The 60948-nt window shown below is 37.9% G+C and overlaps 2 protein-coding genes across 2 annotated transcripts; both read left to right on the top strand.

The window, feature by feature from the left end:
• Nucleotides 1–7994: 7994 nt before the first annotated feature.
• LOC306814817 (uncharacterized protein) lies at nucleotides 7995–17096 on the top strand. Its single transcript, XM_079331262.1, has 3 exons — nucleotides 7995–8114; nucleotides 13904–14052; nucleotides 15603–17096. The coding sequence occupies exons 2-3, from the start codon at nucleotides 13907–13909 to the stop codon at nucleotides 15733–15735; spliced, it is 279 nt and encodes a 92-aa protein (XP_079187388.1). The 5' UTR covers nucleotides 7995–8114; nucleotides 13904–13906; the 3' UTR covers nucleotides 15736–17096.
• Nucleotides 17097–56002: 38906 nt separating this feature from the next.
• PRXL2C (peroxiredoxin like 2C) lies at nucleotides 56003–60060 on the top strand. Its single transcript, XM_079330975.1, has 6 exons — nucleotides 56003–56248; nucleotides 56689–56757; nucleotides 58295–58348; nucleotides 58829–58934; nucleotides 59177–59308; nucleotides 59909–60060. Exons 1-6 carry the CDS (start codon nucleotides 56069–56071, stop codon nucleotides 60034–60036), a joined length of 669 nt encoding a protein of 222 aa, XP_079187101.1. The 5' UTR covers nucleotides 56003–56068; the 3' UTR covers nucleotides 60037–60060.
• The last annotated feature ends 888 nt before the right edge of the window (nucleotides 60061–60948 follow it).

Below are 60948 nucleotides of genomic sequence, written 5' to 3' on the forward strand. Positions count from 1 at the left end.
TTTCCCCACATAGAAACATCCATCCATGGTGGACTTTTGTTGTTTCTAAAGGTTTGTGAACAGTTTTATTTCTGCCCCCTTCAGATGTTGTTTTTCTCATTTAAAAAATATTTGCTACTTCTACCACTTTGTCACAACCACTGGAGTTAAATGTTTTCTAAAATAAATTTTTACTGGGACAAAAAACAAATATTTGAATATTTGAAATATTTGAATAGATAAACATTGGTATAACCGATGAGAAGATGAGAGCATTAGTGAAATGCTCCTTCATATCTCAGATAACAAAGGATAAAACTATTATGTTTTGGCTCCAGTGAGCTGTGATCATCCTCAGCATTCCTCTTGTCAACCTGCCACCTAAGTTTCTCAGATGTCTCCTGGAACAATTTCCACCTAAACATTCATATGAGCGGGGACCTCCTCTTCTGACTCTTTAAACCTCTGGGGTGCATTGGATGCAGAGCTCAGGAAATTCTTTCAGCACTGCCTCCGGCAAAGGAGCAGGAAGTAGCTGCAAGCTTGGGGAAGTAACAATTAGCTAAGGCAAGAGGGTGGTGGCCTCAGCCTGTGCAGCTGCATCCAGGCTGAGGAAGTGGTGAACATTCACAACAGGGTGTCAGAAGGACATCTGACATAACAATATGAAATCAAATCAAAAAGGAACAATACAGTAAAAATGAAGCCTAGGAGCCATTGAATATGTTAGGAGGAAACTCTAGAATTAAACATTCTGAGATTTTTAAGTCAGCCAAAAAAAAGGCATACCATAAAATTTAACAAATCCTCTGCTGGCAGCAAAATGCCTCCTAATTTAAGACATGTAATGCTTATTTAGAAAGCTGATTTTCATAGGTATATTTCAATGCTTGTATGGTAGTCCAAAAGCAAAAGTCCCTACTGTGACACACCTCTCTTCATGGTGTTGCCATAGAGGAAGAAGAGATTCTTGTCCCTTGTAAAAGATGAGAAAATGAGCTTTGTTTCCATGAGAAATTTCAATATTGCCAGTGTCTGTTTTTAAAATAATTAGGACACAGGTACCCAGACAATGTTCACTAAGATGGGTCTTATTTGCAAGAAGTATTCATTAGATCTTGCAAATAAACTATGCAAATTATGGCAACTGGCAGAGTAACTGCACAGCTGTGCAATACAATTATGGAAAGTACAGCAACTTCACCTAGGAGGCCTGCTTTTTGAAACCAGCACATTTTCCTCAGACAATTTGAGAATCTTGATTAATTTGTGTTCAGTCTTACTGTGGTCATTATTTCAGGTCAGAGATTTCCTTCATCAAATCTTGCACTAAGAATCAAAATCAAAAACAATTAAAAACATGTATTTTTCATCTGCCTAATTGTGAAATACTGTGCCTGGTAAAAAGCCTAAACTGCTGATTCTTCCATTACTGAGTTTTGGTCCTCATGAAATAATGGCTTTTGTCTTTCTCACATGAGCCTATCTGTCATTAAATAAAATGTAAAAGGAAGTAAATATAGGGGTACAGAAGCATAAAAATGATTAATGGAAAAGATTATTTGGGTATTTTAATACCTTTTTCTGCCATTTTACTCTGATTCCTCAGTGCATTTTGGTGATGCTTTGTCCAATCTGACTTAAAATGTCGGAGGAAATGATGTTTTTATCCTAGGTTTCCATAAGAAAATAAGCAATTTCCAGGAAAAGTAATCATTAATTGTAAGTCAGAAGACTATATTCTTGCATAATTTGTGCTCTTATATATCTCATTAACTCATTTTACTATTGGAAAAAAGGGAATAAAATGCTTCAACACCTTGGATACATGAACATACTGCTATGTGTTGCAATTTGCTGTACATCTTCTCATTCATGTCAATTGTGCGAGTCCACTTTCTTTGCCCACAACAAACAGGAATTCAAATACACTCAGGTTGCTTATACTTCAGCACTCATGCTTGAAATTAAGAGGTACTTATGAAGAATTTAGTTTCAGGTAAGAGCAAATAAAAGACATGCTCTAAGAGCCCACCTAGTACACATTACACAAACGCTGAGAGAATTTCAGACCAGAGTAGAACTAGTCTGTCACAGAGATGTGAGCCTGCTAAAGACCCAAAAATGCACAGATTGAACTTCAGGACCTCACTACCAATTGTTTTCCCCTCATGCTGTTTTTTTATTATGCAGTCCTTGTTACAGTAGAAATTGACTGAGACTACCTTTTGCTCATTAAGCAACATTGTGGCTCTTCAACCTGCAGCAGATTAAAATAAAGAGTAGAAAAAATTACTAGAGATCATGGGTGATTCATCTGTGTATTTAAACTCTAAGATATTCCTGTACAACAGTCAATGATTTAGACGCAGGTTAATATTTGAGTACTGTTTAAAGGAAATAAAGTCCTAAAACAGAAATATTGCTTATTGCACTATCAAGCACCAAACGTAGGCTAAGGGCAGATTTTACTACACCCTCTGATTTAAAAGATGGCTTGAGTCATGAACAGCCTGGTGACCTGATAACATAGGTAGGATATGATAAATCATTAGAGAAACAAACAGAAGTAACAGCTCAGTACAATAAGTCATATGGATTTGGGAATACCTCACTCATTTATTAGAAAGTATTTAAAATTTAAATGTTCAGGTCAACAAAGTACATATCATGCTATCAGGACATTAAAAGGTTGCAAATACCATGAAACAATGTTATGTTAAAATTCTGTAAAGTACTAACAGAACTTTTTAAAATTAACTCATTAATTTAATAATACAAGGAAAACACTGCACTAATTCCTTAGCAAGTCACAATGTAATTAGTATATTCTGAATATGCTAATATGAATAAAACATCTACTTGTTCTAATACAATTCCTTTCTTACTGTCAGCTAAAATACACCCGCTATTTTTTCCTGACTTTATGGGTATAATAACCTGCTTCTCTACTTTGGAGAGTTATTAAGAGTATATCTTGAAAAAACTGGGTAGTTTGATACAGCCTCTTAGGCAAAGCATTTCCAAACTTCTTTTCATTAGGATAGTGAAGTCAGCTTTCCAGTTCCAGTAATACAATTCCATAGTGCATAGCACTGGCCTGCTGTAAAATCAGATTGCAAGATCAGATTAATTCGATGGAATTTGACAGGTTAATTTCCTACCCCAAGTAGATTTTATATTGGTCCCCTGGTGTTTGTTCATGACAAATTTCAATTAGCCTTGTCCTAAATACTTATTTTATGGTATTACTGCTTTTTCATTCCACTGTGGACCTTCAAACCTCCCTCACACAGGACCACTGTGCTGTCTTCTATTCTGGACTTTTTTTGTTCATCCTTTCAGAGCCAAGTCTTTCTTCAGGCTGTAGATCAAGTAGTATTACAGCCCTAGTGTTCAAGATAACATACTTCTCCCATTACTTTTCTTGTGCAATAATTTCACATTTCTTCAGGAAATGTGACATAATACAGGACCTGTGACATAATGCAACTGACTTCATTAGAGATAAATATTTGTCAGCCTGAAGTGATACAGATGAAATAATATCACATCATCTAGCATGATGTCTGTTTATATGAACTTGGCAATATCATTCACAGGGCCAACTGCAGCGCTTCCACCTGAAGCCTTTACAAACCCTTACAATGTTTCTGGCATGTTCTCCCACGAAGTACTCATACTATGTCTCGCCATCTGCAGACAAAGAGCATTCAAATAGATCCTACCATCAGTAGCATTGTGCCTAGACAATGACAAACAAGAACCCTTAAACTCCTGTGGATTGTTTATTTGTCTGTTTGAAGATCATCCTGTTTTTCAAGTTGAAGGAAGCTTGACCCTTCAGGTTGAAGATAGAAAACTAAAGACAAATCAACACAACAATATAGGTGAAAAAGTGGAAGACAAGATTCAGCAAGTTACCACTACAGAAATTTCCTGAATGTGTGGTTGCATTTGCGGAGTAGTAAGGATAGAAGAAAAACAGAGACAGTATGTCGATCACTGAAACATAGTTTATGATTTAAACATCTTCATGAAGAACTTTTGCCTATTATATCAAAACTGTATTACAAAGGCTGCAGAGAAGGCCACCACACCCTGCATGGGTCCTACCCTGCTTGCTCATGTAGATAAGATGGTCACACCACAGGGCAGAAGAACAAGTGCCCAGAGCAGGAGCTGAACTCCTCGGGAGTGGAAAGTGCAGCCCCTGGGGCTCTGAGCTGCCAGGCTCACCCAGCACCCACACCAAAGGGAGGGAGAGGCTCTGGGGGAACAGACCCTGCTGAGAGGCCATGGCTGCCCATCCTGTGCTGTGAATGGAGCTCAGCCCTGTGTGAGGGGAACAGACCCTGCTGAGAGGCCATGGCCGCCCATCCTGCTCTGTGAATGGAGCTCAGCCCTGTGTGAGGGGAACAGACCCTGCTGAGAGGCCATGGCTGCCCATCCTGCTCTGTGAATGGAGCTCAGCCCTGTGTGAGGGGAACAGACCCTGCTGAGAGGCCATGGCTGCCCATCCTGCTCTGTGAATGGAGCTCAGCCCTGTGTGAGGGGAACAGACCCTGCTGAGAGGCCATGGCCGCCCATCCTGCTCTGTGAATGGAGCTCAGCCCTGGGGCCCCTTTGCCCCGGAGAAGCTGCTCCCACCCCAGGGACACAGGGGTGCCATGGGCTGCCAAAGGCCCCAAGGCTCCCAGACCCTGCACAGAGCACAGCAGCGTGATGGAACAGACCCGCAGCGCTGCAAGGGACAGTGTCCAGCTGGGGCCCGCAAGGGAGACACCTGGGCTGCTGTAGCACAATTTGGCCTTCATTTTTTTTGATGTGTTTCCTCTCATGCTTGAAAATAATGTGCAGTAGACAAAATGCAAACACCCCTGATAGAGAAATGTAAGTCAAACAAAAATCTGAGACTAGACTACCTCCTTTTCTGATAGTCAAGTGTATATCAACAAGCACAACAGAGGGAAAAAATACGTGGTTTGTAGGTTGTTAGACTACTACAGTGGACATCGCTGTAGTTAAGTGCCCACTGAAATCTTCAATGGACTTTAACAAATTAATTTTCTTCCTTTTAATGAAGGATAAGTTTTGGTTTACCTAATGTAAACAAGCATTTTGTTGACAGCATCGATAGCTCACATAAAGCAAAAAAAAAAAAAAGTTTCATGTAAAAATCGCTATATCTGCACTAAGTGGCAAAAAATACAAGGTGGTGTAAGGGTAGAAAAGTCAATTACTGTAATACAGCATCCAAAACACAGTCATTTATAACAAAGGCTATGTCAGTGCAATACAACATTATCTAAGACCTATAGATTTAAATCATTACAAATGAGCAGAAGTAACTTACTGTCAGAGCCTTACTGTGACAGCTACACTGTAGACTTGTCAAATTCTTGGGCAGAACTGTCAGGTTAGGTTGTAAAATTTCAAACATATAGTGGTGTCTATGTGCTTTATAAAGTTGAAATAATTTACTCAAAATATTGATTTGTCTGAAAAGTCTATAGAGAAAATCTATGCTACTTCTGAAGTCACATAACATTTCAGTCAGTTTCAACTGACTCTGAACAACAAGAAGGCTGGGGTAGACTATACTGCTGATCTCTGCATGGTATCAGACTGAGAGTACAGTGATCAGTCTTGCTTTCTCTGTCTCAGTCACTTTATTTACAAAGAACAAAAAGCTCTGATTATTTCTGTGTGCCTTATTGTAGCCTCATTCTCTATCTTGTGTTTCTTATGCTTTCTACCACTAGGCACCACTGACATTGCACAGTGGAACTGTGTGTGAGTTCTCAGAGATGTTGAATTTGGGGACTTTCAGCACTAGAATACAAGCAGGATTTCAAGATCTGTTTTATGTCTGCACTGTAGCAAAACTCAGATTTTTCAAAACAAATTGCCTAACTCAATTGCCATAAAAAGGTATGCATTAGGATACCTAGTAGACAAAATGTGAGCAATATATTTGATAGTCTGGGAAAGTGCAAAACACACCTCTGAGACACACAAGAGATCAAACAAGCATGCTCTTGGTATGGCCTCTCAGGCCCAGAGTTCTGCATTATTTATATGAAGAGGAGATGAGAAGATGAGAAAACCAAGAGTCTGACACCATCATCAGCAACTTGGGCATTTGTCTAGGATCCAGGATCAGCCATCAGTCAGAGCAGTCTGTCCTGGAACGGTGATTTACTAGCTTCTTGTTACATTCCATGGCTAAGCTGCATTAACAGTAGCAATGCTGAGGTTTTATTGATTGATTAGTGGAAAAATTAATTTAGCTGTTCATCTTAACTAATTATGAATTCTACAAGGATACTTAATGATATATTGCAATCTCCCTCTCTCTTCTTTTCTCACCATCTACTAACCACATCCAGCAGACAATAAATAATCTGTTACTCTTTATGTTAGGAGATAAGGTGGCCTTTGCCTCTTCTTTACTATCTTCTTCTATTTATGCTGAGGAACCTGCTTTTATTTCCTATGATCTCACCAGGATTTACCTATTTAAATTTAGAAGTTGTTAAAGTGAGCAAACCCTGTTAGGTCCCTAACTGCGAGAAGTTTAGAAAAGGAATTAATCCTGAGCTGTCTTAGAAACAATGTTACTACTGTTTTGAGCAGAAGCATTTGGCACAAAAAGAAGCAGTGAGTAAAAGAAATTTTCTGGAGGACACAGAGGGTGTCATAAGCATAGAGGACTGAATTTCAAAAAGGAAAGAAATTCCTGGAAGGATTGAAATAGAGAAAATGGCACAAAAAGCAGGTTGTGAACTTGAGATCTAATTAAATTTCTGTTACCAGTTGAACCTTATTACTTGCAAAAAATAAGAGGAGAATGAGGTGAGTGTATGAATCAATTAGAAAGTTGTAAGGAACATTGTACTTCTCTGGAAAAGATTAAAGTGATTATAGATTCCAATTGCTATATCTAAACATAATAAAGAAGCATGCAAGGGATTAATACTTAGCTGGAATGTGGCATACAGTTCTTACTGCTTGTGTTCAGTGAGATCATGGTACGTCCTATCAAAAGAATGAGTATGAGAAGAGTCCAAAGTTTTTAAGTGTTATAATAGCAAAACAAGGAAGGAGAGGGGAGGGGATTTCTGCCCTACATAGCTTGAAGGCAAGACAAGGGTAATGTGTCTTTTGAATACATTTAGATTTTAGATTAAAAGAAAACTTACAGTACTTGGCACAGAAAATTCACTGGAAATACCAGGAGTCAGAAACATATTTAACTTCAAGGTGGAGCTTGCCAAATTACCAAAATGTTATGCAGTCAGGCTGCCAATAAAAGCTGAAAGCAGAAGGTCTGTCACTATCTGCTCTCCCTTTGTCAGAGTAAGTAGCACCTTACTTGCTTGTGTTTTTCTGTTCACCCAGGAGTACTAGTGGAGGGAGGAAGAACCTGTCCAAGAAGTGGAAGTGCTAAGTTATGCAACAAATTTTATATGCTATGTTTCAGCTTGCAGCTGGTCAGATTCTTGCACTATTGAGTGTATTAACAGCTTAGCTGGAATCCTGTCATGTAGTCTACCAGGTGCTTTTACAGACCAACACTTCAAAAAGAGTGAAAAAAAAAAATCTACTTATCTGTCAGTCACTCAGTATCACAAACGTGAGACAGGACATGTTATTCAATATATTCTTTTCAGATCTATCCTTTTTCTTGGAGAGGACAGTGCTGAATTCTTCCAAGCTATAAGGACGTTATGCTACAGTGAGCCACTCTTGTGGGATATTACTTGAGTAACTGTTTCTCCAGAGCCAAGTTATGACATCAGTGGCACCTGCCAAAATTTATAGCATAGATTAAACATGGCATTCAGAGTTTGTGCCCTGTAACTGTATGGTCATTCCTCGTGATGTGTTGCAGACTTCACAAAATGAGACTGTGGGTTTGGGTTTTTTCCCCCCTGCCATTAAGTTAATTCATAATAGCAGATGTCATCACTCCCAAATAAAAATGAGTGACGGATGAATAGATTTCATCAGTTATTCCTGGCAGTTGGAGTTCTCTTGAAAAGGGGAACCCAGAGGCAAAACTGACATGATTCAGTAATCACTCAAGAAAACCATACTTTGACAGAAGAGGAAGCTACTATACAATCAAAGTAAGCATTTATATTCTTGTGTTTTGGCCAAAATAATATTTTCTCTTCCTGTCTTGATTATTAAACCTGACTAGATATACATGGGTACATTACATTAATTTTATGTTTTGTTAAATCATGCAAATTTGAACAGTGTTTGCCTCTTGTTTCCTGCATGACCTGGAATTCTGTGCCTTTCAGTATACCTTTATGAAAATTATTCTGATCCTATGTAATTTATAACAAGTAAGAGGTATCCTTCCACTGTTTCATTTTACTCTAGTTGTAATTTCAGTTATTAAGCTATTATTTGTTACTATCTTTTTTGGTATTACTATATCTTCTGTATTACATACACTTCAACTGAAAGCAAAACAACCATAAAAAGAACATATAAAGGAATACTCATCAAAATTATGTATTCTATACATGTAATTTAAAACTTCTCAGAGCTTTGAGCTTTTTTAAAAATGTTTTTAAAGAGTACTATAAACAGACTTTGAACTGTACTGTAGTAGACGTATAATGATGGAAAATATTTCATGCTTAGGCAAACAAACCCTGGTGAAGGGCAAAAGGAATAAGGTATTAATTAGCATTCTGACAAATATAAACCAGCTCATGGTCATGATATCACCCAAGGGACTGAGTTTAGTTAAAGTCAAAGATAATCTTTCCATTGTTTAGAATGGCCACCAAAAAAACCTCTGAAGTGACTATGGAAATTCTTCCAGGAACATGTTTGTGTTCCATATTAAAATTGGCTGAATCATCAAATTCATTGAAAGAGTTAAAATTAGATTTATCTTCAACTTTTAGAAAGGAAATACTTTAAATATATATATGTATACACAAACACATGTAAAAATATAATTCTTGTTAAAGACTTTGATTTTCAGCCAAAGTTTTGGAAATAAACTTTGGAAATGTTCAAATACTGTTTTACATTACTGGTTAAAATATTTTCCAATAAGGAAAAAAGCATAAGGTGATTTTCTTTTTGTTAGCCAAACCAATTATTCTTTAAATTTTGCATAATTCAGACTAAAAAATCACATTTATATTTTTTTTCAAAACATGTTCCATTAACAATTTTACTGTATATTGAAATATTTCTCACTAAAAATTAAAAGCACAAATATTTTGCATACAAGTCTATGGTTAGCATAAGATACATGTAGAAAGATTGAAAAAAAGGCAAAAAATGCCTCCTGGGACTTTAACAAATATTTTCTTCTGCTGCTTGTTTATTTCACATAAAGGTAACTTAAATCAGAAATTTTGTTCAAAACATCAAGGACCATTTCTGACTCTTAAAATTGGTCCAGGAAGAGTCTAAAGTAGAAATTATAAAGTGTGTAGAAGAGAAATTACTTGCACCAGATATTTTTTAGAATTCATTTTTGTACCTCAGCAGAGGTAGTCTGACATTAGAATAATTCAAAGTATGCATACCAGGCAGGGGCTAAGACCAGAGCATTTCAAAACCTACTAATGTAACAGTTTACCAAAGCACACTCAGATGCAGATCAGATTAAATGAGAGAAGGGTTGTACCACTGTCTGTTTCTATACTTGTTTTGAACAAAAGTTGCATATAGTTTACAGCTAGAAGCAAAATTTCCTCTCCCTTGTATGGGACAGATCGATAGAGGGAAAAGTGCTCATCATTCACACTTCAAACCTCCTTTAAACTGTGTCTGGGACAAGGAGAAGGAGGGGGGCAGGTATCGATCTCTTCACTCTAGTGATCAGTGAGAGGACTGAAGGAAAGGGGTGAGTCAGGAGAGGTTTAGGCTGGATTATCAGGAAAAGGTTCTTCAGCCAGAGGGTGCTTGGGCACTGGAACAGGATCCCCCGGGAAATGGTCACAGCCTGACAGAGTTCAAGAAGCATTTCAACAATGCTCTCAGGCACATGGTGTGACTCTTGGTGATGGTGCTATGCTGGGCCAGGGGCTGAACTCAATGATCTTTGTGGACCCCTTCAAACTCAGTACACTCTGTGACACCATGATTATCTGAGTTTAAAACAATGTATTATATGTAGTGCTATCTGTGTTTCATGAGTGATTTGCTGTCTTACAGATTGCTGCATGGCCCTCTGATTTATGGTTTGATTATAAATGTAGGAGATTTTTCTTTTACAGTGCCATTAATTTTGTTCTTACAATTACTTTTTCTTGTGGACATTCTCCACATAAATTAATAATATGTTAGCATATAAATTAATTTCTGTAAATGATGAATGCTTTAAAAACTCTTTTGTGCACACTTACATGTTTTTGACAGTTGAGGTTCAGAGCTACAAAATGCATAAGCCACTTTAACCAAGATCTACTTTCATCCTAATTTAAATGTTGTTTTATCAGCTTGGCTCTCTAAAAATGCAGTAAACAATACTTCATATGGGCAGGTAGGACTGCAAAATCCATATAATCAAGCTCCTCTATAACTATCTTACTTGAAGATTTAATAAGAGACTCCCTCTTGCACCAATGTTATGCACATTTTAGTAACCCTTCATACAAAATGTATTGCAGAAAATTTTATAGCATAAATTTTCAGTTAATAAATAATACTTACAAATATTTCAGGTCTTCTAAATGAAAAATTTTAAATTAATAGAGGGCCTTGCTCTTGGTTATTTTACATTCATTTCATTAGATAAATATGTCAAAACAACCTGCCATTAGAAGTCAGAAAGACAGCTCCCTGTCTTTCCTTTAATATTCCTGGAATGATTAACCTATTTTCTTTGCTCACTTTCCACCTGGACAAAACTGATAAAGTGTCTGTAAGAAGGTGTGGTTTTTATTTACAGGGAAAAACTAATTGTTCTACTTGTTACTGAGCCCTGAGTTGTCTGAATGAATGAGCCAAAAACAACTTTGATGGCATTAAGTCCAGATGTCAGGGTAAATATAATTTATGTTATTGGGACATCTAAAAAAGAAAAACTCACACATCAACAAAACATTATCTGGAGCAATAATGAAGATTTTTTTTTTTTTTTTTTAATATATAGAAAATGGTTACTCAGAAATCCAAACCAAGCTCCTGAGAAGAATCTTTCAATTACAAAAAAAGAAAAGGACGTATCACAGTGCACATGAACCCTAATCTCTACACCTACATGTCATAATGCCAGGCTCAAAAATAGGATGTTTCCACACACCATGAGAGAGGCTCAGCAGACACTACAGTCTTCAAAAGTTTTACATGAAGAATCTGTCTTATCAAGGACCACAGCAACATAGTTAATGAAATAGCTATAGTTAATAAAATAGTTCACAGTTATGTGAAAAATATTAACTGTCACTGACATTCCTAGGAACTAATACCAAATGTTTTCAACTTGAAAAAAGACCTACAGACCTAGCAGACTAAAACTTGCAGAAGTACCTCTATCTTTTGGGTACCTTTCTGATTACAGCATATTCTTTTGAGTGGAGCAGCCAGAACCCTCATGCACACCCTCAAAACCCAATCAGTTTAAATCTCAGATAAAGACTGGAGACCCTCTTTGTACCATTTGGAGAACATCAACTAGAAGTTTAATAATCATAAAAATTTAATCTCTAATTAAAGGTTAATGTGTTATGGCAGATTCTTATACGAGGCAAAGTATAATAGGGTTTGGAGGGCACACTGATTCAGTTTGTCAGCAACTTGCACTTGGCTTCTGAGGCAATGGGATAATTATCTGTAGAGTGTCAAGTGGGCAGCTGCTAGTGATAGAAGAGCCTCTAAATGGTGCGAAGACCTGTGTGACCTGCTGATCCAGGAATGATGAAATAATCAGATTCCATCACTCGCTGTAACAAGCTATTACTAGAGCATTTATTTTAACACTGCTCAAGGCCTATGGAATTAGGACACAGATAGGGCATGTTCCAGTGCATCTGTGATGTGCATATTTTTTGTAAGATGAAGCCTTAAATAATACTATAATTTTGGGGCCTCAGAGTGAGATAAAATATTATTAAGATTACCCATATTTCCATTTAGACCATATTCATTGCCAAACACAACATGTTTACCAAAAGGTGTTAGTACAGATGCTGTATCCATACCAATGCTACAATTCAGGCTGTATCACGCTGTGCTGCATCTGCAGCATCCCCAGTTCACATCCAGGGACATACTAGAAAAATGCTCTTTGCTTCAGAGAAAAATACCTGGTTGTTTTGGTGATACTGCAGCTCTTGCTGACCTTGCTTTGAAAAGAACCAATTTTCTAACCACTCAAGGCACCCCACCACACAGAAGGTTTTATTAACAGAAGGTTATATGAACTAACCAATTCATGCTTACCAGTCCAGTTGGTCTCTGCTGGTCTTTAATGAACTGGACTTCTCAACGGAAAAATAATGTATCTCAAAGAGATTTTTCTTTCTGTTAATCAGTTTTTCCATTCCAGACTTTGCATCAAGTTTGGCAAAATTATTTGTTATTACTGACCTTTTTAAAAAAATTTTATTCATAAAAATTATGGCAAATCTAAACTATTTAGAAAGATGCCCAGAACTTACTTATGTGTCCTTTGAAGGTGTCAGGGGTTTCAAATACTGTATTTGATAGTAACTTTTCAGAAATCTGCCTTAATTGTGTTATATCAGACTGTCCTTTCCTTTTACTCTGATCTTCCACTTTACAGCATTGTGCTAAGCAAAAGCGTCTTCAGATTGGCCTACATCAGCATAATCTTTGCTGTATTTATCAGGAACAGCTTCTAAAGTACAACATCATCTAGGAAGATTCACAAGTACGTACCAGGGTCTGTGAGGCATTAATTCATCACCATTACAGAGTGTAGTGTTGGCAAAAGTATCTAATAACAGCAGAATACAGATAAACGCAAGGAAGCAAAGGAATTTATTTCATAGCAACAGACAAATGAAGTGCTGATCTAGTCACAGAAGACTCTAGAGTTTAGGTTTTGGGGGTTTTTTTTCTTGTATCCTCCCACTTCCTGGTGTGGCTTACTGGAGGAGGCTGATTCAGGAAAGAGGCAATGGAACTTAACTTTTCAAAGTATCATTACGGTTGGATAACCAACATAATACACTAATATCAGCAAGAACATCAGACATGAGAATTTTAATGTTAAAATAATATTCACTTAGCAAGGACAAATTCACCTGTTTTCTGTCATTTTTGTCATTTATTGGAACTGATTCCTGTATTTTAATGAGCTCTACTTTTAACAGTATTTAAGACTGAATTTTGATAAAATATAGAACAAGATGTTAACAAGCTCCCCAGGGAGCAAATACAAACACAAACTCTGTGTGTTTCAATTCAGATTCATAATTGTCTTGCATGTTTTGTGCAAGACATCATTTGGAGTAGCAAAAATAATCATTTAGGAGCAATGCATTTCCCTGACATAAAACATCTATGATCTGTTTTAAGAATATGGGAGGTAGAATATAGGAAAGTCCTTCACATCTAATCTGAACTCCAGTGAAAATGGTACTGTATTTGAAAGCATTTTTCACAAGTTCTTCTAAAATTACTTAAAATCTCACATATACTGAGGCATCCACAATATTTCAGTGAACTGTGCCACACACAGTCATTACTCAGTAGCAAAAATATAGTTATGCCATTCAACTGTCACCCAAGGCCTGTTTCAATGCCTTATATTTTGGTTCAAGGCAGAGTACACACCAGTTACCTATTCTTTTCAGGTGACATACTTTATTTTAATAGCACTTCCTGAGAATGAAATTTCAAGGGGCTAAGTAACACAGTATCTGCCTCAGGTCAGGCTTTTGACTGCTCTGACCTCCAAATTGCTTTTCAGAAAATGAGCAAGCATACAAATTTTCAACGCCACAGGATGAGTGGTCATGATGCAGAAGAGCTGAAGAACTTCTGGGAAAAGGTCATCCAAGAGCAAACTAAGCAACAAGAAGCTGAAGAGTCTAGGCTAAGCAAAAGTGCCCTGAAAAAGTAAGTGGTGTTTTTTCTTTTCCACAAGACAGCAAGGCATGTCATCACGTGTTTTAAAATAAGGTAACCTGTTATTGTACTGCTTTATTCATAGCACAGATTGTGTTCTGGATCTTTGGCACTTTTCCTCTCACAGCTGCTTGTCTCATATTACCGTGGCTCTTCTGCATGGAAACTCAGACACCCCTCACCCCTAAACCTCATGAGCATTCTTCAAAGGCCTTGGAATATAGCCATGAGAAAATAAAGCACTTTGGAATTATGGCTTGTGACAGCCAGAAAATAGCAGGAATTTTACCTAGAACTGGTACAGCTATGTAAACAAATAGACAAACAAAATAATATAACATTAAAGGGATAACCACCCACCTAATCTGTAGAATAAAAAATCCTTGGCACCTTTGTCAGGTTTAACAGCCCTTCACATCATATAAACCCACAGGAAGAAATGACACAATGAGATTTTCCCATTCAATGGAAAAAAGTTGTGGGATTTTTGTTGTTTTGGGGATTTATTGCTTGTTTTATTTGAGGGAGGGCATTTACAAAGCAGTATGAAACAACAGGGATTGCCTAGAAAAAGCTATATAGCTGTACTGTGGTACAGATACTCTGCACAAATTTGGTGCACTGCTTCAAATATTTGTTCAACTTGTGGCAACTCAGAACTTTGAACCAGAGTCTCCTGCACACTAAGTGAATCCCCTGACTACTAATATTGAAGACTAGGTTGTTTAAAACACAATGTAAAACCAAACTCCATGTCTAAGATAACACAAGTACCCATGTGAAAGAGCTACTGCTGAGTTATTCTCAGATGAAATCATTGGCTGCTGTTCTTTTCACCACACCAAAGGTAATTTAAAACCCCATGTATTCTATGATACATTTGGCATTACTATATAATATCTAATCTTAAAACATTGTTGGGTCAGGTGTTTCATAATATTTCCTTCACTAAACAACCCAGGCAGCAATATTCTGCAGTGGTCCCTAAAGATTTTCTCTTCTGTTTTTACTATACTAGTGTCTGGAAGCTATGTGGCTCTTCTTGCATGTGACATCAATTCCTTTCCCTAAACATGTACAAGGTCTGCAAGAGTTGTTTTTGTTTTCTCTTTCACCCAGAAGGATGTGTTTTAAGTCCAGCCTGCTCTTCTCCACAGCATTTTACAGCAGAATTTGAGGGGTTGGGGGAAGAACTGTATTTTGTAATTTACAAAATGAATGACCTTATTGCATAGGCAGTAGTCCTGCGTGGCTTTGAGAATACCCCAGAGGGAAAAACAGAGTTCTTTACAGTGACAGTATTTCAGCAGTTGTTTGACTCATTCGGAATCCAGCAATGTCAACCTCTGATAGTATCAGCACTATCCTTTTCTCCCTGCATTCCCAATCTAGCAAGCTAGAGGGATGTGTAATTGGTAAATAAATACAGGACAAGTGCTCTGGTGATGAAAGAGAGGAAAGCTTCAACCCTGCTGAAAAGCCCTGGATACATTTGAAGGATTTGGCTCAATAACTGCTAAGCACTTGTACTCTCTTCACAGACTTCGCCAGGAATGGACTCTGCGGCTGGAAGGTCGAGCAAGGCAGGTCCAGGCGCACATGAAAACTCGGGAAGAACAAATGGCGCCACTGTCTATTGAGGCTCTTCCCTCACCAGATAAAACTGTTGCTTAAAGTTACTGTGGAAACACAGCAAGCACTGGACCCTATTCTGACCTTCTGCATGCACCTATAAACCAGCAGTTACACTGCTGAACAACCAAAAAGTCAGATTCTGCCCATTTTCCAAACTATTTATTTATAGAGCTACCATTAAAGTCCTATTTAAATTCAGTGCAAGAATAATGCCACAGGGGGAAAAAATTGAAAAGGAATAGATGAGAAGCAGACAACTCTAATTTTCCATGATATATTATTACTGTGATGTATCAGGATTCTCTTATGTAACTGCATTTCCAAGTGACAACAACATACTGCTTGGAAAGGACGGCTTGTTTAATAGGGATAATACATTCAGACAGCTGCATGCAAAATTGCACATTTCCATTTGCACAGCTCACAAAGTCTGGGTTAATGCAGACGTAAGGTGTTCTGTCTGTCTTGATGAGCCACAGTAGAGGGAATTAAGGATTAGCCCAATCAGCTGGCCAGGAGGAGAAACACATTCTTTAATGGAACGAGGGGAAAAAAAAGAAAAAAATGAGACTTTTCTGATCAACATATAAGATCATTTACATATCTTAACAATCTAATTAAATGAACAGAAAAAAATACTTTTATTTTCTTGGGGTATGTAAGAAAAAACTACTGAGCCAGTGATCTTTATTGTGAGGCAGTCTGACAAATGTTAGAGTAGTAACAGCAAGTTAGTATGAGAGTTTGAAATAGAAGTCAGTGAATCATAACAGCACAGAATTGGTTTGCAAAGTATCACTTGTCATACCTGACACACACTAATCCAAACAATTTCTGCTTCTTCTGGGTTAGGTGAAACAAAGGTAGGAATAACTAAACACAGGGTAATAACAGTGTGCCCTATTTATTTATGTGTCTGTGTATCTAAATACTAGTCTTTTGGACTAAAGCGTTCATTTATTTTGTCTTCAAATAATCTTTGGTACACAGGAGAAGACTAATAAGTCTTCTAATAGCTTCTAATAAGCTATTTTTCTCTAACAGTATTGTGCCAGATAGAAATTTACTTTGAATCTATATTTATACTAAAGAAATAGATAGGAATACATCTGATACATTTCAAAACAGAACAAAAATTAAACCATGTTCATCTCACAGAAATGCTTTTTTTATCCTTTTAAAACAATATTTAATTAGAAACCAGGTGTTACCAAATGTTCTCACTTTTACAAAGTGAAAATGTGTCACAGAAAAAAAACAAGCTGTCACAAAAATGTTCTTATTTCATGAAGGATTAAAACAATTAAAATTTTACAAAATATTGTCCTGTTATTGAAAACAGAAGGGATTGTAGTATCTGTTTCTTTTCATAAAAACTGACCAAAAAAACATGCAATTGTTTCTCTCAGTGGCTATTTTCCATTAGAAAAGCAATGCTGAAAAATAATAAAGTTGTAGCTGCTTTTCCCCTGCAAAACTGGTGTTTCTCTTCTGCATCTTATTTCCCACTTTCTGTAACCCAGTGTCCTGGTTTGGTCCATGACAGAGCTGACTTTTCGCAGTGGCTGTGAGGGATTGGATCCTAGAGCTCCATGGCCATGTGTGGGTGTTATTCTACACCGCCTCATGCTGTCTCTGGGGTAGGAAGTCCAGAATGCTTTTGGGAGCAAGGTGGGAGTGGCTTGGGGTGGGGAGCAGTCTAGGTGGAAAGCTCATCTGCCATTCCTCATTGTCTTGGCGTTGGGCACACTGGTCAGTAATGTACATTACACTCCGAACACTCTGTTATTGGTGTTGTTTTCCTATCTCATTAAATTGTTCTTATCTCAAGACGTAATCTCTGCCTTGCATCTGCCACCAGAGGTTTGGGGTTTTCCTTTTAGTGGCAGTACTAAGTTGAATATCAATTCTAAAATATGACACCTAAGATTAACTTTTTCTTTGGTGAGATAGATCAAACACAACCTCAACTAGCTGCCACTTATCAAAAAACTGGACTTCTACCTTACTGCAACCATCACTAAAGGACACAGACATGGGCTATTGAAATAGAGAAATGCCAGATTTCTTTTCTGAAAACCAGATATATTAGATTTGTTAGCTTAACCACTGATTCATGATGTTGTAAGCTTATCCCTACTCCATGTCAGTGTGACAAGAGAAGATCCAAGAAAAGCTGACTCAATAAGCATTTATTTTTTCTTTACACTTAATGTCAATGTTTTTTATTTGTTAGGCACACTTTTATGGCACTCTTTCTGATTGTTTATGAAGTTATGTAAGATAGGAAAAGAACTACACAAGTAGTTATAATTCACACAAACAAATTTCAGCTTAAAAAACCCCAAAAAAAATCTTAGCTCTCTGAGAAGTGTTTTTTCTGTAAGGACAGTTATCAGGCACTAGAAATAACAAAGTCTAGCAGTTGGAAGTAGTCAGATATGCTGTTTGCAAATAGCTGAAGGCAGACAGGAAGGTGGCAGATAATGTTTAGCCATTTTACTTTATTCACTAAATTTGTGACCTTCAAGCCTGAACTTAGACATTTCGTACATAACTGAAAATTATGTTTTTTATTAACAGCCAGTTAAATCTGACTGTCAATAAAAAAAAGTAAACAAAAACAGCCAGATCAAGTTGAATAGTTATATTTAAAAAATCTGTTCCATTCACACACATGGCCCTCATTTATTAAATAGAATATTCATCAAGCATAATCTGTTAAGAGAGTAGGCCACTTCAACTGAATACAGCAGTTTTTAACTCCTGTGTCCCTAGTTCCTTCATCTTCAGGGGAAGGGGAAAAAAAAATTTAGATTATAGTAAATACATTAAGAAAACTGGGCTAGCTACTTGAGGAGAGAAATTAAGTGCCCAGATTTTTTTCCTTAAGGTTTATTAATTTGCCTAATAGAAAATGAAGTGAATTAATGTTGAATATAATAAGAAGAATTTAATAAAAATCTGCATAATCAGTACCACCCTAACCCTGCACCAAGACATTACCATGTCTACATAAGCACACAAACCAGCCTTGGCACTTGCATAAGTCAGTAAGCAACTAATTTTGTACAGGATAGGTCAGTGGCTAGTATTTTTGTCATGGGACTTTATGATCTATGATGCAATAGGTGTGGATCATGCACTTAAGATGGCATACCAATGCCAGCTGTAGAGCACCCACTTAGCATGCCCAGATTTATGTGTATGACAGAGTTGGTGAGCAGAATCTATGCCCATTCACATTGTTGCTCTTTAAGTGCTGTCTGATCCAGGAACCAGTGACTAATGCCTGAGAAACAGCAGTTTGCTCTCTTAAACTAACTCTGAGCTGTGGCCAGTTGTTGAAGCCTGGCTTACTTAAATCAAGGCAGTCTAAAGGGTGACTGTAAACCACGTTACTCTGCACTCTGACTTCATTTGGACACCCTGGTAAAGCACTCACACAATCACTTATAGGCAGGATGCAGCAACTCAACACCTGTCAGCTGCTCCACTTGAATTTGCACTTAAATTCAGAGCAGGAGAGACATTTTTTAAGCTAAACCTTTGACTGTCTGCATATACCACATACTGGCTTGGAGCCAATTTAACTCCTGCAAACCAGATTTCTTTCTGAGCAACCAAAATCAGACCAAAAGCTGTGTTCCAAGTACACACAAAAGGACCCTTGTTTCTAAGGATCTCAGACAAGCACTAGCTCTTCAAACAGTTTTGAGACAACTGCAAAACAGGGCTATTTGGTCCAATTAATCAAATTAAATTGAGTCTGATGCAGCCCCTGAACCATGCATAGTCTAATGCAGGGATGTCGGCAGCAGCCACTTTGATCAACTTTGAGCTACTTGGTAATGTGCTCACCTGCTCAGTAGATTAATATAACCCAACAAAAAAAATACAGGTGGGATCAAAGCACTATAATGTTTCCTATAGATCTAAAGGTAGAACTCAGCTGAGCTCAGGAATTATCTTGAGCTCAGGATAATTTAATTAGCTGTGTAGATATGCTAGCGTGCACAACTAAGCACAGTTTGGTCAACTCACCCACTGGAGCTGCATGTGATGGAACAAAAAACTCAGAATAGATCTGGCTTCTGAAACCATAAAACAGTATGTATGGCTCATTTCTACACATAAATGATATAGGAATATGAGGATAATTACCAACTTTGTAGACCAAATGTTCCTACTAATTACAAACTGCCTGTGTCCTGAGGGATGCTGTTCTCTACCTTGCCTAATAAACAGCACTTAACTGCACCATAGTGCGAATAAGGAACAGTAAATCACTTAAAAATACTTCTGGATTGAAAAAGGCATCTGTAGATTAATAAGAATGAACCGAAGAGTAGCTCTAGAAAATATTATACTCCCTGAGAATGCTTCCATTTGTGAATTAAGCATTACTATATTATTAATTTCTTACCAGGCAGAATCTATTCATCATGGTATGCCTTTAAGACAAAACTGGAGACAAAAATTCAGTAGTCAGGACAGAGAATTCAAAACTTTACTTATTATTCCCAATTCTTTCAACTGTCTGTATTTTTCTGTGTGTTATTTAGTGGCCAGTGTTTTAAACATATTTCAAGCTGCAATGGACAGAAAGCAGAGAAAATTCAAGCTCCAAAAATGACAGGCTGGCAAACAGAATGAAAAAGGATTATACTACCAGGGAAGACAAACTTAACAGCGGGTCATCATGTGCTAGCTCCATAATTAGCTGTACTTGTCTCAAACACCATGCCTTAAATGAGTTAATGCTCTACTAGCATCTAATGGAACGTGAGGGATTACTAGTAGGCAGTGCCACTGTTCAGGCTCAATGATATGACTTCAGTGGTTCCTAATCATGTCACCGTTCCTTTCCATAGCAAACAGCAATAGCATCAAGGAGAGCTTTGGCTTTTGGCACTGATAAAAATATTATCTGACAAAAATCAGAGGGGCAGGGAAAAAAATGCAATACCAAATCCGAATGGTAATATATATGGTTTAGCTATTTGGCCAATTCTTTTAAAAATAGTTCCTTTGTGTTAGATTTCCACTATGACTCTACTACCTGTCCAACATAAATACTGGTGCCATTTGATCAGACCTGTGACTTCACAATCTATATTGATGATTCAGCCATAGGGAACAGTTCAAAAAATTAAATTAATACTGAAAAGTTTTTGATTCTATTAGATTTAGTACATAAATCAAAGGAATCTTCAAAATACTGATACAAAAAGCTTAGTTGTGGGAGTCCAGGGTATTCCTCTGGCTTCCCTGGAAGCCTCAAAACCCCCCTGGCAGGGTCCCCAAAGACCCAAGTGTCTCAGGGGCTGGATTTAACTCCTTGGAACAATCTACCAACACTGAGAGAAGAAATGCAAGCTGTAAAAATAAATAGAGTGTAAATTAGACTGTTAGAATGTAGAATAAGCAGAATGTTATATTAAAGGGCTGGTGGTCAAGATGGAGGATTTGGGGTGTGGTATGCTTCTTCCTCCTTTTTCTTCACTCCATCCATGTTGGAGTGCCACCTTGGCATCGTTCAGTTGATAGGGACAAAACTAGACATTGCAATAAGATTGTGGTGTATTAGAAATTAATTAAATACCTAGTGCATAATTTAGAGTATAGAAGACAAGTCCTGCCTCTGCCAGGCAGATTCTGCCCTGGACGTCTGGCTGGACAAAAAATTCCTGAGATAAGAAACAATAAACAACCTTGAAACCTCTGAGAACAACCTCCTGTAGTCTCTCCTTGGCGGGCATCAGGAAAAACCTGAATTCTAGACCACCTTCATGTCCTCCTGAGGTGATCTCAGGCATAAAGAGACACCTCGGGCTGTGACACTTAGTCTGTATTGTCTCTTCACAAACAGGCAGAAGAAAATTATGTTTTCAAATAGAATTTGCTATAGTTAATGCTATTTTCTCCCTCTGATGTGCTATTCCATTTAACAACTGCATCATTATTGCTAAGGGTTTGAGATTCCAGTACAGGCTATGAATCTAATTAGGCAAGGAAAACACAACATTACTGGGGTGGCCAACAGTGCTATTTCTGAAAATCCTTTTGAAAAATTACCTGTGTTTACCCTGATGTCTTAATTTTTTTTTTTTTTCCATCATGGTAGTGATTCCACTATGGCTCCTCTTAGGGAAAGTTTTTCTATAAGATTTTTATTGGTGTTTTGAAGTATCCTAGTAAGTGAACAAATTGACACAATTGTTCATTTTTACATGTAAAAAGTTTCAAATAAAAATGTTGTCTCATTAATTACTGGATATCATTGCAGTAGACTTTCTGTTAAAGCGCAGGTAATAATAAAGTGCTAACTAATGAATCAATACTTTCCAGCTTTTGGATAGCACCTGGGTTTACTGATTTTGTTGATACTGCCTAAGTCATTAAATATGTATTTGTAATAATAAGACTAACAGTCACTGAAAATAAGCCCTATAAGCAATAAGGGCCATCTAATCTAAAATATCAGAAGCAGCAGTTATTATCCACCATCTCAAATGAACACTTAATAACCTGGAACTAAATCCCTTCAGGCTCCATTTATGATATGTATACACTTCTGCTACAGTGATGAAAAATACTCCATTTCCCCAGAACTAATGACCTCTCTATTATATGTGCTAGAGCACTGTGGAATGAGTCGATCAACAAACTAACACAATGCACATGTTTGACAAATTTTATGCCTATATCACAGGCAAATTTCAGTGCTTCTAACCTATAAAAAGCCCCTTTGGAGCCATTTCAAACTTCTGTAGCATGTGTTTGGCGAAGACAATTTCTGTACATGCTTTGTTTATTTTAATTTTGGTTACCTTTGGCCACTACACTTAATGAGGAGCAATACCTAGAAGTAATTAATATGTAACACTTCACTATGTTCAGACAAAATATTATTGTCCCACAGGATATTTTATTGCTTTAATTGGTGGATGCAGTTAAAAATATCCCTTTATCTCAAAACCAAAAGGGTTTTCTTTTTATTACAGGGCACCTTTGAAGAATGCTTCAAAGTAGGTTGAGACATATTTTACAGCTTTTCTGCTGAGATTTTGACAGCACTCTGTTAATGTATCACTACAAAGATTAAGGATGCAGAAAAATAAGTATACCTTGAGCTACTTTAGCCGCTGTATTTATAGTTTAGCTTTAAGCCCTACTTTTACATACTGTGGAATCACCAGGGAACACAGCTGGTCGTGACAATAAGACTAACATTTCTCCCAGCAAGCTATTTTTAAAAAATACAGTACTCACTAGTCCAAATACTGCTACATTTGAGCTATCATTTTCAACAAAAGACAGAAAATTTGAGCAGCTACACTGCCTAGTTCCATCTGTGCTGTCTTTTCTTTGAGGTGTTTTCTCATTTGTAATAGCTGGCACTTCACTTTTAAAGGCTACCATCCAAGTGCAAATTCTTCTGGCTGACAGTGCTCTACTAGCCTTAAGAAAATCTGGTATTTCTGCTGGTAAGTAGGCAACACAAGTGCACAGGTAGGCTGCAGGACATATGAACAAAAGAGTTTGTGGTTTTTATGTTGTAAAGAAACAAAATCAAAATTTGAATTGGGAAAAATATGGTTTTCTAGCATGAATTCTAGTAAACTCTATTGAATTCTGGACAGGCTTCAAGGGCTTTTTTATGGTCTGACATGTAATTCCTACCTGCTCCTGTTCTCCAAGCTGTATCTCCTAGGCTGAAGAGCAATTCCTGACTCACATATGTATATATTTCATAACAAGAAAATTCTACTTGGAAGACTTGATTCAGAAATTTATTTTTTAATCACTGGAAAAAAATAGAAATAACAGCAATCAATAATGCTTTTTGATGCTCCAAATTACTCCAGATTAATATGTTGATAAAAATGTAAATCAAATTAAACACATACATGTGAATTTTGCCTGCAGGAAACATAGTTTTTCCAGTAGCAGCATTAAATAAGTTATAAATGAAATAATGAAAGCCCACCACACAGGGGACTGGAATAGCAGTTAAAGATAAGGTTTTGCATTCCAAAGAGAAGTGCGTGCAGACATACTATCTTAAATGCTTCAACAGTTCTAATCTAAATTTTAAGAAAATTTCAGTTTCTAACACCCCATGTCAACACAGTGAGTGTACTCTATGTCCTGGTCTTCTAATATTTGGTGTTCTGAACAATTTCACCTAGCTGCTTCCCTGCTATAGGAGTAACACATCAGAGAGCAACACCATGCTAGGGAATGTAAAACAGGGATTCAGCACATCCCCAGCAACATCAGGCGCACACAGGAAGCTCTAAACAAAATAAAGCTGCTTATAGACCAAAAGATTTGCTCTATTCTGTGTCACTCAGGTTCACTGGGGAGTAGGGCAGGATGTGCTCCCTCATCTTCTCCAAATGCTGGAGATCTGTGCAAGATGGGAGACCACCCAGACAGCTGGGCTCCACAGCTGATGCTCTGCTAGCAGGGCTGAGACAAAGTGACCTCCTGGCCCCACTTTTCAGAGCCTTCCCAAGCCCCTTGAAGTTGCCCTTCTGATACTGAGAGCAGCAGCAGCTGACCCACAGTCACTGGATCTGTGACTGGCAGCTTGGGAAAAGGCCCTTTGATTTTCTTTTCTCTGTCACCCTGAAATGGCATTTGACTGAAGTTGCTGGAGAACTGCTGGCTGTTCTCATGTCAGTTCCAAATCCAACCATCTGCAGCAGCACAAGTCAGTCACAAGACAAACTGTGGCCAGTACACATGAGGCAATGTTTCTCTTCAGTGCTCCCTAGCAGCTCCATGACAGGAGAAGGAATATCTAAGCAACAAAGAAATAGAAGATGGAAGTTGAAGTCAAGGCAAGATCTTTCCGCGCTAATTTTAGGTAAAATAGTCAAATTATTAACTCCAAACATGACACTAATGCAATCCTCAGAGAACTCCAGACAGACTTTCCCTGAGTGAGACTTCTGCTGGGTTAGGGAGGCCTGGCCTGCCCAGAACAAGTGCCCCTTGGCTGAGCACAGTGAAACATCACAGGTCAATTTGGGAGTGGAACTGCAGTGGAGAAGAGATATGTGCTGACCTTCACATTCAGACTGGCTCACCAGGGGCAATCTGCTGCACCCACACCAAGCAATTTCCTGCACTCATCATAAATTCATACATATCCCTAATTCCAGCTTCATGCTGCCAAGTGTGAACATGCTACCACAGAATGTTGCCTCCATGCTTCTTTCATTCAGTGCGTCATGTAAGCAGCCACCTTGAAGCTAACTATTTCTGCATGTAATTCTGTCAAGGCTCTGAAGGCTGGCTGGGAAGATCTTGATTTCCAGGGATTCAACACTCCTGAATCTTGCTCTGGCTACCTCTAGCAGTAAAGGAAATGCAGAAAATTCATAATGAATCTCCACTGATTAAGCTCTCCAACAAATCAGTGAGAAGCCCTGAGTTTTAAAAATTCTTTGCTCATTGTCAGATCCTCAGAGTCCAGCATCAATGACCTCCGAGTCACACTATAAGACATAAATATCTCTGTTGGATAGAAGAGCAAAGATGCCACACAAGTGAGTAAAATAATAATTGTCTGTGGAGTTACTGAGAATGCATGAAAAGAGAAAGAGGAGCAGTCATTCTCAGTAGCTTCATGTTTCCTCTAGATAAAATTCAAAAGGTAGTTTGAGATCCAATTTACAAGGAATTGAGATTTCAATAAAATTTGCATCAAGGGAATAAGTAAAAGCAGAAAGCTATTCAGACAGAGCTAAAAGAGAAAGTGTGAAGGAGGGTACTGACAACACTTAACTTTTATTTGTCTCCAAAGAGAAGAAACATCATTAAAAGATTCAGCTCTGCAATTCTCACAGGGTAAAAGAGTTAAACACAATATAGTTCAGTTCCCAAAGCTCAAGAGCTTGTTGCCTTGTTAGTAAGGGATAGCTAATAAGCACAGGTAACCAAATTCATGCTTTAATTGGCATCTTGCCCTAACCACCAGGAAATATAGTGACATTATTTTACCTACTCCCTGAAGAAAGAATTTGTTATATTATAATACAGAACTCCCAGAGCATGCATGGTGTTGTTTTTTTGAGGAAATCCAAAAGAGATCCTAAAGTTTCATATTAAACTGTATTTGTGAAAACTCTATATCCTGCAATACACCCAACCTTTCTAACACAATTACTTGCATACCTTAGATCTTCAATACAGCTAAATGCAAGATATGCTTTCTGTTAAAAATTAGCTTTGTTTAGATGCCATAAAAAATGAAAATACATGTGAACAAAGTGAAATGCTGAGCAATAATTAACCAAAATATTATCTGTGCATTTAGTGTATTAAAAATAATATACCAAATATCAATATTAAATACAACATATAATAAGCAAAAATTTGTTAGCAATTATGCATATAGATTTTGCTCACTTAAGATTTCATACATTTATTAATAGCCAAATTGAAAGTTAAATGTAGGTGTGTTTTGATGAGTTCAAGGTATAATGAAAGCAAAGAGTCAGAATTCCTGCATAAATTTAATTTTTTTTCCAAGGAGTTTAGGGCTCTGTGGTTTAAAAACTGCTCTATTGATACAACACCAAGTAGAAGTTTCAATTTTGGTGTTTTCTAGGGTTGAGATGTTTTAGCAGATTTAGTACTGCAACATCTAATTGTTGGCACCAGTTTTCTGGCTTCCAGGCTCCCAGCCCATCTAAGCATACAGGTACAATTTGGTGAACCAGCCAAAGGCAAAAGTGAACATTTTAGACTGAAATGTGAGTCCTTGACCTGGGAGAGCTGAAGTACAGATGTAATTTCCCTTCCATCATCCTGGCTAGGAAATGCACTAACCTGCAGCTGGTAAGGAGAAATGGGCAGGTGGGGGTAGTAATGTCCAAAAGTCCTGCAGCTAAATATGACATAGCTAATCTGCTGGAGTCCTAAATCCTCAACTGAAGCTGTCACAGAGAACCAGCCTGTGCAAAACAGTCTAGTCAGAGCCAAGGAAAAGTCAGGGTTCGTCTATGCAGTCCAGTCAGCCACTTTTCAGGTACATTAAGGCAAGCAGATTATCAAAGGAGCCAAACTTTAATTCTTTTAGGATGGCAAAATGATTAGAAAAGGATGCAAAAGAGGAGCTAAAACTTTGAACCCTCCATCAGGAAGACACAACTTGAAATTTACCTCTCTGCCTGACAAGTATGGTCCTTTTGCTTTGATATCTGAAACTAGGCAATGAACAAATATGTAACATGATAAATAGCTGGATTTTTTAGACCTTCCTGATGCTGAAAGATGCTTGTTTGTTCATAACAGTTATCTGCATTATACTGCCTTTTAACATGCTTGTTTTCTCTCCAGATGAAACAAGAACAAGTGAACTAGAAGAGTGTCATGGGTCTTGAAATCAAATCTTATATTGCTAATTTGGGGTGGAGAAAACTATGTGGTTCAATTTACAATTAGGATTCTTCCTTTTTGATGCCTTTTCTCCACAGCTCCTACATAGGACATACACCTTTTACAGAAACCTAAAAATAGAGCTGCACAGTCCAGCTTCAGCATTGTTGTCATTTGTTTCGACAGATTGATCAAATCAAGCACAGCAGCAGAAAAAGGCAGCGAGGTTTTCTGACCAAACATGATGTGAAGGTCATGGTAAAGGAGCAGCTGACAAAAAGGGAAGTCTTACTACACTGCAGTTAATGTTCAGAAAAGTTCTTTAGTATGTGCTTATAAACAGTTCTTCACAATAAGACAATGCATGGTTATGTATTTGGTTTGCATACTTATGTTCCCACATCCAATCAAAACAAAAAATATCAATTGAATATAGTGTGAAGCTCTCTGTATTCCAGGTAAATTTTCAGTGAATTCATGTCCTGTGCCATTTACTGCAGACATGAAACTAACCCTACACAATTTTGAAACTTTTTGATTAATACTACATTTTGTTTTCCCAAACTCCCTCAGGAAATGTAGTTAGATGTTTGTTACTACACTGTAAATTAAATAAAACTGTATTTTGACTTTGTTTTTTGCCAAATTGACAGCTTTTGGGGAGAATGAAGAATGGGCCATTGCCCAGAATGACAAGCAGGATGTCTACAATAGTACCATTAATTAAGAAATCACCAAGACATTATTTTTATTCAATAGGATAGTCAATCCTGTGCAGCAAAACTTTGGTAAACTAAAGATAAAGATCCATATAGAAACATATATAGTACCAGCAGCACAACAAGCTTGCAGTCATAGCTGCTGCTGCTTGGTAGATCCAGTTTTCTGGAATGAGATGCCCCAGTCTTTTGAACTGAGTGACTCTATTTGGCACATTGAGTCACCAAATTTGCCTCATGTAAAGTGAAGAACATGCACTTGTTTCTTGGCTAAACTAGATTTAGAGAGCATTCAGAACCATTTATGGTTTCCCCCAAAGCTCTGCTATTCCCTGTATGACAAGAGATGGCAATGGATGGAAGATAAGTGCTACAAAGTAAAATCTCATCTTCTGTCGATTTAATGGAGCTTTGCCTTTGTGTTCGGTGTTGCCAGGATTTCTTCCCAGTTTTATTCATCAGCCAGAGAATGGCAGGGAATTGCAATCAGCTCAGGTTTAGCGGCAACCACATCACCATGCTCAGAATATTCTAACATTTTTGTGCATTTAGGTAAATCCAGGCTCAAAATTACTTTTTGTACTCCCCTGTAAGCCAATCTCTTTTTCTTTCCCTTTTTCTCTCCCGGACAGAAGCTCTTCCTAAGGGACAGAAAAATCACTGCTTTGTGGAATCAAGTTCCAGAGTACCACAGGCAGTAGAGCTGTCTCTATGCCAGGCACTCCACACATCTTGGGCGAGCACTGTAGTAGTTTTGGAAGATAACTGGAGAGTTATAAAAAAATAAAATTGTCGCAACACATTTCACAGAATTTCATAAACAAACCATTTCAGAAATTTCTTTCTTGTTTTCCTCTGCTGTTTCCTAGTCTACACCCTTGAACACATAACTTATAAATACAGAAAGTTTTTGTATGACACCTAAAAAGAAAAAATTATGAATCAATTTTTCATTATTTGCACAGACTCCTTGGCTTTTGCAAGAGTTCAGACCCAAACAGCACAACATTTACAGAAATTGTTGGAGTGCCACCTATCGGAAATACATGTACAAATGAAAAAGACCTTGGTTAACTGCATAAAATAATTATTTATTACCCAAACCTTGGTTTATCTAGATCAAGTTAAGAGGCTTTTAAATGCTTATAAATAATGTTCCATGCATAATTATGGTTAAATTTAGATCCGTTTGTAATGTTAAAAATAAAAATTAGCCTTTCAATGGATAAAAATTATAGAAAGTGGCAAAGATTTATAGCCCTGGAATATAAAATAGCAAATATCAGAGCAGACCTGCTAGAATAGTCACCTGCCTAAAACCTGACTCACTTTACTAAGCTATATATCCATGCCTTGTGTAAATAGTTTCATGTCAGATCCTGGTTTTCACTCTGAAGAGATATATATAATCTTTAGGCTCTCATGGTTCTGCTGTGTTTTAGACTCTGAATATAAATTATTAATTTTCCATATAGAAGACTGTCACTTTGAGATAAAACAGCCTTGACCTCCCATGGAAAACTTACAAATCAGTCTGGGACAGTACAAGCAGTTTTAATAAAATGGTCTTCAGCTGTCATTTCTGTTCAAAAGACACTCAGGCAATGGCATAAATGACTTCTCTGTCTCCCATGAACAGGTAAATTTATGGATTTTTCCTCATTACTTTCCTAGCAATATCTTCAGCTTTTCTATTAAGTGAAAGTATGCTCATTTACACTTTAAAATGAAAGAAACTACTCAACTACAGAAAGCAAAAATTTGGCCCAGTTTTGAACCTTGAACCTGATGCTTGAGCTGTCTGCCCTCACTCCTCCCTTATCACCCAGCAAGCAGCAGACTGGGAGGGCCATTGCCTGAAGAGCATCACTACAAAATACTAACACATCTTTTTGATTTCCTCATCTTTACTACTGCAGCTTCCTCCTCTGCCGTTTTATGAGCTTCCACACTAAAAGCAGCAAAGTGTTGCCCAACTCTTTTCTATCCAAACATCCCAGCCTTGATCTCAGAGTCACACTATTCCTCTTACAAGTTCTTCTGTTAATTAGCTCTGACCCCTGACAAGCTCATGACAGCTTCTGTAGCATCTCTTTTCATGGCTATGATTAAGAGAGCCACATTAACACAGAGTAGTAGTTTTTGTAGATTGCTCCAGGAAAAAAACAAAACAGAACAAACCACAGTTAATTATACGTGTTAGCATAAAGCAGAAAAAGAAATGAAAGAGTGGCATGGCAAAAAAGCAAAGTAAAATCAAAATACACTGGGTATGAGTTATTTCACATACTCAGTCCTCAGGATTATTCCAGCAGCCAGAATTGCTTAGTTGTCCATGATGGTATAAAATTTTCAACTCAAATTTTGGACTTAGTGTTATTTCATACATGTTTACAAAAATGGCATATGGAAATCAATTACAAAAATACATGATCTTTACTCTTACCTGCAATAAAGGCTAAAAACATCTTTTCCATTGGTGCTGCTATAAACCACTATAGATATATATATATACTGACAGTATATAAATTGACAGGATCACTTTCTAAATCAGTTTCTAGTCTGTCTCACCTTCATTTCTAGCAGATGTCTGATACATAATTTCATTCTTTACAATCACTTCTTCTTTTCCTGATAGCTTACATCATTCTATGAGTGAACATGTTTTTATTCCTTGGTTTTATCTCTTCCTCCAGATCCCACAGAGTATGCTCCAGGCTTCTCTGTGGTTTATAAAAGACTTTTTCTCCTACAGCTTTCTCTTGAAACTTCAATCATTCTCTGCTTCCTCTTGAGGCATGCCCTCACATGTAGCTTCCCTCCTTGAACAATCTTACTTTATTCTTCCGGGGACATATTTACAACAAAAGTTTAGAGGCATCAGAAGTAACATTTCTTTGGTGCAACAGCTGTAGACCCACATCTGATAATAATGACATGTCTCCTATGCCCACTGCAGTATCTGCACTTACATTGCTTACCAAGAAGGAGGAAATGTGAGGAGAATAAAAACACCACAAAACTCTCAGTGAAATTACCAGGCCTGCTTCAGGTTTTGTGCCATATTTCCAGCTTAAATGACTATGACAGAAACATTTTAAATGAGAACTAGTAAAGGTAAGCACAGCAGCAATTGTCAGGTGCTAACAAAAGCCTACCTGAAACCAGATTTTTGTCATTTCAGATCCTTGGCTCCTCCTAGTCTTCCATTTCCTTCCAACTGAATTTATTCTTTTCAGATCTAGCCATAGATGAATCTGAGTTTGTTCCCACTCGTTGTCTTTCAGACTGGCAGCCATGAGGTCTAGCCTAGCCATGAGGTCACATTTTTCACAATATGCATATACTTAAAGCCCAATTTTAGTAGATTTCTAAAACATTTGGTGAGGGAAGGAAAAAGAGTCAGCTGATTTTCTTCCTGCTGGATTGTGTGAAATGTAAGCTAAGTGAAGCTAATCTCTGTGTTGTTTAGATACTAGGGCTCACACAAATGGGAAAAGAAAAATGAAAATTTAAAATTTTATCCATAGTCCGGAAGAATTACAATGTCAACAGGATCTTCAGCTGTATATAGCATATTCCAACCACCTCTGACAATCTTCTCAGAAGATTTTCTGAATGTGTTTTGGAGTAGTATAGAAACAGGAGTTCAGCTGTGTCTACCAGCTGAAAGCCACAAAGGTAGATTTAGGAGTTCTGTTGGCTAGGCTATACAAGAATTCTCTACAGGTGACATGTCAAGTGTTGACAGAAACTAAATTAGACATATTTTTCACAAGCAATTAACATAACTGAATGAAAATTTTAAAAAATATGCAAACATTTTTACTCTCACCATCCACAAAAAAAACCCCAAAAAACCAAACCAACAAAAAAAAACCTAAAAAAACCCAACCAAAAAAAAAAAAAAAACAAATCAGAAAGAACCACCAAAAAACAGAAAACAAAACAAAACTGAAACAAAAACAATTTTAAAAACACTAAAAAACCAAACCAAAACAAAAACAAGCCAAAGAGCCTCAAATCACAAAAACCAACACACACACCCACACACCAAAAAACTTAAGCTAAAAAAAACTACTGTAAGGCCTAAATGCTTTTTTAGTCATTTGAGGATACCAATGTTCATTTACTTTAACGTGAAAAGGCATACTAAATGAATGAGGGGATTTATAATTTCCACACCATGGATCCCTCCCTGGTGATATAAAAAGCTCCCATGAGATAGGGCAAAAGGCGCCTTTAACCTTTGCAGACATAATTTCAGAGCAGCTTAGCATCATTTTTCTGAGAATGAAACCATATGTCACCTAATGGCCCAGGGGACACAGTGGCATACGGAGCCCTTCATGCTCCAAGTGCCAGCTTGAATCCAGCCCAGCCCTGTAACAACCAGTGCTGCTGTGTCTGGAGGCTGCTGGGGAATCTGTGGGAAATGAGTTGGCCAGCTCACATCAGATCCTGCAGCAAAGTTGTCCACCAGAACGTGACCACTGCAGATGGCTCACACTTGCCCTTCTGTCAGCAGTGTCAGCGAGTCAGCCAAAGATTAAATGAGCATTGTTCATAACACCAGCTTTCACTTGGCAGAAGTCAGTCTCCCAAGCCAAGAAATAGAGAGTGGACATGCAGGGCACTGCCTTGGAGGAGGACCTTTGGAATTCCTCAGCCAGCCATCTCCAGCTCCTTTGAGTCAATATTGCAACACTCACTCCAAGCTCCTCCTCCCTGTAGTTTTAACCCACTAGATGGATCAGCTTTTACCACCTGCATTAATGTTCCACACATGGTGGTAGGTCCTTGAGTAATGATAACTCAGCTGTCTTAAGTGAGAATTCAGATTTGGGAGAAATCTTTTGTAAAAGGAGAATGGAGAATTAAACAGTGTCATGATGCCGAGAGGTTAAAACATGAAATCATTATATAAAATAAAATAATTTTTTATGAGAAAAATACTATACGGTAACAAACAGCTTTCTTTGAAATGCAAACAATACTATAAAATAATTAACTAATAATATAAACACATGCACTTCAGTAGAGAATACTGAAGGACTGAGAAAATAGCCTCCTAGGAAAATGTGGGAGCCCAGGGTGTACCCCTGGCCTCCTTGGGGGTCTCAAAACCCCCCTGGCAAGGGTCTCAAAGACCCCTGAGTGAGACCCTGGTGTCACAGGTGCTGAATTCTACCCCCGGGGGGAAGTTGTCAGCACAAAGAAAATGGAAACAGGTCACCAAAATTAGTAAAGTATAAATTAGACTTTTAGAATGTAGATAAATAGTTTTTTTGAAATATTTATGATAAGGGACAAGTGGCCAAGATGGAGAATTTGGGGGGTGGACACCTTTTCCTCCTTCTTCTCCCTGTCATCCATATTGAGTGACACATTGGCACTTTTAGATTGGATGGGGTCAGGGCTAGACCATTTAACAAGATTGTATTGTATTGGGAAATTGTTGTAAACATGTAGCACGTAATTTAGACTATATAAGATAAGCCCTGCCTTCACCAGGCAGATTCCACCATGGATGCCAGGCTGAGCAGACTGCTGCTGGCCAGGCAAAAAGTCCCTGAGATAAGAAACAATAAACAATCCTTGGAACAAGAGAAAACCGTCTCTAGCAATCTCTCTTCGACTGCTTCAGAGAAAACCAGGGTTTGAACCACCTTCGTGTCCCTCTGGGGTGATCTCGGGGCAAAGGAGAAACCCCAGACTGGGACAGGAAAATATTACCAGGGAGCATGTGCAGAATTTTCAACAGAAGGTATTTTTATCAGTATGAAATTTGAGTTTTCTCTTTGCGGCACTGCAAATATTATAGGTCTATATTATTGTTTCTCAGTTAGGCTTCAAAAAGTATCATTTTGGTTTTATTTCCTACTGAAAATTCTACAAAGACAGACATTTTAATGCATAGCATGACACTGACATACAGCTGGGAAATTAAGTCAGGCAAATTAATAGATAATGCAGTTCTTTATTCACTCTGTGGGAGCTTATCACAAAAGGGGCTGTAGGTGTTTACAAACACAACAGAAACTGGGAGGTAATTTTAAGAACAGATCTGACCAGATTCTGATTATTACTGATCAGATTCTATTCCATGTATTGCCAGGTAACCAAAGAGTTTACACAAAAGCATTAGTTAACAAGTACTGAGTTCATTGATATAGCAGCTCATATATACCTATTTACATGGGGTCTTTTTTCTTTTTTTCTGGTACCAGATCTGTTGGTGTTTCTAATCATTGCAGCTTCATCAAATAAATATGCATATGACAGAAAGCAGCATACACAATTTACATATTTGCCTTTTTTTTTTTTATTTTGCAAATTATATTCTTATTTTAGAAAAGGCACCTATTATGTCAAGCACTATCCAGCTATCTGAGAATTCATACTCAGCTGCAGAATAGAGGTTGATCAGATAAGCATCAACCACTGATACAAATTCTAGTCATATTTTCTTCTAAATTATTTGACTCCAGATTACTTATACAACTATATTATGTTCATGTAATATGTATTACATTTACTTTTTCCTTTTCAAATGTTAACTTTTGTCTTGTATTTCTATTAAATATGGAGTACAGATTTTTAAAGGTTTTTGCAAATGGCACATGGACTATAGTATCTCCCATTTCTAATTCCATTGTCCTGATAACAAGGTGTTCTCCTCTAAGTCACAGAAAATGTAATGGACAGTTTAAAGCACATGTACATGGATTAATCTAAGATTTACTAAAACAAGATTAATAACAATATGTCCATTTATTGTTATCCCACAACATGGGATTTAAACAAAATAGCACTTTTTAACACTAAATTGGGTTGAGCACAGTAAGAGTACACATTTTTCCACAGGTACAGTAATGGAGATGAAACATGAAAAACAGATGTTTGTCTCAGTAGGCTAAAGAGCCTATATAAGCATCAAAAACCAGGAAAATGTATGATGTAATCAATTTTTGGCATGAAGGACTGGGATTTTCCAGGCACATGAAGTAAAATGGAATCAACAAAAAGGTTGACGTGTTGGAGAGCTGGTTGTATTTCTTTTATACCTTCTGTTGTATCTCTTTTGTATTTGATTCTCTTTTGTATTTGATTTTTTTATTAAAAATAAAATCTCAGCAGTTAGATAAATGGTAGATAAAATGCACATGTCTATCTTTAATTAAGTAAGTCACTGAACAGAAAAAGAACATGTCATTCTTTCTTCAAAGACAGGATTGGTTAAGTGCTCAGGTTGACTCCTCATTAATGACCAGGCTCAAGTACAATTTGTGCTTGAGGTATCTTTCCTCTGACAGAAATCTTACAAATCATGACTTAACATATCTATTCCTTTTCCTAAATTTTAGCAGAAACAGTAGTTTTTTGTTATTTCCCTTGGACTAGAAAAATTTAACTCGCATTTTAAATCTTTCTCACATGAGACCGACACACAGATGGTAAAGAATGGTGGAAGAGAACCTGGGAAGATATCCCGAGTAAAGATCAGACAGATGGATGAGCCTGGTGACATACCTAACTGCTCAGCTGGCCACACTTAATACCTTGCTAGGAAGGTGCCTGTGGGACAGCAAGCACCAGTGAGCAGAGTGCCCTGACAACAAGGCCAGGAGAATCCTGGACTGTGTCAGCCAGAGGTAATTCAGCAGCTTGAGGGCTGCCATTATTCTTCTTAGTGCTTGTCAGGCTACATCTGGAACACTTCATCCTGTTTTTCAGCTCAAGAACACTGAAGAACTGGGGAGGGCTCAACAAAGATCCACCAAGTTGATTAGAGGACTGATGAATATGATATAAAAAATTGTCGAAGAAATGTGATGTGTTCAGCCTAGAAGAGGGAGAGCTCAGCAGAGACTTCATGACAGTATTCCAGTAGCTAACAGGCAGATACAAAGATGAAATCTCTGCACAGGAATGCACAGGTGCCAGAAGACACAAAATGTACCAGTTGCTTCAGGGGAAATTCCATCTGGATATCACAAAAACAATGCTTCACATGAGGACACAGTGCTGGGTAACCTGTTTGAGTAAGGGGGCTGGGTCAGACGACCTCCAAAAGTCCCATCTTGCCTCAACTGTTGTTGGATTCCGTGTCAACTAAATCATGGAAGTTGTGGAATCTTCCTTGCTGGAGGCACTGAAGACTCATCTTGATACAGCCCTACATAATCTAACCCAGGGCTTCGTTTTCAGTAGAAAGTTGGACAAGATGATTTCCAGGGATTCCCTTCAATATAGACTTCTCTGTAATTTCCATAACATGGAATACAACATATCTATTTACTTATATTTTTAATTTCATTGTAACCAGATTAGAACAAAAGAAAAACAATTATTAAACAAAAAAAAAAAAAAGGTTATTTGAAGCAGAAATTTCAGGGACAAAAAGGATAATAAACCAGTGGGTTTGGAGCTGTTCAGATCTATTACTCCCACTCAGTTCAGCATTGACCTGTGTCTGTGCAGCTCTATCCTGCCTCACTATTGTCCAGAGGCCCAGAGGCTCCTTTTTCTGCTACAGGCCAGACACCAAACCAGATAGCAGATTCCTTCATCACAGAGATTGCAGCTGACATCTGTCTGGCCAGAACAAATATGAAAATCAGTCATGTTCAAACTATAAATTTGTATGGAAAAATTAGCAATATTTCAAAATTACTTTAAGTACCTCCAAAAGTGAAAAAAGAAATAGTATCTACCTATTTAGATTTTCAGAGCTGTAAGAACAACATCCTGTCTTAAATAGGCACTCATTTCATTTTTTAAATGCAGTTTTCATACTGATTGCTAGAAAGGGTGAAGTCTACTGAGGGAGTGCCACTGAGTAAAGAGTAAGCATACTCATTGCTTTCTGGGAGTTTGAAAAGGGTGCTAGGACAGGATATACACCAATTAATTTGTTTAGAATGAAATCTCTGTATAGATTGCAACCCTTGAGCAAAAACAATCCCAAAGAGAATCAGTTACATTTTTGAAAATGATTACAGACTCTGCCTTTTCAAAAAGCTTTTATCAGTGGACAGCATTTCTTTCCTTCATCTCAAGGATTTTTCCATTAAGAAACAACCTTTTCTAGTATAAAGTTACCTATTTCCAGTACTTCCATTACCTCACCTATTAGTGTGGCTCTTGCTTCTCCTCTTTGACTGACCCTGAACTCAGTGTTGCACCCTTTTCCACATACCTATATGATTTCCCTTCTGTGATGACTAGTACCATACATGCTATTTCTCTTAGATTTCAAGTTTCCAGTCTGAGGAATAATCAAAAGAAATCACAGTTCAGACATGATTTAGCATAAAAAACTCAAAACTAGTTATGGTGCAACCCAGACAGTTTATTTTCTCTATCCTCTCTGCTATTACATCCAGATATCCACTCTCATTTATTTTGCTGCTTCCATAATTTTGTTATTCATCACACTTTCTGGTAAGTTTTCCAGACTAGAGATAAACCCATATTAAACATTATTTGCGGCAAATACTAACAGCTTGAAATACACTACTGATGTATACAGCTTGTTCCATCATTCTAAGTATGCCATAGATCAAGCTATCTACCTGTGATGGTGAGCATATTAAATCACTTGAAGTTCCATTTGCATGATCATCTTTCCAAACACTCTTGCTGTGATGCTGACTCAAGCACTTTGAAAGGCTCACTTGAAATTACTGTTTAGAAAAAAAGCGAACATTGTCTCACTGAGTATGCAGGAAATTAAATGTGTTAGCACTTATCCATTTCAAATTAGATTCAGCACATAACTGTCTAACGTGGCTGCACCTAGCTATAGTTTACATTTATTTCTCCAGTAAGCTTTTTAATCAAAAGTAATTTAGTGTTAAGCGTATCGAAAAGCCTTTCATTAGCCATCGATGGGACTTGATTTATTCATGTGCTGTGCAACATATGTTGCTGATGCAGTCACCTACCACATCTCCAATTTTAAATAAGCCTTTCAGTTTTGGGTTGATACTTATGCAAAAAAGAGATGTTCAGTCCTTGGATCATCTTGGTGTCCCTCCTCTGGACTCCCTCCAGCAGTTCCATGTCCTCCCTGTGCTGGTACCCCAGGGCTGGGTGCAGGGTTCCAGCTGGGGTCTCACAGAGCAGAGCAGAGGGGCAGAATCCCCTCCCTCCCCTGCTGCCCACGCTGCTCTGGGTGCAGCTCAGGAAACAATTAGATTTCTGGGCTCCAGACTCACAATGATGGTTCATGCAGTTTCTCATCAACCAACACCACCACCTCCTTCTCCTTTCTGGAGAACACTTGTAACACTTGTTGTTGTTGAACTTCGTGAGATGTGCACAGACCCACCTTCCAAGGCTGTGAAGATCCCTCAGGATGGCATCCCTTCCCTCCAGCATTAGGAAATTGTACCACACAATGAAGACACATTTGTTTGTGTCTTCAGCAAAATTGTTGGAGCTTCACTCAATCCCACTGCCTGTGTCACTGACAAAGACACTTAACTGGTGTTATACACAGGCATTTCCTACGGTTCCCAGGTCTACTGCTTATCAGCTGTGCACTTTTTAAAAAGTCCCACTTACATTCCTTGTATTTCAGTTACCCACCCTAAGACTGAAAAAAACCCAAACAAAATACCACAAACAATCAAAAAAACACAAAGAAACAAACAAACAAAAAAAAACAACCCAAGCTCATTTTTTCTAGTTAGGTTTAAGTCCTTCAGAACAAGTTTCTCAGACAGTAGGGCTCAAGCGATACTATTGGGTTTCTATTGAGGTACACACAAATATTGTTTTAACATCACTGAAATAAAAATTTCAACTTCTGTTTATACAGCAAGAATCAAGAATGGTCACTTTAGGTTTGCACGGCCCAAAGAATGTCAGGAAAAGAGAATCATACTGCCAGTCTCACAGCAATATGCAAATCTCTTGTGCTACCAGTCAGATAGAAGCATGGATAAACAGGCATTTTCCTTTGCTGGCTCAGACAATTCCACAAGACCCCACATTACCTCACACATTTATGTTAACAAATATGCATTTTTGAAATGTTTCTGAGAAAGCACTGAGTCTTTTCAACAAATTAAAAATTAAGGTGTTTCAATGTGCTACAGAATTTCCAAGTATTTTCTAAAGACATAATGAGGCGAGCCAGAATAAAATCTTTAAAGATGCATGCTTGGAACTCACAGGTTAAGTTACACAGAAGTAATTATTTTGGATTTCCTCAGCTGTGTGCATTTCTACAGAGATGCCTTTATTATACAAAAAACAGTGGCCATGTATAATAAGAACTGTTCAGATACTTTAGTGGTGAAGATCAGCAGGCAATTTAGAAGACCAGGAGGGTAAAACAAGAGACAAACAGCCCACCAGCATTGAAAGTGCATTTCCATATATCTTGAGGAACCCAATACAGGTAAACATCCATCTCTCCATATAGCTGCATCATTGCTAAAATACATATAATTGCATGTGTGGCCTCATTTACTTAGTACTGACTGTGTCTTCTTCAAAAGTTAAAACTGAGGAACAGAAATAGAATTTTTTCACTCTGTTTTTAACACTACCACCATGAAGGATGAAAACTTGCTTTTACATACTCTCGCTATGTGACCATATCTCAGTCTATTTCTGCCAGTCTTTCCCTTTGGCAATATTTGAACTTTATGTTCAATTTCAGCCAAATAAGACAAAGGAGTCTCAAAGGAAGTTTCTTGGAAATAGGCAGGCAAGGAAAAGAGAGAGGCTGCATTAGTGACCCAAAGATGGAGAGGCTAAAGCATGCATTCTGACATTATTAATCACCTGAGATACCCCCAGAAAGAGAAACTTGGTGTTCCCCAGCAGTCTCTGAATATTCCAACTGCCAGCCAAGATTAGATTGGAGCTCATACCTATCAGACCCCATAAGGCACAGTCATCCACTGGGAGCCAGATCTTAATAGCACTGTAGTTTTCTGGAGGAACTGTTTTTCTCTCCCTCTCTCTCTCACAGTCCTGCTCCCTCTTCTTTCATTGTCTCACAAATAAGCTTCATTTTTTGTGCATCTGTGATAAACTGTTAAAAATCTGCTAAAACAGCCTCGTTGGTATCACCCTCATTCTACTTTGCTTCTGAGATGAAATACAGCCTCTGAGCCCTTCTGCTCCCTATGCATTACTGCACCCTGCCTCTTGCACCAGCAGCCTCTGTTTATCCATTACATCATGCAAAGAAGGAGGGCACTAGAGCCCAGCAGTAATAAAGGAGCAAGGATTACCTTCTGTGAAGGCTGAAAGAGAGTTTTCCCTATCTTTCATCACCAGGAAAGTATTCTCTGCCTACCTCTTTTGACAGGAGAACTTCCTCCCTGTTCACCTGTCAGCCCCACAAAGACATTCCTAATCTGTAATGGAATGACTGGTCATTTGCAATTTATGTATATAAGTCAGAATGTTCTCTAAAGCAATCTTCAACTAAGTTGAGCAGAGGAAGTGATAAAAAGACAGGAACAATTAATTTGCAGTGACTCAATCTCTAAAAAAGGGTATTATTTGAATTATGAATAGGCAAAATTACTTGCATTTTCTACACAGAGTCATCTATCCCAATAAAATAATACTGTCTGATCAAAGATAAATGTTATGATATGGAATGTGCCAGGAAAGAAAACATATATTTTACAAAGCAATTCTATTTTTGTACATTTATCTAGCAACATTAAAACAATGCACAATGATTTTAATTTAAGCAAAATAATCAAAACTATTTAATTAAATAGAGGTTTTGTCACATGGAACTTCTAAATATTTTATTCCACCGGCAAAATCTGCTGATGCACGTGGAAGATCTCTGTATCTAAAGCAGATGGAAACAGATTCTGGGTACACATTGCCATCTTGTGGAGCCCTCCCTGGCAGAGCATGCTGCAGACAACTAAGGTTTGCTTTCCTCGAGATCCACTCGTTAGGAGCTGGTATGGATGTTGAATATAAAAGAGTTTTCTAAGATGCCTAAGCATAAGATATTCTTACATGCAGAGTGCATGGCCAGACAGAATGTTGCAGCTCAGGCCGGCTGAATCTCTGTTGGGATATCTCAGTCGGGAAGTAAGACAAAAAAAAAAGGTTTCACTCTTAAAGCACTGTTTCAAATCAGAAGTAAAACAAATAAATACACTTGTCTGTTGTATTTTACAAGACTGCTAAAGTGCTCTGTTTCACATTTAAGACCACACTCAAGCAAGGTGATTTATTTTGTTCAGAGAGGTGTACCCTTTAGGGCATGTGTGAAGAACAGTGGGACAATAGGGGGAATTCTGAAGCACTCCTACTTAAGCACTAGCAATTTGTAGACACAGACATATAATTTTGTCAGCTTGGCAAGTTTCCAAATATCAAATTTCTCTCAAAAAATGAGATATTTAGCAACAAGCTCAGATGAGTCAGGGTGTTCTTTGTGAAGTGATCAATCAATATCAAATAAAGCAAGCCACAGAAATATGAGTCATATCAACATAGTACAAAGGAAACAAAAAATCTAGCCCTTCTGGCTCTTCCTTCTTTTGTGTCTGTTTATTTTCATCATTAAGAGTAATTTCCAGCTATTGCACTTCAATTTTAGTTTCTTTGGGTTTTTTTCTACAGAGCCAACTCAGAGTTGAAGGAATGTTTTTTTCCTCCTGATGCTGTATTAAACAACCTTCAAACTGCAAACTCACAATTTTTTTTTCTCGAGTCAACTAGTGTTAGTCCTAAAGCCTTTTAACTGTGAAGTAACAAAGTCCAGTACACCCTCTAACAATATTACTATTAAATTGGTCAATTGAGACAGCCAGTAGAATACAGCTGTGCCAAAGACTGGAACAGTGCAAGAAATTGCATGTTCTTCTGCAGTATTTTGGTAAAAACAACATGAGTATCACTGTTCACTAAGCAGAAAGAGCACAGATTTGGATGGACATGAAGTTGTGCTTGTGAAGAAGAATTTGGAGGCTACATTTAATACCATCTACCATCAATAAGTTTTTACCAAGTGTTTATTCAGTTGCTTTCATACAAGTAGAAAGAAAAGGAAACATAAGTAGAGATGCCAGAAGCACATGCTAATAGTTACATGTACCTGATATATCAAGCGTATCTAAGTTTCAGCAAACTTCTAGGGAAAACTACACCCACCAATTGCAGTTCTGTACAGATCAACTATATCTTGTATTATATACTCCTATAAATTTAGTGCTTTACACTCCAATTTTTATTGTAGTGCTTTTCCTCAATTTTTACTCCAAGGAAGAAATCATACAATTGTTTTTTCCTTATATACTTTCTTTAAAATACTTGTTGCTGCCAAGCAGGATGGGCCCACTGAAATTAGAAAAAAATGTTCAGAATTCCAGTCACAGGCTAGGTTGGCAGACAGGATCAATCAACAACCTACATTATGAATAGAGCAATTTTGTTACCAGCATCATTGAAAGAATAAATATACTGTCAGATAATGTCAGTGATTCAGAATGAAGTGTCATAAATGTCAACTCTTACAAACAGTGTGGCAAAGGTTAGAAAAATATCTTAGGTTTATTTTTCCAGTTGTTATATAAAGGTGATTCAAAATATTCCTCTAATTCCAAAAGTTGTAACTAAAAAGAATATGTCTTTGGCACATTCACATTGCACCTCTTGCAACTGCCATATATTATACAGTGAACTAGTTAACAATGACAGCTGGCACTAAGGTTTTCTCCTTAATTACAGATAGTTCAGAAATGCTCTGATTCTAAATACTACGGGCCACAAAGTAGAGAATCTTACCTCATATATGCTCTACTAGCATAATTTCTGCTGACAGTAGTCACAGGAACAAACAAAAACCACTTATCCCTGTAACATTCTTGTGCACTTCAGCTCAGTATAAAGTTAACCCTAAAACTTCCATAGCTACAAGAACAATCATATTGATGCTGTGTAACATAGACTAAGCAAATTAGGAAAAAAACCCCCAGAACCACAAAACTCAGGATAAATAGAAACCAAAATCAGTTTATCAGATTACCTATCACACATCTCCATGCGTGGTATGTCCTGTCACCTGAGAACTAGGTTTGATTTCTAGCTCTCAGTTGGGTGTACAGAATATATACAATAAGAGGTGATCTTGTAGTTTCTAAGACAAAGTACATTGATAAACAACCATACAAAACCTTTAGCTAAAACCCAGCATTATAGCCAAGAAAATCTGAGAGTATCTAAGGCTTTGACCTGGACCACAAGAAAAGCTCCTGAAGGGAGTATGTACTCATAGAAGATAAAGACCAGGAGGCTCTGCCAAAAAATCATTTTTGAAAGGAGAAGAGGCTGGCATTCTTTTTTTGTTTTGTTTTTTTTTTTTTATTCCTTCCTAAGGATAGTATCAGATAAGTCTTCAAAAACAATAAAATGAATTGAGACTGCAGACCTGTAGTATCATTAAACATAGACCATCAACTGATCACAGCAGTCACAAAAGAGCAGTGGGCCTCCACCTTCCACAACAGCGGTGTAAAGAGATCATCTCTGGTTTTAAAATAATATAATTTATCCAGATTTTAAACATTATAACCAATGGCAGATTTGGCCCAGCTTGTTCAGGGGCCACCAGGGCTTGCAATACACATGCAACGATGCACAGATGTGCAGTGAAGTTGAAAAACACGTTCTGACTTTTTATGATGTGTGTACAATGAATATTAAACAATCCCCTGAAGTTAACACTGCCACTCACCCAGAATCACCATCACAATCCCCATTATACACTGCACTTTGTGGAATGTTAATGACTGTTGAAACGAAATCAGAGTGGATGTGTGAAGAGTCACGGCAGTGACAGCAATGCAACATATTATAAGTGCAAATTGTTCTGTACCTTTATAAATTCATTTTCCTTCTTCTTTATTTCATGAAGACTTTTTCTTTCCAAATTTGAAAGGAAGGCTATTTTTGATAGCCTTGGAGGACAGAATAAGAGGTTTCCACATCAAAATGGTTAAGACATACCCATAGGCCCATAATTTTAGGATTTAGGAAAAATGAAATGCTGCCATGTACTAGAAAATCATGTCAAAGGCTGGGGAGATTGATTGAATCGTAAAGGAAAGGGATAGGAAGCTTCATTAAAAGTGTGGTATGTGGAAATTCCGTGTCAACCACAAAGCTATGTAACCTCATATTTGCATTCCAAATACATTTGCCTCAGATTTCAAAGAATTACAGCACCAAAGCCTCAGGACACTTTAGTTAGGTAATAGGAAGCAAAGTGATGCAAACATCCAATTGTTTACATAACTAGAAAGATTGCATTCATGATGTACAATCTGCATTAGCATATACCACTTTTTCCTTCCATATTCTGAAAAATACCCCAGCTAATACGTCAATCAGAAGTAGAATCGGAGGATTCCATTTTCTGGATTCACTACAGCTTCCATTTATTAACTCAAAAGGGCATTATTGTCCTTTTTAGCTGTTTAAGAACCAGCATTCAGACAGTTAATAGTATACTCCATCCTGGCTTTGTGCCTCTATTATCTCAGAGGGCACCTTCCTCAAATCACAACATCAGTAGACCCCAGTCTAAAATGAGCAAATTATTGGAGGAATTTATCTTCTGATAAATGCTTCCTTGAAAAGGTGGTCACAACCTAAATTTCTTATTTTGTCACAGCAGGCACTTGCACAATACCAAACTGTGAATTCTCTACTAAGTATATTGGCACAAAAACATGCACCTAGCAACTAATGAGTATCCAGAAGAACTACTTGGTGTCAGAGTAAGTTCTGCTCTGTCTGAAGAAGATGCAAGTGCTTCTAAGAAGCTGTAATACTTTTCCAACACAGACATGAACACAAGATGTTAAACCTAGGGACACAGCTAGATTTTAGACACTCTAAAACACCTTCACACCCTGCATTAGATATGGCTCTTTGTTTTAATTTGAGATACATTAAATATAGCACACCATATTTCTTGAGAGGAAGTTCTTGGCTGGAAATGTGTCCACATTTCAATATCGCATTCTCATCTTGGCTTATCAGACCCATTACTCACTTTCTTTTTCATCCTTCCATGCTCCAAGTAGCACAGTGGCAGGTAAACAGAAGAAAAAACAGGAAAGGCTTGTGTTGCCTGCATGCAGCTCCTGCCAAATGTACTCCAGCAGGATTTTATTTTACCAGCAGGACTTCATTATATGAGCATTTTAGCAAAAAAATTATGTAGCTAAAGGGTAAGATAAAGACTGCAGGAGCATGGGGGAGAGGGGTCAAGAAAACCTAAAGATTGAAAAACAGGAAAGAAAAGTAAGAATAAAGAAGCAGAGGGGTCAGCCTTTTACTAAAGCCACGTGAAAAAATAAGATTACACAACATTAGCCACATCCAGCCTGACTGAAATCTAACACCTGAGCAGTGCTGGGCTATGCTTTCCTGACACCATGTGGTTCATCTGTAGAGGTGCATTTTGAACAGACCTCAAAGCACTGTTCAAAGGAAGTTGCATTTAAAGGTGTTTTTAAACCTCACAGTCCTCATCCCACTCTCAGCTGGATTACATGTCCCAGGATGGTCTTTAATCAGAGAGCCACACCATGCCACCTAAAACTTCATTTTCATTTCACTCCAGCCCTTTATATCTCAAATTAATTTTCTTTCATTCATATTGGAAATAGTGTTCAATTCAGAAGTCAGATTAAGCATTTTAAAAGATCCTAAGAGGAACTGTATGCACATTTTGTGAAATAAAACACCTACAATTTAAAAAATAAATTCACAGCAAAAGAAAAGAACCCCAACCCAAGTTAAACCCAAGCCTGACATACAACAGATTTGACCCCACCCATACTGCTATTAGAGAAGCAAGCCAAAAAACAAAACATACCAGCCAAGAAGAACTGCAAAACAAATGCCAGCGTGATCGTCATTTTGTTGAGATGATTTATGTCCCAAATTTAATGATTATTGAGACTCAGATGTCTTCAGACTTCTCTCAGCTGTAAAAAAATCTGCTCTTATTAACTGTGATCAGCATTCAGGAAAGAAAAAAATCCACTTCCCTTTTAAATGTTTATATCTAATTAACAATTAAAATGAGTAGAATTATATTTATTTCTGCTTCATGTAATGCAGTCATCACCACAGTTCTTATGCATTTTCAAATCTTTAGGTCATTTAATGAATGCTTCACAATGGACCCTGAACTCCTTGTGTTTCCAGGGGGCATTTAAACCAAGCATGTTCAAATTCTCATTTTCTTGCTGATTTATTCAATTTTTAACCTTTCTACTAATATAATTCTATCAGCAGTAACATACACAAAAAAAAAAAAAAATTTCCTAACAGGCAAGCATTGCAAATTGCAGTTTAAATTCATTTTTATTTCATCCATTAACTTTCTTCACAGTCAGGTGACTTCATTGAGGAGCTTTTCTCACCTGCCCAGAGCTCTTTAACTATGGCATTTACATCTTGATCTTGATCTTTCACATCAAGATGTAACTTAAAAAAATTAAAAGTAAAAAAAAATTAAAGGTTCTTGAATGGATAAAAAAGAGACTAGAATATTGGAAAACATAGCAACTTCTGGTAGTGTATTTGTTTATGAATAAGAAATTAACTTCAGCATTTACCCCAGATAAAACTGGTACCTATCACCAGCTTCAGGTATAAATAATTGCAGCAACTTTGCTCCAGTGATGATCAGCATTTCCTCAGTCTTCATATTAACCCACTGCTTTGCAAGACTCATCTTTGGTAACTGAAGGCACTTTCTGTCTTCAAATAAAGTCAGGGTCATGAACATACTGTTATCATATATAATTACTGAATAGACTCACTTCCAAGCCCATTTATTTTAATTTTTCTCCTCTGTTTTCAGCTGTTATGTCCACTGGGCACTTTAACATCCTCGAGTAGGGAGCCATTTTCAAAGAGACTTTTGCACTAACAAACAGGAAATGCAACCAATTTCTATTACAGTTTTAAGTATTTCATAGATAACAATTAACAAGATACAAGTACAGAATACATAAAACAAAACAGATTTTATTATTTAGGCAGAAGCTGAACCACCCTGGAATGTTTTTGGAATCCACTCAATAAAGGTCTGTCTTGCAGGGGCACAGCATGCTGTGCTGGGAGACTACCCAGCTGGTTTTGGGCCCAAATGTGGGGATTTCTTTACCCAGGGGCTGCAAGGAAGAATTCAACAGCTGTGCTGTGTAGTCACAGATGTTTCTAGCTGGCTCTGCAACCACTGTGCACCCCATGTCCCTCACCAAAATTTCAACCAACCACATGGTGCCTCTCCAGACATTTTTTAAAAATGTGGCCTCTGCCAGGAAAGGATGAACAGAGAAGACATATAATGGGGATATTGCTGATGGCATGGATGGAGATGTGCTCTTCAGAGGTTCTCCATACACAGAGAAGGTGCTCTGAAGGGACTGCAGCCCACAGTGAGGATGCCCTGAAGGCACTCTGGTCCACTAGTGACACACAGTAGAGTAGGGACACCCCTGAAGAGCTACAGACCTTATACATACCAGTAGCAAGACATCTCCAAAGGGGCTATGACTCACAGAGAACGTATACCAGGGCAGAAACTTCCAAAGAGATAATTACCCATGCATAAACCACGCTGGGGCAGAGGAAAACAAGAAGACTGGCAGAGAGAAAACATTAGGTGTAAAATCCCAACTCCAGCTCCTCAGATTGTGACTGTTTTGCTTACCAGTGGTCCCTGAATGGAATCCTACCACCTCAAGATAATCTTACAAGAGATCATGTGAGAGGTACATGGAAGGTCAATCGCCCCAGCTCCTTCTGCTCACTCAGAGGTAACTGGTTTGTTTTAGGCCTAGAATTAGGACTTTCACAAATAGTTGTTTCCTCCAAGTGCTACTATATACTCCAATCTTCTGAAAGACTATTAAATCTGAAAGTTTATTATGTGTAAGTCACATGAAATATAAGTTGCATGATTTCTTCTTTTTCAGATAACAACTGTCAAATAGCACCTGTTTCTAAGTTAGATAGCAGCCATTAACAATAATGACTTCATAGGTAGTATTCTTACCTTTAAGGTGTAGTATTAAATAATATGCCAGCATGGTGTCAGGCTGAATTATTGGTTTCAGCTTCACTGTCTTTTAGAAGCAGTATTAAACTTATATCTGAAGTATTTATGGTCCTCAGAGAACTCTGCTGCACTGTGAACAAGGTTTTCCCTGGAGTTCTGACTAAATCACATTTTTGCAATTGCATTCTGTCAAACTAAATTTTCCACTGCATTTTTATTTAAATACTACAGTCCTTTGCCTCTAGTCTTCAACTGCTGTGCTGTAGTCATGCACACTTTTAGAAACCCACATGTCAAGAAGTGCTCGACAAGGTCACGCCACAGCTTCAATGAGAAAAGAGCTTTTATTTCGCTCAGACTTGAGGAGAGTGGTACAACTACATTTCCTCCTAGAAGTGCAAATCATGCACTGTTAATTTGAAGTGGGACAGGCTAGACATTGCAGCATTTACAGAAAGCATTAAGAAGCAGTAGCCAGTGGTAACTTCAGTATTGCCAGTTTTAAGTAAAGGTTGCATTTGAAGCAGAATCTTTTCAAAGGTGATTCTGCAAAGGTCATACTGGTGATTCTTTCTAAGCAGAATTTGGACTTTTACATTCGTGGTCATTATTTTCAAGCTTCTGTTTGTTACAGAAGCAGAATCAGCCACTGTCTAGTGAAAGCTTGTGATTCCAGGTTGACATGTTGCTGAAGAGAACTAGTTACAGAGACTTCTGCACTCCTGACACACTGTTTTCCCATCCCCTCCATCTTTACAAGCCTTCCAGTGCAAGTGTTGTGGCATGCTATGCTTAAAAGCAAACCAAAAGTTGTGACTCCACAAGTGCCTCAAAAATGTGCAGAAGCAGATAGTGCATCCAGGCAAATGGAATTTTCATACCCACAGCAGATAGCTCTTCCACTTTATCTGTGACATCTCTTTCTAAGAACTTAAGAAAGGCATAAAATCTTTCTTGGATTACATAAATTTTTCACATTTGTGTGGAAAACTGCAGACATACTGTATCATCCTCTTTGTGTAAAGACTGGTCCATCCAGCATACAGCAAGCCAGCTGTTGACTCCCTGCTCTTAATGCTCTTTTTCTCTGGAACTGGAATCCAGTAAATAATTTGCTCTTGAAGATTGTCATCAGTTTCCTTTCAAAAAAGCAGAATTCTTAGGTAAATTTCAAATTAGATAAAAATTATCTAAGTGACATCAGAGGTAGCAACAGAGATACTTCAAGATATTTTTATCACTTGAAATTCCCAAACAATCCTATGAGTATGTCCCACTGTAGACTTCTCACAGCTTGTCCACAATATGAATTATAGGTATTCTGAGCATCTCATGTTTTTACATGTCTTTTCCTAGAGAATTATTCCTTATTCTGATTTAGTCTCATTATTTGAAAGTTATTTCAGATAAGCAGAGTTCAAATAACCACAATCACAAGTGGAGTTATTCTGCAATATCTACAGAAATTAAATTTACTTCTATTTTAGTCAGAATTAACTTTCAAGTGTGAACAATCTCCTTATGACATTGTCAAAAACAGAGGCTGAATTACAATGACTTGTTTAGAATACAGCTACACAGATACACAAGGAAAAATAACTAAAAAGTATGGCTTTCAATAGTACTTTATCAAAGATTTTATGCAAAAGTCACTGCCACAAGACACACAGGATAGGCCATAGAAGCAGCATTCCAAAGCAGATACACATATGTGAAAAATGTATATACTTGTATTTTCAAGTGGACCATACTTCCTGAAGTCATTTTTTAGAGTAAGATAAGTATGTCCATAGACTAAGATAATCAAAATTTATTTTAAAAATTTGTTTAGATAAATAAATAAATGCATACAAACAGTCTCTGCCTGGACTTGCCTGCTTTAGCAGTCCACAAAGCAGTAGGAAGGAATAAAAACTCTTCAATTCTGATTAATTCTTTTCAGTTGTACGGGCTTTTCATTTAAGAACAGCAACACAGCAATTACTACTCAGAAAGAGACACACAAATTACATTAGCAAGACGAGATTCCTGCTGGTACAGCAATCCAGATGCAGTTGTGTTGATCCCATTTGTACTGTAAGTCAGATATTTTCTCTCCTCTGATATTTTCAAACAACAAATATTACTTCTTTAAAGGATTTCCCTTTGTAGAATTAATGATAGCAGCAACATAGAAACACATATGTTTTGAAGACAGATTATTATGACACCTAGCTAATTTATTTGTATGATCAAACTGATACTGAAATCACTGGGGCCCTATGTCAAGACATTGGAACTCGTGGAAGGCCCTCAGCTTGAATGCTAAAGTGCCTAATGAGAATTTTTAAACAGGGGCTGTTGATCATTCTCTGGAGAGAGCACAAGTCAATTCAGCTTGAAGAAAAACCTGACTCATGTACTGTGCAGAAATGGCAGTAGCTGCATTTAACAAATGATTGATGCATAAAAACATCAGCATCAAGAAAACCAAGTTAAAATTGTTGCAAATATTTTATAGAGGAACAATGAGGAAAAATTAAAAAAAAAATAGAGCTCAGTGGGAATTTTCATTCCTTTCCCATTGTTTTCTTCTTTTTGTTTTTCTTTTTTTTTTTTTTTTGGACAGATTTTGGTTTTGTGCACTTTATTCCTCAGCTTTTACATGTGAAATCATAGGTAGCAGACAGAGCATGAAAGATGATGGTGTAATGAAACAACAGTACATAAATCTGAATTAATTTCAATGGCCTTTCACCAATATGCAAAGAAAGATAACACCTGTTTTACGTTTACAGACATTTAAGTTAAAGAATTTGTGGTTTAGCTGATATGCTAATATATGTTAATTTATGGCTGTTTCCAACTAAAGTATTTTCAGTGTATCTATATTCGCCCTTTTATTCTGATCTTCACTTTAACTGCTAGTTTTGTGCATAAATGAATGACTGTGTTAGAAATATACTAAAAAGATAATTGAAAATAGCAATTGAAAAATAGGGAAAGAGTAAATATCTTCATTAAGAAGGAAAAATCTGGAGCGGATTGACATCTTTGTTGAAGTAAGTAAAATAATTATGGTGCAAACAACAGAAGGAAAAACAGCTCTCTTTTTTAAACACAGAAGATACAGAAGGGGCCATATATTTGAGCATTAAGCCAATGATCATCTCTCAAAGCACCAAGTGCAGAATTCACGCCAGCATCCACATGAACTCCAGATCGAAAAGGCTTCCAGGCCCTCTACCTCTGCTCTGGCAGGAATTTTACTGGCTCTAGTAGACGCTTTCATTGTTAACAAACCAAACACATTATTTCCACTGGAGAGGGTTTTAAAGGCCCTCCTAGGAGAGCCAGCTGGAAAGCTGTAATGGCTAAAGCTTTTGATGAAGGGCTCACAAGGCCCTTAGCTTCAAACTCCTTTTCTTATTTAAATAATTTCTTAAGGAAGTACCCACTAAATGAAAACTGAGGCTTACTTCATCAGAGTTTTGCACATGCATGTTCTCAGTCAGTCAATATTAAGGGAGGCAACATTTTTTAGCCATTTTGAAAGGCAGGAGAGTGGACATGGGCCATGGATTTGTAGATACAAGAAGTCAGGCAAGCTTGTGAAAAAATCGAATCTACCTCTTTATGAGAACTGGCCTGGGTTTCTAATTGATCCCTCTAGCAAAGAGGCTCAAGAGACATGTCTGATGCTACTCTTAATTATATACCAAGAAATAAATGAGATCTGTTTCAAGTGTGTGCTATAATCAGCACAAGCTATTAGCCTCCAGCAAAAATATTATACCATCCACTGGTCTCAAGAAGGGAATTCCTAACTAAATATCTAGCTAAACATCAATGTTGTCATAAATAAAAGAGACATTTAAACTGATTCTACTGCTAGGTTTGCATTCAGCTCTCTATGAGCATAGAAAATAGAAATAGTAGCTGGGAACTATAACCTTCTCACAATGCACATAAGCAAAAAAATGAAAGGGGTGGATGGGAGGGGGAAGAAGAGGAGAAGTTAAAAAAGGAACAGTATCTGAAGTTTTCAAGAAAGATTAGTTTACCTTGCAAAATATCAGTCTTAAGTAAGGCTTAATTTCCCCTGAATACTCCATTAAATCACCTCTACTTTTTTTCACGTTCTTTATTTTTTAATCCTCTCATCTGCTTTACTCTAATAATAATTAGCTTACTTTCTAAGAGCCTTATTGCTAACAAGATAAAAGACAATTCTGTTTGGCCTGTCTGGATTCACTTTTTGACCATGTCTCATCTATTTAAGCAATATTTTGCTACCTCTTAGATCTTTTAGAAATGATTCAAACCAGTGGCACTTAGAGTAAATAAACAATGTCTTCACATATAATTTACTGTTCTTGACACATAGATAGTCATCTCTATTTCTCATTTGCAGCACAGAGAGTAGGTAGCTGCAAAACAGAAATAGATCAAATTCAGAGTGTTCTTACGAAATGCATTAAAAGTTCTCTCTGTGCCTTGAGGCTCTATTAAATAAAATGTGCATATTTTACTTAATACTGTTATTTTGTTGTGTAGTAAAGTTTGCACTGCTGCTCCCTGTGTAGGGTTTGCTTTACAAAACTAAATATATCAGATATAACAGGAAAAATATTTTCTCTCCATATGTCATTAAAATCCCTGAACTATTTGAGCAAATTTAAAATTACATTTCTATTATCTGTGTTGCAAGACAACAGTTAGTCAATATGAAACAGACACTGATACTCTGATACTGCAGCCAGACTTACAAAGCCCTTTAGTCTAGTAAATAATCCTGAACTTTTAAAGGGAGCCTAAAAAGGAAAATTTGGACAAGCTTTAAACAATAATAACTCCCCCTTCAGGGGAAAAAAAAAACAAAAAACAACCCTAGAGAACAACCTCCCCTAGAGAAACAAAAACAGAGAAACACAAACCAAACCAAACAAAAAAAAACCCCATACACACAAAACCAACAAACAAAAAACAAATCACAAAACAGAGAACAGGAACTAAAACTAATGAGAACTAACATCAGGATGAGAACACACAGCAGGTAGCAAATGGGAGATGAACTCAACAGTTCCAAAATTACCTTCAAGGTGCAAATTACTGTCCTTGCTGGTCAGAAGAATCACTCATGATGCTATTCAAGCATATCCCCAGGATATCATGACACTAAGGGAACAATGAAAGCCAGACATAAAGGAAAAAGCCTCTTATCAAAGAATCATAAAATAAAGTTTGAGTTGGAAGGGACCTTAAAGATCCTCCACAGGTGAGGAACCTTCCCCTGCACCAATCTCTATTCAGCCTGGCCTTGAACACTATCAGGGATAGGGAGTCCACAACTTTTCTGGGATACCTCTCTCTCACTACCCTCATAGAGAAGAATACATCTTATCTACAGGATAGCACACATTTTTACTCCTTTGTAAGTACAACAACAGTTTAAAAACAACTGATTCGTAGCTGTGTTTAGAATGATGTTTTTCCTGGGAATTGTAAACACTAATTTATTTTTGCTGATAGGTAATAACCTTGTTATCTCTAGCTAAACAATGTTAGATTAACAAGAACAAATATCCTTGTGTAAAATAAACAGTACATTGTGTAGTAAATTGATAATAACGTGTTTCTTTACAAATAAATACCACATACTTCAGGCAGTGCATTTATGGTATTGATACAGGCCACACCTCTCTTGTTAAATATTTTGTTCAGCCGCAGTATATAAAGGAATTAATGTTGCATAATTACAGCTGGTATTTTGTTTCACTAGTCAACACAGAACAAATAAATTAACCGCCATCTTTGCATAATTATTGTTTTCCCTCTTGAAATGGTAGGAATTTTAATTTCTTATCCACAGCAAAAAGTACCCCAACCCTTGATTAATTAAATATTAGCTAAGTTTTTCTCTACAACTGTAAATTGCACTTCAATGAAGAGAGTGACTTGAATTCTGAATCAAAATTAATAATGTAAATGCATTGATTGATTCTCCTTAGAACAATGAAAAATACATCACTCTGAAAAACATGTTTTTTTAAGTTCTCCACATTTTATATTTGTGAGCTATAAGAAAAGTGGGGAAGGAAAAGAAAAGGAAATTTCCCTATTCACAGCATACATTGAAGAATTATGTGGTTTTGGTAGACTGCACACTTTGACAGTTAGTACTACCCAGAGTATCTGAAGACATGGATTCTTTCTTCCCACCTAAGTGAAACTTATGTCTGCACTTCTGTTAAGCATGAAGGCTTTAAGCTTCAGCTTTCAAAATGTGACTGCTAATTTTGAGTGTTTCCTTTTTCAGAGAACATGTCAGAGTACAACTATCTTCACTTCTTTCTCTATAAAAGTGGGGTTGATAGCATTTTGTATTTGTATTCTCACAACACTTAATATTCTCTACCAAAAGTTAGAAATATGATGTTTGAGGGGCTTTAGAGAATGGTTTAGCAAATGTGGTTTAGCTCAGAAGAAAGTTGCTGTTCCTCACTTGTATGCTGCTGAAACCAGTTGTCAAGGATGTGCTCCTTCAGCTAGTTTAAGAAGGCCTAAATTACATAAATAAAGCAAAGTCTGCAGGAAGTCATTATCAGCCTAGTATAAATGATTGCCACCTCTCCCAGACAGGTAGAGTGCCTCTCTTGGGCTCTTCAGGAGATTTCATTTCAAATCAAGAAAGAACAAGATGCATAAGGTCAGCTACACGCAGACTGCCCCGGAGCAATGCCCTCTGAGTTTGTGACACCACAAAGTCAGTTCTTGTCACCAGCAATCTCATCCAATGTGTGCTCCCATCCAGAGGCTGCAGCAGCAGATCCCCTACAGTGATATGACTGCCTCTTCTGATTTCCAGCTGCAGTGGCAAAGGCCCTGGTTTAAGCTCTGCTGATGACTGAGTCCTGAGCTGTGCCCCTGAGTCCTGCCCAATGTTTCCCGGTTTAACTGCAGGGATAACACAACGAGGTTACGGCCTGTCCACTTCAGCTTCGAGATGAATTCCAAAGCCTGTCAAAAGCTGTAGGTGCTCTGCTTTGCTGTGCCTTGCAGCAGTCAAGGGTAGGCAGCACGCTCCCGTCAGTGCTGCTGAGGGAGCTGCTGGGTGCTGCTGCACAGCGCACAGCTTGGTTTGTGAACTGCAGTGCAAGAAATGTGCTGGAAATGTTCACAGGTAAGTGAACAAGGAAGCCTGATGACAACGACAGTGGGGAATACTGCCCATATTCCTTCAGGATCATAGAATCACTTATGTTGGAAAAGACCTTTAAAATCATTGGGTCCAACTGCATCCAGGAGAATTATAAGCTTCATCATTTTCTGAAGTCCTGTACTAATCTTTACTAATTTGAATTCGTCACCTTTTAAATCAAAATCTTGGTAAGGACATACTGAACTGCAATACTTAACCTGTTCTGTATGCTCACCCTGGTAATATAAAAACAAGAGGCTTAACCAAAAGCACAGGAGATGCAAATTTGAATCACGTTAACATATAGACCCTGGGATAGTCTGCCAAGAGAAACTTTGGAATTAATATAATCAGAGAGTTTCACAAAGCAGAATAACTTATGGAGATTCCCGCAGTCCTATTGTCTCTGATACTTCATTTTCCTCAGCCCACTAAGAAAAGTACCCTCATCCTTGTAAGCTTTCAGCTAACACAACAATCCAAAAGACTACAATACTCTTCAACCACCTAGTGTTTTCCTTATATTAAGAACAGTTGACTCATCTCTGCATACACTCGAGCACTTCTGCTATTCAGCTGTCAAGACACGGTCAAACTCTGCTTTTGCGCGAACAGGGACACCGAGTTTGGCGTGGCTTTTGTCTGACACAGCAGCTCGACAGCTCCTCCAGAACAGTTTTCTGTCTCGCTTACGGCCCTCTGCAGGGCAAGAAGAACGCCGACCTCGAGGCCGTGCGCCCGCGCTGCTCCTGCTTGCACACCATTCCTGGGAAGCTCCGGGCGGCTCTGCCCTGCTCCGCGGGCGCCAGCTGCACCCCGGCTCTGGCAGACGGCCGCAGGCGGCCCGCTCTCCCCACCGACCCCGCCAGCTCCTCCGGGCCAGGGCGCGGCTGCCCGGTCGCTCCTCCGGCGGGAAGGCGCCGCTCCCTCGCCGTGGCACGAGGCCCCGCGCCTTTCCGCCGCCGCTCCGCCTCTGCCTTGCGCGCTGCCATGGCCGGGCCGCCGGTCACGCAGCAGGTCGGGCGGGCGCGGGGCAGTGGGCTGCGGCCAGAGCCGGAGCAGGAGCAGCTGCGGGAGGCCGCCCGCTGCCTGCTGCTGGACGCGGACGGGAGGAGCGTGCCCTTCCCGGCGCTGTACGCGGAGCAGAAAGCCATCGTGCTGTTCGTGCGGGTGAGGAGGGGCCGCCGCGGGGCCCTGCCCGGCTCCGGCGGGGCTGGGAGGGCCGAGGGGCTCCGCTCGGGCCGGGCCGGAGCGGAGGAAAGCACAAAGGAGAGCGCTACTGCTCCTGAGACCCCTGCTCTCGGGTAAAGTGAACACTGTTTACCAGAAAGGAAATACTCCTTCAGCCGGGTGTTCAGGGAAACAAGTATCGTGTTCCTTGATTTCCCAGCTGTCAAGCCAGCTAAAATATCTAGAGATAAAAATATTTGCGAGGCTGCAGGCCCAGTGTCCTTGTCCGGGCTTGGATTAAACCAGTATCCTAACCCAAATGTCGTGGCTGGAATCTTTCCCATTCCTTGTTTCTGATCACATCCAAAATGGTGTGTGCCCAGTCTGCTGCTTCACAGCTATGCAATTATATCTGATACATTCAATTGGGTATGTTGCAGAATTTTTTGTGTTACACCTGTAAGGAGTATGTAGAAGACCTGGCAAAAGTCCCCAAGGCATTTTTACAAGTAAGTACTCTGCCCTTAATGTGTTTGTGGCTGCAATCAAGCAGATCTGTTATGTCCATCTACAGGCTTACATAAGACTTCTAGGAATAAAAAATAAAAAAATAAAATTAAAAAAAAAGGCTCAGAAGAAGGGCTTTCACTGCTTGCTACAATAGCAATAATGAATCTGTCTAGGAGACACAAGAAAGGATTTATGGCACTAAATGCTCTGTTGCAACATCATTATTTCTCCCTGCCCTATTAGCTTGGTGCTCTTTTTACTGTTGTGTTCAGAACAGTTAGACAACATCTGACAGGCATTTCTTTCAGTATTAGTGACCAGGACAGCTGTCTTCTGACTACTAACTACTGCCCTTTCCATTATGCTAGGGCTGACTGATAGTTGTGCACAAAACAAGATCAGAAAATTGATCTGGATTAAAAATAGTATCTTTTTCTATGTTGATTTGTTAGCTGCATTAGTAGTGTGTCCTGCTCTCCAGGGCAGCTGCACAAATAGGAACTATAGTGATGGAAAAGAGTGGGCAGGGGTTGCTATTGACATATATTTTTTGGGTAGTAGGAGACACTAGAGAAGACAATGATCTCCTGCTAAATATGGAAGGTCAACCTGTCCCTTCTAGACTGCTGATTGAAATTCTGTCATACTTTATTCCCAACAGCAACACAGCCAATGACAGAGACTCAGGTCATTGCTGACAGCAAATCCATCTAAGTCCATCTGAGATGGACTAGGAATTTGAGGACAAAAAGGGACAATCTCTTTGTCAGCTTCCCTTCTCAGGACAGTTATTTCTAAACTGTTTGATCAGTGTTACTCAAAAGGAGATTTTCTTAATTTGGCTCCTCAAATAAATGTATACAGAAAGTCAAAAATTTCCACTTAGTGCTTTTCTTAGTGCAAGTATTCTAGTTTTAGGAAGGCTTCTTTTCATAACAAGCAAAATGATTTTAGATAGGAAATTATTCTATATGGGAAAGGCAAATATATAATAAAACAACCTTGTATTTATTAAATGTTTTTACTGATATCTAAAGGAATTTCACTTTTGTGCTCCATTTTAGACTCAGGCCTAAGGTTGCACCTGCAAAAAACAGTGCATGTGAATGCAAGTTACATCTATCAGTGGGCCCATATATGTAAATTACACATGTTCAGCCACCTTCATTTGTGTGCCACTTCTTTAGATATAGGTGCAGCTGAGTGGAAACTTTGAGTTTCCAAAATCATAACATGCTGCAATCAGTCGAAAAGACAATCCTACCTACCAATGCTACCGGAAACTCAAAGTTTACACAACTATAATTATAAAATTATCTTTAAAAATAATTTTTCACTTAATAAATTAATGTAGCTGCTAACTGTGGGTGATACACAAGTGCAGTCTCCACTCATGCAAGTTATGTTAACTTCAAATAATTTTCAGTCAGTGCACTGCCACCACTAACTCAGGACATCAGATTCTGTTAATGCTTTGAAGTCAAGTAGGAACACCCAGTTCCTCTTTACAGCTTCAATACCCATGTTCTGTTCTAGGAATCAAATGTGAGGCTTATAGTTATTGGGCAGTCATCATATCATCACATCAAGGTAAATAAAGTAGCCATTAATTACAATGTATCCTTTATTATGTCTTAATGGTCTGTATTGAGGGATTTAGTTTGCATGAAAAGGTGATCTTTTGCAACAACAATAAAACAGGATAGTATTAATGAAGCAGTTCTAACAGTAATACATGACTAAAGCAAATAATTAAAACTAGCTGTTTAAAAATCACCAGGGGTTGCTAAGGTTGTATCTTTTCTTGATTTTACTGGAAGCTTTGTTTTATAGAAACTTTGAGGCTAAAAAGTTTCCACTTTAACATAACTAACAAATACACAGTTTTCAAATAAAAGGGGGGAGCATGGAGCTGGCAGGTTATCAGTATTTTTGCTGCTGTCAGTAGACTCTAACTAGTTACTGCCTTAACCTTGCAAATATTACATTATTTTTGTGTGTCTGTCTGTCTGTGTGTATATATATTTATATACTTATATATGTATATGTATATCTGCCTATATTTTGCAGCCCTTTTGCAGTTTAACTGGATATACACATGAAATGTATGTAGATCCACAAAGAGAAATTTATAAAATACTTGGCATGAATAGAGGTGAAGGTAATAAAGTATCAGGTAAGAATAATTTTCTCACCTTATTTAGACTTTCACAAACAAAACAAAAAAGCTCTTATAAAGTAGTATGATCGCAATGTAAAGAGAAAGTGAGTTGCCCACCAGCCTGTCTCTCATGGGCTATATTTTGTGAAAACTCTGGTAATCAGGAATCTGTAAACCATTCATAGCAGCTGTTCATTGTTGTTGTTTTTATATACTTTCGTATTTCTAGATAACAAGTGTTTTGTGATTTTGCTTAGTTCGCAGCCCTCATGTGAAATCAAACGCACTTCTGGGAAGCATTAGGAGTATATGGAGAGCAATGACTGGCCCAGCTTTTGATTTTCAAGGAGACCCTGCTCAGCAGGGAGGAGCTTTGATTATAGGCCCAGGTGAGCTGTTTTGTTTTGTGTGAAAGTTACAACTGTCTCCTTCAGCTGTTAGCTGCCATTTCACCTGCTGTCCCTGTGGGTCCCAAGGAGACAGTGTAGTGAACTGTGTGATTTCTGTCACATGAAGAAATCTGCAAACTATCATTGTGTAGTCCCATCTCCCGCAGAGGTGGCATAAAGCTGATCACAGTCCTGCAGGAGTTGATTGTAGTGCTGATGAAACAACTGCCTCAAAGTTTGGAGGGTTTTCTTGACATCGTGCTATTTGCCTACATTCTGCTTTCACGTTTGATTTGAGGCATTTAGTATGGTTTTAGCAGAGGGGTAGAGCTTGAAGGGGGAATTGCAACGTGACAGTTATCACATGATTAGGAAACATCATGCTATGGCAGATTTAAACTAGTTAGGTTCCTCAATGTTCCTTGCTTCTTCAACATAATTAAAAAACCTTTTGCCATTGTTTAAAATACAGTATATTGTGCAGAACTAGTACCTATTTGTACAATAACTGGTAGGTAGTCAGAATGCTGTTTTGATTCACTTACATCTTTGAATAAATAAATATGTTATTCAATAATTTACATGTTATTCTCATTCCAGGCAATGAAGTTCATTTTTTGCATCTTGATAAAAACAGGCTGGATCATGTTCCCATTAATACAGTTTTGCAGCTGGCAGGAGTTAAAACAGTGAATTTCTCAAACAAACCCCAGATTATTGACATATGACAGTGATGTAATACATCTTTTTTTTTTTTTTTAATTTGTGCTCTACAAGAACAGTTCTCCAGTGAATTCCAATAAGCATTGGTTCTGTTTTGTCTTTGTGGGACATCTGAAACCTTATGGAGAAAATCAGAGCATAGAAACTACCTGACACTAGAGATGGATATAAAACTGTTATTTCCACTGAATACAAGTTAATAAAAACTGAAACACAACTGAGACTGATTGAAAAAAAATCCTGGAGCTTATTATTATCTCATAAAAAAATTTTGCTTATATATTTTAAAAATCATTGTTCAATGCACACTAAAGAAATCAGATGTTGCTCAGGAAGAACTTGGATTCTTGCCTTCAGCAGACCAATGCTGCCTTTCAATCCAAGACTTCCTAGCACTGTTTTAAAGCTTCCAGCAGTATAAAAATTTTGTATTGAAATACACCTTGAAAAGTCAATATTTTAAACACCTGGACTTAAGCTTATGCCTACTCTTGTATCTGGCACTGGCAGAAATTATGAAATTTATTTCACAATTTCAAATAAATATTTTAAATATATCATCCTGTATTGTCTGCAGTTATTTTGTGTGATAAAAAACATGGGTCTGTAATACCAGAGAGAGGTCTGTCTTAAATTTGTATCTGATCAGATTATTGGTTTTGGAGTAAGACAAATTCTTTGTATTCCTGTGAAAATTTGCAGCAGAATGTTCTTCTTTGTATGTATGTATTTTGTCTCAGAGCAAGAGGTCTCTGAATAAATTTTTCTTAGTTATTTCTGTCTTAGACAACTGAATTAAGCATAAGAGCATTCTGGTTTGCAGTTCTGACGTATTTCATATTATCCATTTATCTACAAATGTTTATGTTCAACATCTATTGCTTTCATTAAAGTAGACATGCCCTCTTTCATCCAGG

Source organism: Erithacus rubecula (genome assembly GCF_903797595.1).
Source record: "Erithacus rubecula genome assembly, contig: SUPER_Z_unloc_2, whole genome shotgun sequence".
Classification (NCBI taxonomy): domain Eukaryota; kingdom Metazoa; phylum Chordata; class Aves; order Passeriformes; family Muscicapidae; genus Erithacus; species Erithacus rubecula.

Bases quoted from the DNA above. Each gene is read 5' to 3' on its own strand.
- LOC306814817 (XM_079331262.1), top strand. From the start codon at position 13,907: ATGAGCAAGCATACAAATTTTCAACGCCACAGGATGAGTGGTCATGAT. The intron at 14,053-15,602 runs GTAAGTGGTGTT...CTCTCTTCACAG, and splicing joins AGCAAAAGTGCCCTGAAAAA to ACTTCGCCAGGAATGGACTC.
- PRXL2C (XM_079330975.1), top strand. From the start codon at position 56,069: ATGGCCGGGCCGCCGGTCACGCAGCAGGTCGGGCGGGCGCGGGGCAGT. The intron at 56,758-58,294 runs GTAAGTACTCTG...GTTCTGTTCTAG, and splicing joins TCCCCAAGGCATTTTTACAA to GAATCAAATGTGAGGCTTAT. The intron at 59,309-59,908 runs GTGAGCTGTTTT...TTCTCATTCCAG, and splicing joins AGCTTTGATTATAGGCCCAG to GCAATGAAGTTCATTTTTTG.